The sequence below is a fragment of the Mugil cephalus genome, chromosome 4 (assembly GCF_022458985.1).
Source record: "Mugil cephalus isolate CIBA_MC_2020 chromosome 4, CIBA_Mcephalus_1.1, whole genome shotgun sequence".
Lineage (NCBI taxonomy): Eukaryota > Metazoa > Chordata > Actinopteri > Mugiliformes > Mugilidae > Mugil > Mugil cephalus.
In genome coordinates this window covers 1196680-1267543 of record NC_061773.1, presented here as the reverse complement: position 1 = coordinate 1267543, position 70864 = coordinate 1196680, and the positions used below count along the sequence as shown (strand labels likewise).

The following is a 70864-nucleotide window of genomic DNA, read 5'->3' as shown; positions in this document are numbered from 1 at the left end:
CATGATATACTATATACACGTTATTTACAGATTTATAATGATAGTGGCCCATTTTTTTTTTGTTCTCCGTGTGATAAAGCAAGGGGAAGAGTTTTGATTTACCAACCCGAACAAACATTTAATAAATGGAACTTTGCTAAACGCAAGATAAAAACAAATGAGGCCACCACACTGGTAGTTTGTGGACAGATCAAGAGTAAGACAGAACAAGGGCTATAAGAAGCGCTTGAAAAGAGGGAGAACGGGTGAGGCTGTGTGGGAGGAAAAATGAGGGAGGTGAGATTTGTTACTGTAATTGTGTCTACAGCACTTGTTTACCCAGCAGCCGAGACAGGTAGAGGCTCCAGATTAAGGACACAGATGGATAGATCAGTGTGAGAGAGACAGATTATGAGGCGCATGGGGTTCCACAGTTAGACCACACATATACACCAAATGAAGGAAGATGGATGAGCAGTTAGGCTTCGCATATATTGCTTCTTATCCATGGCTGAAATATGGCTTGCGAGTGTTTGTTTACATGAACTCATGTCCAGTTAAATGAGACAGAATGAAGTGATGCATTTTATTCAGTTATCTCTGGTTCATGATCTTCTTTTGTGTGGTTTGTGACAAATCTTACTTTGCTTAACAAGTAAGACAAAATATTTAAAAAACAGATATACAATGATAATGGTTGTTTGTCTCTGTGTTAGCCCTGTGATAGGCTGGTGACCTGTCCAGGGTGTACCCTGTCTCTCGCCCGATGCCAGCTGGGATAGGCTCCAGGAGCCCCTGCAACCCTAGTGGGGATTAAGCGGTACGGAGGATGAGATGAGATGAGATATACAACGATCAGCCACTATATTAAAACTACTGATTGGAGAAGTAAATAACACTGACCATCAATGTTCTGCTGGGAAACTTTTGGACCTGGCATTCTTGTAGTTGTTACTGTACCCACCTAGACCAGACCAGCCATCCCAACCCCGCAGCAATGACATTCCTTGATGGCAGCAGCCATCCCCAGCCTGACACAGGCACACACACAGATAAGCTTTAAGAACAACTTAAAAAACATGAAAAACACCACAAGGTGTTGACCTGGCCTCCAAATTCAATAGATCCCAAACTGATCAAGTATCTGTGTGTGTGCAAAAAGACCATCCTAAGCAGCTGACTACAACTTGTGTTGCAGTTGTGCATTAGATATAAATATGTGGCTGCTGGCTACATTATTTTCACAAGTATATGTCAACTTGGCTCTCATGCAGTGGACGTGTTAATGTTTGTAATGTAAAATATAATCCCCTACAATCACTGTATTTACAGTATACAAGGTAGATGGGCATGGATAATATGGATATGGTGAAGATGCAGCAATAGAGAAAGAAACACAGTTTCATGCATGCCCATTTCAACAGCGCCTAGTCTTGTCTGCAAAACCACAATTTAATAAATGCTGATTTGTTGAGAGGTTTAAGAAACCACCTCCAAACTTCAATGACACTCTTGGTGACATTTTTAACCAGATGAAAAATAACTAAAATAGCCCTAATTTCTGAACAGCCTTGTGCTGTGTGGCTAATGTACCCCATATCTTTGAAAATGTATATGACTCATTGAAAACAGAAGCAAAAAGCAGCCTTTTATTCTGAAACAGAGAGCTGGCTTCAAAAGCTGGAACAGAGAGGCTAGAAAGGTTAGACGCTGTCGTTCTGGAAGTCTTATAAAATCCTCAGAATGGAACAGAGCTTAAAATGATACATTTGGACATCTTCCTGTTTTGAAAAATATAGGGGGCAATTAAAGCAACAAAACTATGTGTTGGCAACATGTTTGATGTGCAGCACACATGAACCTGTTCTAGTGAGGATTATCAAATTAGGACTAGACAAGATAATCTGATGATGTGCTGTAGATGTAATCACAATAGGCCAAATGAAGAAGGAACCTGTGTGAGTAAATGTGTGTGTGTGAGAGTATTAGAGAGAATTGTCCAGTTTATCAGACAGCCCTGTCATGTTCATGTCGCAGCAGCAGGGAATAGGAGGTGTTCTTGTCTCTGAGTGATGCGATGGCATGAACAGCATGGTTTAAGAGCTAAAAGAAGGTCATCGATGTCTCGCTTCACTATCTCTCCCTCCTCTTCTCTCCTCTCTCTGTTGCCCCTGTCATCCCTACTGGATGATCCCTCGCGCTCTCTTCCAACCCGCCTGTCTTTCTGTCCTTCGTCACGGGTTGCTGTGTTCCATTTCTTTTTCTTTTTTTTTTCTTTTTTTACCCCCCACCCCTCCTGCATCCTGCTCCATGCTGAGCTCCTCTGAACTGATTTTATTTTTTTGCTCAATTCACGGTCCATGGAAGGAAGTGTTTGTGAACTATGGAAGTGAATACCCACAGAACCTGCAGTGCAAACCAGACCAGGTTTGCAAAAAGGGCCCGGGATATAACACATGCTCAGAGGCTCAGATAGGGTTGCAAGATCCATCACCTCTCGTGACTGAGTGAGAAACTGTGACCTGCAGCTGCTAAATTATTTCTACGTTTTAGTGGGGCTGAGAGGATGAGGGTCAGTTGCCAATTTGGTGGGTTTAAATGGACTCCCGACTGTTTTCACCACCTCTATCTTAGGTTTTTAGACTTCATCATGGATTGTACATCTTTCCTCATGGGTTATCACAAATTAATATCAGATTAAGTCCCACCATAACACCCCTGGTCATCTCAGTACAAATATCTACATCTGTATGCTTTAGCTGGATATGATGCAGTGTCAGATTGCGTGTGCTTATCTGAAATAGTCTGGGAAGTGAATGAATACTGTAAATGTGACCTTGTAAATGTTTGTCTATATAAAAAAGAAAAACACTGAGAATCTAGACTCTTGCTGGTGATTGAGTCTGTGAGGTTTTGAGTAAAATACTAATGCTAGCGAGAAAGCATGCACATTGTTTCCCTGTCACATCCCTGTCATCACTTTGCTTTCAGTTGACGGTATTAAGCTGTCACTTATCACAGTTCTGCATCTTGATTTTCTGCTGAAGTTTTATTTTTTAAAGCTGAAAAAATAAATAAGTTAAATATGAATACAACACAATAAACTGCAAGTTTTGCTTTCATGGTGCAGATCTTGCAATTTTTGATAAATATTTGCAAGAAGAAAATTCTTCCTATACCGTATCTCCATCAGTCAGTCTCAAAAGAGCACGTGTCTCGAACATGCTCATACTTGTCATCTTAACACACCGCCAGTGTCTTCTAATTTTGATCTCACTAATCAGTAGTAATTACTGTCATTGCTCACTGTCTATATGTTAATAATCTTATAAGAATGATACGAAGTATTTAATACCACACTCAAGGCTTCATCATGGATTCTACACAAGACAGAGATCACCCATATTTTGACTCCATCACCTTGAGGCCATCACCTTAGCAGTACTTTACTCCATGTAACTCTTGCTCAGTTCAAAAATAGGTAAAGCAGGAGTGAGTGGGGCATGTCAGTCAGTGGGTTTACATAGAGACTTTTTTCTCATTTTGATTGAAATCATTCTGATTGAAGGTTTTAGGTCAGTTGTTTACATGTGAGGTGATCTATTCCAATCTGATATTTGCATGTACCACTACTTTTAATTGAAACAGCCGTTTTACAGATGTGTGACGTGCAGATCGATATAAACATTCCGTGACTGATCTCTTGTTTAATCAGCATAGTAGTTATGCTTTTATTGTTTTTACACTTTTATTATTAAAGCAACAGCTTGATTCGGAAGGTTTGTGGAGACATATCCACTTATGCTATTGTGTTAGCCCTATGGTAGCCAGTCTACCCAAGATTTTCCAGTGGTTCTGAATTAGTTTCACATTTCGATCTATCCCAACTTCTATTAATTTTGGATGGACCTTTTTAAATAGTTTGATATTTCTATTTTTCCTGCCGTCTAAGCATGCGATATTGTGTGCGTTATTAGAAAAATGCTCTCTGCTGTGCCGCAGACCAGTTGAGGAAACGTCATTGCGCAATTGCGTCAAGACAGAGCATGCTCAGACAGAACGAAGTCTGACTTCATTCAGATTCACCGTTTACATGACTTTCGATCAGTTTGGGAAATGGAATATTCTACCCATGTGAAACTCAATGAAATTTCATTCAGTTTGGGCCTGTCTATTCTGATTGAGGTGTTAAATGGAGCATTTTCATTTGTTTGGGATTCTCAACTGATTGTAATTGGAATATATGGCTGCATGTAAACCCAGCTAGTCATGCAAAGCTGTCATACCCCTAATTACATTACGCACAATTTTGTCTTTTGTCTTGATGTAATCTATGTAAAATCGGGAGTTTCAGGTGGACACCACCCACAGATGTTTCAAACAAAACTCTTAGTCTCCAAGAAGCTACTTGGATGAGGGTGAAATGTCTTCAACAAGTTACTTTTATTTCAATTTCATTAGGACAATGACAATTTATTTACTTTAATATCAAGTTTATTTCTTCTTCTTGGACATTTATTGTGGAGCTTCATGGAGACCATTGACTGTAAATAAAGATGGATGGTTTCTGTCATTTTCAGGTAGTTTATGTAATTCTGTTGTATGTTCACGAGTCCACTTTTAGCTAGAAACAGGATGTGACTAATAGTTGCCATGACAGCTGCTCTGTGAAGCAGCCCTGTATGACGGTAAGAGAAGGTAAAAATAAATAGGAATAGTGAATAATCGAACATTTCTCTGTGACTGGTTGGGCTAGAGCAGAGTGCAATGTTAACTAGACAAATTTAACACAAACACGAGTGAGTCTAGTGGAAGTGTGGACATGTCATCGATAGTATGGGTTCACTCTCAGATAGTACTGCACAGACTGGCAAACTTGCAAGATGGTGCCGTCTGTACCCCTGGAATTCTGGCACTAGTTTGACCAATGGAAGGATATTGAGAAGTTTTGGAGTGAGTTTCAAGTGGACATTATAGGAATTGCAGTTTGTTTGGGTTTTCAGATGAACCAAGAGGCTATTTTAATTTTTTTTTTACCACATCTACCTCTGGGTGTTAACTGACACAACAGCTCAACTGAAAGGACAGTTTCTCACAACGAAAATAAACTATCCATTGCTCTTCCTGTAATGTTAAGGGTCTAACCCATCATAAAAATGTGACAGTTTCATCTTTCAACACACTTCGTGTGTGTGATGTGTTGGCACATCTTCACATCTGTTCCAGATTTGTGTGTCTCCCTCGCCCAGTGTGGACTCGATGTGTGTTTCACATGCTGGAGATATTCAGAACACAGATTTCCTGGTGTGAACAGCAGGTTGTTGGGACAGACAAGAGCTTTAATTAATGTTCAGTGTGTATGTGTGTGTGTGTGTGTGTGTGTGTGTGTGTGTGTGTGTGTGTGTGTGTGTGTGTGTGTGTGTGTGTGTGTGTGTGCGCGTGCGCATGGGGGGTTATGCATTAGGAATTCAGAAGCTACATTTGATCCACACATAATTAATTTCACTGCTATTAGCCTCATCTTTCTGTTCAAATGTAATGCTCGTCTACCCACTATTACTATATTGTGGTACAGTTACAGTTAACAGTTACATCAGCCACACTATAGAAAACCATGAAAACTACCTAATACCTTCCGATACTTTTAACTGCCAGAAAATGTCTCATTACAGAGTTGCAATACAGATATGAATTGAGGAGATAAATCATTATATACTATTGTAAGAGGGCTTACTTAACCTTGGAGTGCTGGCGGAATTAAAATGTGGATTTCTGGGGGAAAATCCACTCAGTATGCTTGACCATACTGAGTGGAAGGAGAACAAGACATGAGTGCAAAAGGGGTGGGGGTGGGTGGTGGAAGGGGGGCAAGAGCTGAAGATGGAGATGCAAGTAGAAACGACAGGGAAAGGAAACAGGTGCAGAGGAGAGAACAGAGAGGATGCATGGAAATATAACAAGATTGGTGTTGTCCTGGTAATCTGTGGTGAAGTCAGGCAGAGATAAAGAAATGAGACGTGATAAGGAAATGGTGAGAATGGGACAGGTAGAAGAGGGGTAATGTGGCTCGGACAGGAGGGGGAGAAATGAAGAGGGGGAGGAGGAGGGCGGGTGTGGAGAGAGCGAGACAGATGACAAATTGTGATTAATAGATGGGGTCCGGGGCAGCAGTGTGGAGCGCAACTCATTAATAGAGAGAATTAGAGAGGCTGTGCAACTCAATCTGCACACTGTCACTCGCAATCAAGGACCATAATCAGATCTACACACACAGACAAGAGGTACATGTACAGGAGGAGAGAGGGCTCATGCACATTTTTCAATGCTCATTGCTGCATTCGCTGTCCTGAACATTTAACCCTTACAGAAACCTTATTATAATAGTTTCCTCTTAACCTTCTGTTGAACTCCTGCTGCTAAACAGACACTTTAAGGAAACAGTGAAGATTCTCAACAATATTCCCACATTGCAGAAATGTCCTCAGCAGAACACCTTAAACCAGAACACGAGCAACGCTGCAGAATGTTGAAGACCACGCAGAGGTTTTAATATTCATGTCTTGTGTTGCCCACTGGGTGCCGTGAATAGAGATACATATGACAACATAAATATATAGTGAAAGGGAAAACCAAATGAATCAATATAACTCAAGAAAACACTGACAAAGTCATTGGGATGTTTTGTGTGGGTAGCAGAGGAAGCAAGGAGCTTTAGAGTGACTGATTACGCATTGGTCAGAGACTGGAGTAGATGGATAGATGAGAAAAAAAGGCAGAAAGCAGTACTGGTGTAAGACCATGCAAAACAACCTGTAACCATGTTTTTATTCTCATTACATAGTGCAACATAATGGTAATACAAATCATGTTTTCCTAACCAAGTTGCTTTTTGCTCAAGCCCAGCAAAACATTTACAAGGCCCATGTCCATTCTCTGATGGGGCCGGCATTATATTAGAAAGGTGGTCATAATGTTAGGCTTGATTGTTGTATTTTGATGTTCATTTTATTCAACTAACTGCAAAAAATAAATTTTTCTGATCTATTTAGTCATTTATGTTTTTGCTAAAGAGAGAGCTAGTTTCTACTCAGTGAGCGTTGACCTGCTGCTTACTTTGCAGGCATGCAGTTGGTGTTTTGCCATAAGAGAGTTAATAGAGACACCGTTCATTTCGATCTATTTCTTGACACACAAGAGTTTACAATCATTTGCAAAGCAACAAGGGGGGCTTATGAAATAAAAGCATGTGCGGGTCACAGTTGAAAAAAACGGCCTAACCAATCACTTTTCCTCCGAGAGACTCCACAGTCAGAATTCTGCACAGAGAACCTGGAATTACACTTTCCACTTAGAAGAAACACACCACAACACACGTGTTCACATTGTTTCCGCCAATGTGATGCTATGACCCCTACATTTCCATTACCCAACCTGCCTCTCCATTCTCTCTCCTTCTCTGGCTCCGGCTCGCTGTCTGACCTGTGAGATTGCTGGTCAGGTTAAGCCCTTTCCACAGCCACTTACTTGGCTTGTATTTGTGTCTCGCTGTGTTGATAGCACCTCCACCTTGAATGAGCTGGTTAATACCATGGTAACCTCTCTGATCACATACTGCTTCTGTGCTCATGCACTGAATTGGTTTTACTGATTGTGCTGAAGCTAAACAGAAAGAGTGACTGCCCTGCTGCTAAATTACCTCCATCCTGCCTTATCTATCTCACTGTGCTGTCCCTGGAAGACCAGAGTGTATCTGGTGGAATGAGTCATTCCAACATAGAGTGCATGTTTCTATAAACTGAGAAGAAGAGTCTGTCGGCCCCTCAGAGACCTGGGTTCAAGCTGTTACGCTGGGAAGCTTTGGTAAGACAGAGATTACCCACTCGCTCCTGAAGTGAAGTTACATAACTGAAGACTAGTTCACCTGTACTTAACTATAAGATACATAATAATTACAAGTTATTATAATACTCTTTTACCTGTTTTTTTTTTTGTCATTTTAATTTAAATGATGAACTACATTCCAAATTATTTTGTCTGCTTCTTATTATGCAAAGTTATAATAAACAGCTTGTCTTTTTTTTTCTGTGGATGCTGTCCTTGGGTTTTATCCGTTGTCCCATCTGAAAGTGTATGAGTAATATGCCAAGTCATGCTGTGAACTGTCGGTACACTTTTTCTTTTCTTTTTGATTTTGGCTTGCTGTCTAATAAAAAAATTACTTTTATTGTATGTATTTTGTTGCTACCCATTCTGTAGCATGGTCTCTTGCATATCTGCCTAAGGAACTTTCCTCTGCTCCATGAGATTTCTACCACCTAAAGTTTTTTGTGAAGGATATCTCGTGTTGTAAAAGTGCTTGAGGCAAACTTAACTTTATAGGCACTTGAGGTTTTCAAGGCTAATTATTGTGCAAATACAATAAGTTCCATATATATTTGGATAGTTTTGTTGTTTTACAGTTTATGAGAACAGTTACAAGTTTTAATACACTGATCAGCCATATCATTAAAACCATTGATAGGAGAAGTAAATAACATTGACCGTTGTGTGACGATTCAGTGTTCTGCTGGGAAACTTTTGGACCTGGTATTCAGACCAGACCAGACATCCCCACCCCATAGCAATGACCAGCCACCCCCACCAGGATGCAGCCTGACACAGACACATACACAAAAACACTTTAGAAACAACTAAAAAACAAAATCAAAAAACATGCATTCTGGTGTTGACCTGGATTCACTAGATCCCAAACTGATCAAGTATCTGTGAGATGATCCACAGAGGCCCCTCCCCTCAACCCATAGGACCCAAAGACCCCCACTAACAAGATCCTGCCCCAGAAGACCCGTGTCCATTCTCTGATTAGTCACAACTGTTTTAGAAGCACAGGAGAGACCTACACAATAGTAGGTCATAATGTTATTCTCGATTGGTGCAAATGCATGCTTAAAGGCTGTTACATACTTCTAGAAGTTTGTTTTTTCATGTTGAGCTGCAAGAACAGACTGATGTCATTTTGTTCTTTCAGCTTATTTTCGACACATCAACCAGTCAGAATTAATAGCTCACGTGGTCTTTGGTTTCTGTTCTGTGAACAGTCAAAAATTGGAAGTGGGTGCAGTTAATGCGTAAAAGCAGACATGTTAGCAGCAAGTCTGTGATTCTAATACTATAACCCGCTGATCTTTGGAGCTCTTATGTTAATCCTATATCTGCAGTTCAGGCACTTGAAGGTCAAAAACTAAGCAGTGGATGTGATTGTCAAGAGTCAGGTTGGAGATATAACATGTAACTGGGTTAATAACAATGATGAAGTTATATTTTGTCAGCAAAAATAAACAAATAAAAATTAGGACTGCTTGAAAGAAGAGCCCTAGCATGTTATTCCTGTAAAACCCAACACTTAATTAAACCCAGGAGAGAATGATTTAGTGCTGACAATAACATGATATCATATATCATAAGGAAACAGTCAGCGACAGATATTATCTCTTTGCAGCTTATACATTCATCGGCTTAGTTAATATTTTATAGGGCTCTAAAAACCTCATCCTCTCTAAATTGTCCTTCCTTTCCAGCAATAATAATTTAAATGTAGGTTCCCTCTGAGTGTTTCACCAGTGTGTTCGAGCCCACATGTAAATTATATGTGCCTGCGTGCACATATGTATGCATGCAGGCACTCGCACATCTGCTACAAAGGCACACTGAGAAGCACACCATGGTATGCTTGAGTAGAGGCGGACATAAGCAGAGAGTCCACTGTAAAATCCTGTGTTTTTTTGTCTGTTTGTGTTTTTTTTTTACAAATGCAGAAAGTTCTCTGGCCTCCATACTCTTTCCAGTTTTGTTCAAATGTAGAGACCACACAGTCTTCCACTCTCTGACGAGCAGTAGTTATTTTCTATCTCTAAATGCAAATGTGACCAGAGGCTTGGCATCTGCCTGAGGGCTCAGTCGGCTGACAGTATGCATCCTGGGGAGTGATCTATTGATCCATATTCAATATCTGCTACACTCTCCAGCTCAGTAAAGTTGAGAGATGAATAAATAAGGAGCAGAACTGACAGTGCATACAAGTGCACTAGGACTGACAGTGCCTAAATGGTTTTAGCTGTCAGTTTTTGTGCAGAAAAGACCCCCTGACCAACATTTGTTGACACGATGTAAGAAAGATTAATGATATCAGCCATATGGAATATTAGTCGAGATAGTCTATTTCTAAAGAAAACACAAAGTCTAATGCAATATTTCAGAGTAACACCTGCTGCATAACAGGCACTGGAACTCCCCCGAAACGATAACATAAAAACAATGTTTAATTTCAGAATTAATTAATTCATGAATGCAATAAATCAAAGAGAGAGAGCGACATAAAGATAAAGGAAGGAACCAGGAGGAGATGAAGGAGGAGGTGGGGAGTTGTCAGCAGCAATACATCTCTCATCTCTAACGAGGTCTGAAAGCTACAAAAACACAGACATTGACAACAAACCCAGAGAACACCACCACTCTCCTCCTTTCATTTTATCTTCTCGCTTTGCCCGCCTGCATGATGTGTTTCAGTCTCACATCTGCAGCCCCCGTTTTGTACTTACACTTCAGTCTTTTCACACCTGCTGTTCTCCCAAACAGGAGTGCCACAAGTAACTACTCTTACTCTATTTGGAAATCTTTATTTAACTACAGTACCCATTCTACAGCTGATGTGGTGCAAGTACTCTACTGTATATGGCCCTCATCAAAAATGCCAAGCACTTTGCACATTTCACAGGGAAAACACATGACAAATAATTAAATCACACTCTTCTCGGTAATTCTCTGATATTATATTATGTGTTTTAGTCTAAACGTGTTGCGAGTAAATCGTCAATATTTGAAAGGAAAACCACAACCTATGATTAAACTATTAAAGAGATGTAGTCATTTGATTTGTGAAAAGGTCACATGCAGGATGGATCCGTGTGTGCGTGTGTGTTAGGAAGAGGAAGGCGGGGGGAGTAGTAGTTGGCAGATGCTGAGGAGAGAGAAGCAGGACAGAAAAAAAACAACAAGTGAGTGAACTGTTGCTCCGCAAATAAAATCTCCGGGATTTACGCACGGCGAAAAGTCTGTAGAAGTAACTGTATGTTTTTTAATTAATTAATTTATTTTTGTGTTGTTTTTTGTTTGTTTTTTTTTTTTTTTTTTTTTTTTAGAAATTAGGATTGTATTAGTATATTATTATTATTTGTAGTAGTAGTAGTAGTAGTAGCAGCAGCAGCAGCAGTAGCAGCAGTTGTAGTCGTCGTATTAATCCTCGTTTAGTTTCTATTTTGATTTTATTTCTTTATTTTTTCCTCCACGTCTGCTCAGCCTGCCTTGAGCATCTTGGAACGGTGCCGTCCGGTCACCGCTTCTGGATGAGATGTGGCAAATAGTTTGACTGAGGTTTCATCCGATTTGCGTTTTTTGGGACGCGCAGTCTAACAACTTAAGTCGATGAACGCAAGCGTTCAGTCTTTGGAGGATTTCACTCCAGTCCTGGACGAGTTCTCCTGCGGCGTTTCAAACTGAATCTGGAGCATGAAAAGAAACTGAGCAACGCCGGGTAAATAAGAAGGAAGGAAAGAAAGACAGAAAAATCTTGGTAAGCTCATTTATTTTTGATGTTTTTCCACGGCTTTGTTAAAAGTTGTTGAATGAATAGGCTATCTCTCTGACTGAAGTCCTAAAATTTAACTCGACGTTTTAAAGACGTTTTTTATTTTTATTTTTTATGATTGAAGACCTTTCAAACCCGTCAGAGACCTTACAGGCCGAATATAATATCAGCATAGCAATAAAATAATAAAATAACATTGGCTTATTAGGGGAGATGTCATCCTCTTCTCAAAACAAACAACAAAAAAACAAACAAAAACAACAACAAAAAACACTTTAAATTGTTTTGAGGTACTGAATAGAAATAGTAATAAATTCATTCATATCATGGTTTCCTCCTGCATTTTAAATTGCTGAGTAAACATTTAAATATTTATTCGTTTTCAAATAAATTTTTTAATTACATTTTGAGATGCAGTTGATTTTTTTAGTTAGATTTCTAACTCTTATGGCAGAAGGATGTTTTCTTAGTCCATGATTGCTGACGTTGTTATAAGTATATGTGCATGTCTTCTCTTTCTTCTAGATTGCACGAGGTACACTGATTTGTTGTGTTAAAAGCCCCCCCCCCTTTTTTTTTTTTTTTTTACAAATGGAGACTGCAGTTTTGAGATAAAACTAATAAAGCAGTGAGCCCATCAACAAAGCACAAGTAGGAGGTAGAGTGAAGAAAAAGAAAGAGCAGAGATTTAGTAGTTTCCTTGTTCTTCTTTTGTCGTTTCTGGACAGCCCAGTAGAGTGCCCTTCCCTGTATGTGGTGGGTGAGATGAACTCCAGTGGGAATACTGTAGACCCCACCTGACAGCCCTCTGCCTGAGCAACTGAAGGATTTTCACGGGAGATTCCACAAACCCGAGCCTGGATTAAAATAAAAAGCAGTTTGCCCAACATCCAAAAGGTTATGCCTCTTTTTAACGAAGATATTTAAAATATTTATAAGATGTATTATCTTTAGGTAGGGTCAAAGCCCTCAGACTCTGTGAACCAAATGAAAGTAACAAATAAGAGAATACAAAACAAATGAACTGAATACCAAGGAATGGAAAATCCTATTCGCCATTTTCCCCCTGACTTCAGATTTTGTCCTACTCCTGACTCCTGAAGTGTTTGAATTCTCTGTCCCTTTGAAGTCCCTACATTTCTCCTCTCCACCTTCTCCATTCAGTAGCTAATTTCTACCTGGCGTTCAGTCTGGCCGGCACAACCATTCCAGCTAAAGGGGAGGAGGACTTCCTCACGCTGGCCGCCTCACGGCTCAGCCGAAAGAAACGGGTCATCGGGGCTGGAGTCGGCGTGGCAATGGTCCTGGTCCTGCTGGTGGCCATTCCCCTATTGGTTCACACCACCAAGGGGGGAGGGTCGGGAGGAGGGGGCACACATTACGAGATGCTTGAGAGCTGCAAGGTGGTCTGTGACACTTACACTCCCCCACAGGGTGAGCTGACAGCCGTCTCCCCTCAGCCCCCAGACTCGCAAACCCGCAAGGGCAAACAAGGGCTGAGAGGACTTCCTGGTTCTCCAGGACCAAAAGGGCCCCCTGGAGAGCCTGGTAAGCCTGGCCCACCTGGTCCGCCAGGGCCTGGACCTGGTGGTTATGGCTCTTCCTTCTACAGTCCAAAAATAGCCTTCTATGCCGGCCTCCGGAAACAACACGAAGGGAGCGAAATACTGAAATTTGATGACGTGGTGACCAATGTAGGGAACTACTACGAGCCGAGTACCGGCAAGTTCACCTGCCCCCTGCCAGGCATCTACTACTTCACCTACCATGTCCTAATGAGAGGAGGGGACGGGACCAGCATGTGGGCAGATTTGAAGAAGAACGGACAGGTGAGTGTTGTCGGTTTAGGAAAACATGTTCTGTCCGTTTGTCACAAACTGTGCAACTAAAAGCATATAGCAAATAAAGCACATAATCTGGTATAACATAAATGAGCAAAGTCTTCAGATTATCAATTTGAAGACAGTTTTATCCCTGTTGGCACGACAACTTGCACTGCCTCCTAAAAACCATTGCAAAACGCAAAATAAAACAACACTGTGGATCAGGTTTTGCTGGACGGTGGCACATAGAGGACTTTCTTTGGGTCAATGAAAGAGAGAGATATCTTCCTTAATGTCAGCATCATTGTTGACACACAGTTAAAATAAGAACTAAAAAAGTTAGGGAAGAATCATGGCTTCATAAATGCAGTATTTATTGCGGGGCTGCTGAAATGGATACCGTTGTCATATACAGGCTTTGACAGTTTTTCACCATAGTAATAAAACTCTCTAACAATGAGAACATCTTGGCAAAAGTTTAGACAAATAAAAGTCTGAAGCAAGGATTCCATATAATAAAAGAAAAGAAAGAATTAAAGGAAAGTGACTCATGTGGAAGACATATGTATATGAGGAAGAAGAATTGTAAACTGTGTTTAAAAACAAAGACAAAAAGAAAACAAAGAAGAAGATATGAAGACAGGATGAAAGCAGAAGCAGAAATGCTTGACCATGGAAAGCCAAAACTGTATTTATTTGTACAACTAACAGAGGGAGAGAAAGAAAGAAAGAGAGAGTGACAGCCTAGCGATGAACAGGAGAACAATCCTCCGTCTCGGTGGAACAAAGCCAGAATGCAACAGCTGGCCACTGTCCTCTGAGGAACTCTGACTTTAACACTAATAAACAAACAAGTACAAATGCCTGAAAAAAACATACAAAAAGAAAACATCTTGAATGCTTCCATCTGGAGAAGTGTGACAGGCTTCAAGTGCTAAGCCCACTGCTGAGGAGCTCTGATTCTGACACGTGTGCTACAGAACTGAAGAGTGATGTCCTGGGGATTACCAGAGAAGAAGGAGAAGAAGAAAAAGAAGAAGAAATAAATCACATTTGCACTGTAACAATTACTTGATGGTACCACAGTTTCATCATTCAAAAGATTCATGAGTTATCAGCAATATGCTGTTGAGCAGACCACCGTCCTGCTGGGCTCATGTTCACAGATACGCTTTAGTGAATCTTAGAAGGCTTCAAATAAGTGTGCTGATAAGTTTAATTTGGTAGCTGATGGTGTAGAGATAGAAAACGCAGACAAAGGTGCAACAAAAGCTTGAGTCCAACCATGGATGTTGCATGTTATGTATAGTTGTTGCATTTCTTCATTTGTTGCTTGAGTCCTTGTCAGTGGCAGGCAGACATTTTGTTGCTTGTAGATTCTCATCACCTCTCCTGGAGGTTCAACCTGTCCCTGGACCGACCTGTGGAGTCACCACTACAGAAGCATGGCCATGCTACTATGCTACTATTCTATTTTTTGCAGAGCTGGAGTTGCACATTACAAACTGTGTCTATGATGACTAACACTTATGCTAACTTAATATTTCAGTCTGTGAAAGACAGAAATGCTAATCCAAGTCCTGTGTGATAGATTTATATACATACTTCACACTAGTTACCAATAGATTAAAGTACAAATATATTACGTTTACAGAAAAAAAAACGTCTTTATATTGAAAAGTTATCTTAAGCAGTGACAGAAATTAATTCATTTTAGTTAATGAAACATAACATTATTTTAAATCACACTTGCATCAAGGTGTTTTAACAACTCTGAACCATATTGTGCAGAACAGAAAAAATCGCGGAAAACGTCATACGTTGTAAATTCATCCTCTAAAAAACATCTTCCTTTATCCAACCATTACTTTTGAGATTTATGAGCTTCAACATTCACAGTTAAAGCATCATACACGCATGGTATTACAAAGAAGCATTCTGTGCGACTGACTGAGTCTATGAGGATAGTTGTTTCTCCGTTGGACTGACAGAATATGTGTAAGCTGCAGAGTAAAGAGGACAGACAGTTAAATGCCAGATATAATTGGGGACCCGGTTTGTTGCGTGCCTCCACGGACATTGTCATTCCTGTCTTCTCCTGCTGTTAAATCTTTCATAGCCTTTAGATGAGATCTTCTCCCCTTCACCTGCGCCCCTTCTTCACTTCACACTTTCCCCATCCACATTGGCTATTGACTCCTTCACCATTAATTATCTTTTCCATCCACTAAATTATTTAATACAATTCAATGCTGATCTTGCCCTCACAGTTTCATTGCACTTGCTTTTTCCCTTTCTTTTTCCTCTGTGAATAGACAAGTGTTCCTGCAGCAGTAGCTCAGTCAATAAGAAATACGTCCATACAGAAACTGTCATTTGAGAAACACTCAATAGTACATTAGCTCTTTATTAAGCTCTTTATTATTATAACCCAAATGATCACAACTGCTTATGTAGTTTATCTCATGACTGCCCATATCAAGGCCTGCAATATATTAGACAGTAAGTGACCAGCTGGTTGTCATATGCAATGTGCAGACCTGGAGCCACTTGAATGAACCCAGTTTTAACATAGTTCACTAATGGTAGTTTTTCACATTAGTGATGTGTTGTTCATGAATGAGATGGCCGCAGAGAAACAGCGAGGCCTAAATTTCAAATGAAAGTGTATTGGAAAAATGTAAAGAAATTAGCAAAAAGCAAGTTGTGGTATCTGGTATTTCTGAATGCAAACCTGCACTAAACACTTGTGTCATAATGGTAAGACTTTATCTATTTGTTTTGTTTGCTGTGGTTCAGTTTTTCATTTAAAGCTTTGATTACAATGTTGAATAATAGTAACTGCAATGTTTGGTAACAGAAGAAATGCATAAATATGCGTCTTTTAACAAAACAGCAAATGAAAAAATGCTTACCTATATTAAAAACCATTCATAATGGCTAAATCAGCACAGAATAAATAGTCAGAGTGAAACGAGATGAAGAGCCATTTGGGAGATTTGGGAGCTTAAAATGAGCTGATTCTTTGAAAAGAAGTGGACTTCCCATCACTATCGCAGACTAAACTCAAATGGCTTAAAAACTAGACTATCTGTCTAGATGAACAAATCCTCGATGAGTAATTTTGAAGCCTGGTACCTGGCTCAGTTAAGTCATAGCTTATTAAAAATTGTATAAGGTGGTGGTGTGCAGTGGAGGAGGGCAGATGACACAGAAGCAGACAGTGTGTACACCCACCTGTCACTCAAAGCGGCCCCTTCCATGATTATGTGCACATTTACCTACTCGACCAGTAGTTGATGATGTCATACATAAAAGCACAGTAGAAAGTAATGCTTTGCAACAATGAAATCTATAATCTTGACCTAAATACATATTGTAGTGCTTCACACAAAAGAAACTACAGATGCTTGCACGCAGGCTACTGTTGGCTGTAGCTCACAGCAACTAACAGTCTAATAAGCCACTATTGGAGGATCTGTTCCACGTGTCAAAGTAGAATGGACTTCATCTCTAGTAAAGTATTTCCTCACGCTTGATCAACCACTGCTAGTTTGCTGCAGAGACATTAAGCTTAGAGCAGGTGTAATTTTCTGAAATATATATATATATATATATATATATATATATATATATATATATATAATATAATATATATATATATATTTAATAATGATTTCACTCATTAAAGATGTAGAAAATACATAACAGAACATACCTTAAATTATGAACCATCTTAGACTTAGACAGTAAATAAGCATTGGACCAAAAAGATTAAATAAACTTTGAATTAGTATATTCCATTATTGTCCTCTTATTGTAAACTGTATACTACGGTATTAAGCATTAACTCCTTAAAATCTGCAATTCCTGCTCCCATTGTTGATTCAAACTGAATAAATGCTAAGCTAGTTAAGTCAAGAGAAACAAATCTGCACCTGCTTCATCTCTGATTAATTGCCCTTAATTTAGCAACAGAGATGTTTCCTTGCAACCAATTTACAAGTTATTCATGTCCCGGTAGCTTTGACGATACAAGCTGATTCAGTAAAACTCTAGTTTGAAATAACTAGAGTAGTTTGTAAGAATTTAGGAACACAAGAGGGAAATCATTATGACCACTTAAACATGTTTAATAATTTTAGATATAAATATAATAATTCTATCCTTAATTTAAAATACCCAGTAGCCTACTAATTATACACACACACTCACACACACACATATAACACAAAAATAAATAAACCAATCCCCTTAAGGTGGTTTGTTTCTAGGATGTTACGTTGTGTGAGTAGTTATGTGTGTGTGTGCGTGTCAAGGCCAACAACAAGTCAGACTGATATGCACAGTGTTGATCAATGTCTTGTCAACGGGAGCTGAGAACAAGACACGTCCTGGGGAGAGATCCCTGCAGAGACAAGTGGGACACAGACAAGTGGGCTGACAGGGAGAGAGGGAAGGATAGATGGTTGGATATTCACAGCAGTATGGACACAAGTTCTCCAGTGGAGACAGACAGAGACAGTTGAGGATTAGGACAAAGCCACAAAAAGAAAAAAAGAAAAAATTAGACATGTCAGGTTCTTATGTTACAAACTGATCATCTCAAACCTCGGCTAATGAAATGTAGAGCTGATGTTCAAGGTTACAGCACGTTTGTGGAGATTAAGCACTCGGTCCAAGAAATCTTATTCCCTCTCCATTGCCCATAACTCATCAAAAGATTGGTGTTGAGGTAGATGACCTTTTCATTGGATATATAATTCACCAGCAATATGTACTTTGCCCTTTACAATGATGAGTGGAGTGGGAGTATGAATATTTATAACTGGTCCAGTATGGGAGAATCTGAGCTGGTCAGTTGGTCAGTCTGAGCTTTTGGTTCCATAGGTGTGGCAGGTAGCATTGCAGCATCTCATCTTCTGAGACCTTATTGTGGCAGTAGATGCTACAATGATACCTGCCACACGTATGGAAGTGGCAGTAGCACTAATTGGAACCATAAAGTGGATAAAGATGGACGCCATGACAGCTCCCCAAAGATGAAGCCAAAGCAAGTAGAGCTCCTCCTGGTGACTGGTTGCAGTATAGGTCATAAGCTTCACATCCTCCATGTCAGTGGATAGCACTTTAATACATTTTTTTCCAAGAATGGTTTCAGTCATTTTAGGTAGTTAATAATAATACAGATGCATGCTCCAATGTCCATTTTTCTGATAAATTTCATTTTAATTATGACACTATAGAGGATGTAACGGCATGATGACTACAAGTTGCTATGCCAACTGTTCTGTGCAGCGGTCCTGTAGGATGGCGAGAGTTGGAAAAAATTATTAAATAAGTTCAGAGTGTAATCCAACATTTCTTTGTAACTGGTTAAGGAAGAGCAGAATGTATTAATAATTAAACGAAAATGCGAGTGAGTCATCGATAAAATGACTCTGTGGCTTCACTTTGAGGCTGAATGCGCAGACTCTGGCTACAAACAGCAGCGTCAGTTTAGCCAATGCAAGGAAGTGGGGATACACTGTCCATATTTATATATAGTGTATGCATGGAGCTACTGGAGGATGAGACAGGTGGAGCAAAGTGGGGCTTATAAAGGCAAGCTAAAGGCTCTGACATTTGGTTGTCATTACATTAAGGTGTATAGGTATAAAGGTTGGAAGAGAAAATTATTAAATGCGAAGGAGATATAAAAATTCTCTTGGCAGGATTTCAGAGGTGATGGACAGAACAGCAAAATAGTCAGACACAGGGGTGTTTCAAGACACCCTGGCCAAACAAGAGACCCCTTGGACCCCTCTCAGAAAACATGAAGCGTTTAGAACAAATATTTTAAGAAAATAGCAAAATTAGCAATTCTTATAATACACTCAACATTTAAGGTCTCTATGAAATAATGAATGTGGTAACTAATTCAGTGCTTCATGTTAATATTTTGTTTAATGTTGCATTTATACTACAGACATATAATGTCGTTCTCTTCTAAATACAAAGTAGTCACAGTTTGGACAGAATAAGTTTATCTACTGACAGCAGAACTGATGTTGGTTTCATCAATGTTAGCAACAATGTTGCCAACTAATGCATTACTAATAAGATAAACTGGAGGTACACTGTTGTTGGCAGTTCTGTTTACACAACAAAACTGATGTCATCATTTTATAAAACACTGCTTCTGTTCAAACAAATTCAAAGAGATATCTCATGAGTTTAAAAACTTCAAGCTGGTCCACTGTCTAACTAGCGCTAGCTGTTGTGTATTGGACAGCCTAAGCTTCTGAAGCTTGGTGGGACTAGGACAAAGTGATGATAACCACTTACCACTCTCTCTGGTTTGTCATCCTCCTCTTGTTTTTTTTTTTTGTTTGTTTTCTTTTCGCATGTCCCGAGAGGTATGTTCACTTCACTTCGCCCAGTGTGGGTGGGGCCCCATCAGGTAAACTCCCAACATGTCGATGTTACTATGTAGGGACCAAGGGTGTTTCAAGTTATGTCACTGATTATCGACCGAATCCCCAGGAGGCCCCCTCTAGCCACTAGCCAGCAGCTAGAAGGGGGCCCCATTAGGGGAGATTCCCAACGTGTAATTGTTGTAGCGTCTATAGGGGTTCCATCATTGTCATTGATAAGGACCTACATCATCCATCTCTGGGGTCCCCTTTCCAGCTCAGGGCTCTAGACAATGGCCTAGTTTGACTGTCTACATGTTAGCAACTGTTCCCTCAGTTTTATTACATATGGATATATGTAATTAAACAGTTGGATTTTTGTTGTGTGAACACCTTAACAAAAAAATCTACAAAAGCTACAAAAATCCAACTGTTTTATGACATATGGATATAATATAATTTCAGCAATCTTACAAATACATCTGTGGACTTACTGACTTTGAGGCTGACTCTGAATCATCAAGCAGCAGAGATAATGTTGTGCAAACTTTGGTTAATTACTTTCGGCTTCAACTCGAGAATGCATGTATATATTTAAAATAACTAATGAGAGCTATGAGGCAATTTGATAATTAAACATCACTGAAGAGTTGTGGTGATGACATGCTAGGGTCTCTGCTAGTGGGAAGTACTGCTCACCCCCTTCTAGGTGGGTGTGATGATGACGGTGTGAGAGACGGAAGCAGCTAATTACACAAACCCAGACAAGGTGCCAATACGAATCTCATGTGGAATTCATGTGGACAATTTTACATTTATTTCATTTTGACTCAGATGATTCATAAACAAAAGAAATACATATAAATCTGTTTTGCATTGTTCAAGGCTAACCTTATAATGGGGAACATTTGTGATAAAGGATAAAAGTCCAACATTTCAGATAGCATATACCCTACAGCTTTCCCATTTATTTATTTTTTATCCCTTTTGTCTTTTCTCCAAGACCACACATATTTACGTGCATGTTCGTACACGCACAGCTATTATCTGACTATATTTTTGCAGTTATAATGGCTGAGGCCATTATATTCTGAAGACTAAAAGGAGCTGGCTGTTACTCTTTTGCCCTGCCTATGTTGTCTTTCCTTCCCATTATATGCTCCTCATCAAGGACATGGTCTTTTCGCCTTTTCAGAGGCAGCATTGTGCCACATAGTAGGACTTTTAGACCTAACATGAACAATTGTAAAAATGTTTTCAGTGGTTTCAGAAGGGAGAATAGGTATACAAGAATGAGAGGGGCATGATCTTGTGACCGTGAGTTTTGTGTCATGAATGAGTGGTTGTGCTTGCACTTTTCTTAAGTTATAAGGGAATAATATCAGAACTGAATCTGACGCTTCACAGGTACAGACCATCCAGGGAACCCATTTATATCCAATTAAGCCATTTCCTCCACTGTCAAAGGTTTCTGTCTAGCGCCAATTAGAGACTTTCCAATCAGCAACTTGACATCTTGGGTCTTGAGTGTCATGGCAAAATATTAGCATTTAGTACGCCAATTAGTGCGTCTGCAGCATAGGAGAAGGGTTACATGTCGGCCTGCATAATAGAAAGAGAATACTTCAAGCTGGAACAGAAGCAGAGAGACCACAGCAACATTTACAAAAAAAAAAAAAAAAAAAAAAAAGCCATTTCAATTGCCCTCCTCTCTTCCAATTCACCCTTCGAGGTCCCTCAGGTAAGTTTAAGAGACCCTGTCTCGATCGCCCGCTCCGCTCTGAGAGGTCTGTACATCACAGTGGATGAATCCTGTCAGTTTTATTACCAGAGGATCAAGGAAGCACTGTGAAACAAAACAAAACTGAAAAAATAACACACTACATGGGCTGCCCACCTCCCCAACCTCATTTATAGTCCCCACCCCATTCTTCCTCTGAAAAAGGCATGCTTGATCAGTTTGTTATCCAACAGCCTGCCTCCTCCATCACTCAAAGCCTCCTTAGTTTGGCCTCCCTCGTTCGGATCCTGTGCTCCGACGGCTTAAGTGCCGGCATGCTTGCTCGTCTGTGTGACCTAATCCAAACTTTAGCTTTCACACCCACCTTTTCATTATTCTTTTGCCCTGTGCCCTGATTCCATGAAAAGTGAATCTTGTCTTTAAGACAAAGCTGTGATTCTTTTACTTTTTAAAAAAATGCACATTTAACAAGGTTAAAAAGTAAATATCTTTGTATATAAATCCAAAATACAGAATGTATGCCTTTAGATATGTCACACAACTCAGAATGCAGTTATTGAGCATTTTTTTCACAGTCAGTGGATTATGTCCATTGCTGTGAATTTCCTCCCTCACTCTCACTCTCTTCCTCCCACTTCCCCGTATCTCTTTCCCCGTTTAGTGTTGCGACCTTAATGAAAAGTGTAGGTAGTGTAATCTCCTCCATTGTCCCCCGGGTCTTCCTTCTTCCCAACAGCAGCAGATCAAGTCAGAACAGCGTTGGGCCAACAGACAGAAATTCACTCCCTTGTCGCTATCAATCTCCGCCACTGTTGACAATAATCCTGATTTGCCTTTCCCTCTTGTTTTCGCTCCCAGAGCCCCAGTGCCTCCTGCCCACTTTAACAAAACAAGGTTTCACTCTGATTGTTACTGACAGCTGGACCTGCAGATTCATCTGTGCTGGTTTTAGTGTCACAACACTGCAATGTGATCGTCGTGGTCCTCCCCAAGAAAAAAAAAGATGTTCCATACAGGAAAAAAGGACAAATACAACAAAACCTACTCAACTACAGTTGTCAACAACCGTGCTGAGTTTATTTCTGATTAAACGTAATGTACTAAATTATTGCAAAACGCTTTTGCACTCTCTATAAAAGACTTAGACTTAAACTAACTTTATTGTCATTTTGTATGCACAGGGTATATACAGAATACGGCTCAGGACAATGAATAAAATTACAAATAAAATAAGATAAAATACAATAAGGGGATGTCAAACTCATTTTAGTTCAGGGGCCGCATTCAGCCCAGCTTGATCTCAAGGGGGCCAGACCAGTAGTACAAAAGCGTATTAAGCCATAAATGACAACTCCAAATGTTTCCCTTTGTTTTAGAGCAAAGAAGTTCATTATGAAAATGTTTACATTTAATGAACTGCACCATTACAAAACATGTCATGAACAATTTAACATTTCTGTACAATAGAATTTCTAGTTCTAGGTTCTCAACTCTTAACTCAATCTGTGTGAATTAAATTATATTAAAATGAAATGAAATGAAATGAAATTAAATTAAATTAAATTAAATTAAATTAAATTAAATTAAATTAAAATCACATCACAAATGTATACTTACAATGTACAGTGCTTCAGTTAAAAAGTGTCTAATGTTCCATTTTCCAGTCGTAAAATCTTTTTTAACTGAATGAATAGATAGTTGAGACCTATATATTTACTGAAGGTTTTGTAAATTTTTTGAGCATGACATTTAATTCCTGATTCCGCTGTGTGGTCTAATATTGACAGTTGACAGTGATTATATTTTCAATGTCCCGCTCTTGTAAATATGTGCATAATATGCATGAAACACACATATCTCTTGGGTTACTGTATGTATATGAGGGGAAGGCCTCATAAATTAATCATAAACAGACATTAAATGTCAGCATCTCCACTGTCTAAACTTGCGCATCTCAAGTCAACCATGAAAAAAGCAATAAATAACACAGTGTCCATGGCTGGTAATTACAATTAGCTGATGTTTGTGTTTGAAAGGTCTTTTCAATAAGGTGGGTGTGAATACCAGTGCTGCAGCTTCTGTTGTGACCCGTAAATGTGGAGAATTGAAGCAGCAAGCATAATACAGCTTGTAATATTTATAATGCAAGAAGAACAATGGCAAAACATTATGACCACTCATATGCCTAATATGCTGCTGTCTTTCACACTCCTTCCTAAACAGCTCAGAGGCCTGGACTCCAATAGACTTGTGAAGAAATGGGTCTAATTATGTAAGTTACGAGATAGAGCTGCCTTGGGTTGGACTTGTTCCAGCGCATCCTCCATATTACTAGTTTATGGCCTGTCTCTCCTTGGACCGCTGTCAGAAGTTACATGACATTGCTGACTTAAAAAAGCCCACAGGACATTTTCGAGTCAGAGCTGCTCTGACCCAGTCTTCTGTTCATAAGATGGCAAAGCCTGACTCAATTAGTCATTTTGGTGATCACTAACTTCTTTTAAATTTTAGACATTTATGAATAAATAACCCATTTTTAAATGTTCACTATTACCTAATGATACTATGAAAAACAAGTTTAGATGTTCTTCGTGGTGGCCAAATTAAAAAAGGTAGCGTTTATTATATTCTGTAGTTTATTAGAAGTTGATTATGGTTATACTTGATGGCGGACTGAAGTGCGAAATGCAGCTGTATTATCTTGCAGAGAGTCACCATTCACACTGGCATGCACAATATGGCGAATCTAGGATCACCAATTAACCTAACTAGCATGGCTTTGGATATCTAAGGAGAAACCCACACCAGCACAGAGCAAACCTGCAAACTCTGCACAGCATGGCTTCAATAACCAGTCAGCGGGTTCAAGCCCAGAGCCTTGTGCAGTGCCACTCACACTTGTATTATGTATCTGGAAAATGTTGCTTACACCAACTTAGAGTGGGTTCATAGAACATGTAAATACACTGAAGACCAACACGGGGATTGTCAGCACCTGCAGAGAGTTTGTTGAGTTCTTAACAAGTTTTTGGATGCAATTACAACTCCCAGGCACTGTTCACCAACTAACAATCAAACAGCACTGTAATAGTCCAAATACTGATGCTGTATCTTGTCTGTTTTGAGGTGTGAAAGCTATCAGATATTCTCCATTTAGGTGTTCATCTGCATCTTAGTGCATCTTAGTGGCTGTGCTACAATTCTAGGCTGCTTAATTTACTAATCCTGCCTCCAAACGTAACTTTATGAATTTATGGTTAGGAAATATGTGTACACAAAATGCTGGGTATTTGAATGGTTCATTGACTGGAAGCTGTGAGAACACCACTGCTAGGGAACGGTTGTAAGCTAGAAGCCAACATGGCTAAAAGCTAGCAAGCTAACAACTGGGTAATATAATTTAAAGGTATAACAAAAAGATCAGACCATCTGGAATATCAGTATTTTACGCATACATGTTAGAAATCCACAGAGACCTCTATACAACTAAATTACACATGGAAATGTTCTGGCTGTTCATAAAGACTTTACACATAGATCTCTTTTTAAGGAATGCACACACCTTTTCCACTCCTGTTGCCAGGAATGGCAACCGTGGCCATAATTGGGGATAGATGTAAAAAAAACTGTAACAGATCAATATATTCAACTAACTGACGTAGTCATCGATGGCGTTGACGAGTCTTGCAGCCCTAATTGGCTTCGTGAAATATTGTCAATGCAAATGTATAGAGCTGGAGTTGTCAGAGTTGCTCTGATCTTTACACTTTATGCTCATTGCATCCTGGAGTGGGCTAGCTGTTTGCATGCAGACCTTAACATGGACTATTGTTATGAGATAATCACTTCATCTGCGAGTGGTCGTACTCTACTCATAGCTAGTTACAACACCCTATCAGCCTCTAACTCGTCAGGCAGTACTGTCAGGGGAATTCTGCGGTTCAGCCATGTAGACCGATGTTGGATGTGCAAGATGTCAGAATCTCTTTGCTGTTGCATTTTTCCTATAAACCTATTGGGGCTTCCTCAGGGGAGTTGTTCAGTCCCTTCAGAGCAAAACACTATAAAGGAACAAAATGTTTGATAAATTGCGTGTTTTTTGTTTTATTTTTTCCTCAGGTGTTCACTTGAGATTCGTAAAAACAAACAGGAACATCTACAGGGATTGGGATATTGTTTCTTTGTGTGTGTGTGTGTGTGTGTAGCATCTAATCCTGACCTCCTGCTAGTATTTCATGGGCCCATTTGACCACTGAAGCCTATCCATGCCCCCATTTATTGTGATTGTATGGAGTTATTGAGGAGTTGGACCTATTAGGCGGAGAGCTGCCATGGCTGTCTGACTACCAATTACTGCAGCCTGCAGCCATGTATAGCCAGCCTCGATGCATCTGGAGCAAGGGAGGAGGGAGGTGAGGTGGAGGGGCTTCAGGAGGGGGTTCTCAGGAGACCTGCCACAGCAGCACGCCGTTAATCAATCCGATTTAGACCGGACAGGGACACACTTAGTCGTTGCTCCCGCCAACACCGCTATGGTGGGGGGAGAAAAGGTGTGCGTGACCTGCATTTTATTCCAGCACGGCGGACACAAAAAGATGGATAGATGAGTCCAGAATGAAGAGATAGGAATGGGGCAGCGAATGGGAGAGGGATGATGGAACGAGTGCGAGGTGTGGAGTGTGAGACAACAATTAATGGAGTGATGTGAGTTGAATTAAAACAAAGGGAATGTATCGATTCATTTCTGTCTTGAGGAGGGGATAGAAATGTTTCTCCTCCTCGACATTAAAGAAATACCCATAAGAAGAAATACATTGAGTTAAATTAATTGAAGTAGGACACAAACTCATCGTTAGACGAGGAGACAAGGAGAAATTATCAGTTCAGTCTTATCTGATTTGTCTTTGTGACTGAAAAGGATGAGAGAAGTGTGATGATATGGGGGAGATGATGGACCGCATCCTTAGTCAGACACAGAGGAGGAGGAGGAGGAGGAGACAAGGATGGAGTTATTTGCATTCATTAATATGTATGCACATGTGTACTTTATTTTCCACTATTAAATGGATTGTCTGCGTGAATAGTTTGTTATTCACCCATTGATAGTTCTATTTATTATAAGGAGATTTGTTTACCGAGTGCGAAAGCAACTTGGATTTTATCATGAACGGATGAAATAAGAGAAACATTTAACCATCTAATGAATAAAGATGGCCTTTGCCATCAGGAAAACTGTTTTACAATCCTGAAATGTTTTCAGATAAATCTACTAGACCGTTCTTCTTGTAGGAATGACAGGACAACGCGTCTAGTAATCGTTTTGGCTCCTGCCGGGGCGTTGACTTGATTTCAGTGCTAATGAAACCTCAGCTGGGTTTATGTAGCAACATGTATTGGATCATTATTATCTTTTATTGTGATTGCGTCTATGTGTTAAGTGGTATCACGCCAGTAGCTACAGTAATCATCACATGGCTGGTCATTCCATTACAGCCCCAGCATCATGTGGATCACATTGTCTCTAAGAATACATAAAGCTGTCCTGATGGAAAATAAGAGGGTGAAGAATGCTTTCATCAGACATTATAATGTTTTGCTCTTCATTACAGATGAAGCATTTTTAAAAATGACTTCCCATTGAATGATGCCCAGGATGTCAACATTTTACTGTGGCTGTGGAACAGAGGTTGATAAGTTGTTGTGGTTATCCTGAAGCTACTGAAAGCTACTGTGTGGGGAATTATTTTTGTGTTATTGCAATTGGTGACAAAAAATGTGACAATAAACCAACGTTGTGATCATAGATTGTTAAAATCTTTCAACAGCATGCACATGGAATTAATTCTACAGCAAATCACTCATAATTTGCTAAAGTTAAATGTGAAGAAAGACGCAGACACAGTTAGAAGACAACTGTGTGCGAGTGTGTTGCAAAATCAGTGAAAGCAAACAAGTGTATGTGTGTGTCAGTGGTCGGTGTGTTGTGTTTCCTTGGCAAATGAACCGAAGCCATTCGCTGATACTGTCCTTGCAATCCCTCAATCAGTCTCTCCTCTGCAACAGGTGGATCAGGCATGAGAGCAACAATCCTGCCAAAAATTGAATGTGAGGAAGAAAGCTTGAGCTCTCAGATGGAGGTTTGAGGCCAAAGATCACTGCACATCTCATTTATCTACCCAGTGGAGAGGAAGGCATCGGTACTGATGACATTACACTGAGATCATAGTATGAAACAGGAAATAAAATGGCACCAGGCTCATACAGACAGAAGTGAATGAAGTGATTACTGTCACAGAATGAAAACGACGAGGATATTAAAATGATTAGTTCATTGTTTAGTCCTTGGCTGAAAAGGGAAAAGTCAAGAAGAAGTTTTTATTATTTTATGAATATTATTTAACAAGTGATTAGTGCATCAAAATGTGTTGCATTAGATTGCAAATCTACTGACCCATATTTCTTTAAGGCTCTGTGGTAATTAACATTTAGATGGTGAACATGCCTCCACTGAGGGCAATGATTGGAATTTTTGGTGCTATGGGAGTGGACTCAAGAATACATGGAACTGGGAGTAGGTATATGCAGAAGCATATAGGCGAGGCCTGCGAATTGTTTTCTGCAAAGCTAACTAGAGAAAGTCCTTCGTCTTAAGTACATATTAGTGGCTTATATTTTTGCAGGAACTCTAAAACACAGGAAACAATGCACACATTGTTTTATGCACAAGCAATCTTCATACCATGTGTCCATATGGTAGGGAGGAAAGATTCAGTACTTTGACCAAACTTCTCCACTGTCTGTCATATTTTTTGGGCAGATACTCAAATTGGCAGCAGAATGTCTCTCTACGCAAACTGTAGTGATATTTCATTGGCTTGGTTATTAAAATAAAATTATTTTACTGAGTCCATGGAGGCTACCCTATCTCATAATTTTGCTCTTTTCCCCAAACTTAAAAACTATTGGGATGAAATATTTGACTCCTTTTCGTTGATTTTGGGGATTCAACTAGACCCTGGTCCTATTTTAATCATTCTAGGAACATCTGAGGGGCTATGGAAGCTAAATAGTGCACAACATCTGTTTGTGAGGGTTGCCTTTTTTTGCCTGTTGATGGGGGCCTCTGCTTGTTTACTTGCTATACATTTTTGTCAGGGATTACTTTTTCTCACCTTCTGCAAAAACGCACTGTAGACTGTTAATTTCTCCGTTAATTGATTGGTTTCCCAATAAACATATTTGAAACAATTTTATTTAAATGCCTTCACGGCCTTGGCCCCACAGTATTTGTCCGACCTGCTCCGGCCATATGCTTCCCTTAGCTCTCTCACATCGGTAGATCGGCCATTATTAGTTGTCCCGAGGAAGCTGAGAAGTTTTCTAGTGTCTGCCTCAAAACTGTGAAATGACTTTCCTCTGCACATCAGGCAAGCTGGCTCAATTCTTGTTTGAATTGTTTCTTTAAATCCTGTCTTACAACTTATTTTTTATCACTTTGGCTTTTAATTCAACTTTGAGATGTTGATTAATTATTGTTTTTACTGTTTAATCATTTCTATTGTTTTAATTTTGTGTCTAATTCTCTTATATGTTTTAATTATTTTCTCTGTTCTCATGTCTGTGTACTGTACTTTAGCCAATGCTGTTGTTTGAGTTAAAGAAATCTTCTAAACCAACAACAACAACAACAACAACAATAATAATAATAATAATAATAATAATAATAATAATAATGTTTGTAAGATCTGTTTGAGAGGATAACTGCAGCTCCAGTTTGATTCCACATGATACCTTTGTTGCATATGTCTCTCCTCTACTGTCTATAATAACAGAGACAGTCTATAATTAAAAATTTGATATCCAAGTAAACACTTGAAAATAATATTAGTCACATATTTATTCTCTAGCCATAACAACTTGTTAAAACACACCCAGGAATGAAGGTATGTACTTTCCCTGTGACATTTCTTCATATCTTTAATGCTTTTGTAAATTCTGTCAACACCTCTCCTGTCGTCCTCTCAGGTGAGGGCCAGTGCAATCGCTCAAGATGCAGATCAGAACTACGACTACGCCTCCAACAGCGTCATCCTGCACCTGGATGTGGGGGACGAAGTGTGTGTACAGCTGGACGGGGGGAAAGTTCACGGGGGAAATACCAACAAATATAGCACGTTCTCTGGCTTCCTCATCTACCCCGACTGACAGTATATTCACATTCTTAAACTCGTATTCTCTCTCTCTCTCTCTCCGTAAACAAGCAAAAAGTTTCCTTCTTTCATCTAACACTTTTCCATAATGTCATTTCACTGCTGTTCAGTACATGAAACATAACATGGCTGTAGTTAATAAATAGAGTTTTAAGAGAACTTGTGTAAAATATGAATATAGTACTGTATATATTACTAGATCACATTTACTTCTGACACACATGTCTGTGTTGTCATTATTCTGTGCCATGTACAGTATGTGTACCGCATTGGTAAAACACACCTTTCTTTCACATAAACCGTAAACCAATCACATTGCCTGCTGTCTTACACACAGGTGTGCACACGGTAAATGAGCTCCAGTTGTTCCTCTGAGACAGGATGTCCACTTCAGTCAGCAGTCTGAAAATGGACTGAAATGATATCTGAATGTAAACCGTCAACCCAAGCATGTATCTGGCTGCAGCCTCTCGCCTTCACTGTGAGATGGATTTTCAATATAGCTGCAGACGCCAAACAACACAAGTTATACATATATTGATCTCAGCTGATGACACAGCCAACGTCACAGTAATCCAAGAGTGTTGTATGCATGTGTTCATGTTCCTGTGTGTGTAAGCATATATGTGTGTGTTGACCCTCCGGTTTGTGCTGAGGTTTATAAAGATATACTACTGTTAGCAGGTCACTGAGAAAGGGTTGGTAACGGTCCCTTAACACACACACACAGTATATATCAATACTGAGGTTTGGCTGTGAGATTTACCCAGAGATTCATCATAGCCTGTTAATGAGCTGAGAATTCTTTCACAGTGTCACACACCAACCATGCCTCCATAGTTACTGAAATAGTTTAAGAAACACAATACACCCTCTAGCTGTCTTGCGTCTGTGAGTTGAGGTGATTGCTTTTATGGTTTATAATAGAGAAAAAGGGTGGCACAGCAGCTTGGTGAGGGAGTTTGCATGTTCTCCCTGTGTCTGTGTGGGTTTTCCTCCCACCTCCAAAGACAGTTAGGTTAATTAGGTTTATTGGTGACTCTAAATTGACCCTAGGTGTGAGTGTGAGTGCAAATGGCTGTTTGTCTCTGTGTTAACCCCGCGATATGGATAGGTTCCAGCAACCCCTGAATAAGCGATAGTAGAAGATGAGAATAGAGAAGAAGTGCTTTTTATTTCCCAGTGTTCCATTGTTCAAGTGGTAACAATGGTGTAAAGGGGGAAAATTAAATTCAATAAGCTGTAGCGATGATAGTAGAAGAACAACTTTCGCAACAAAAGGTGGTACCAAGTTGAACTAATCTCAACCATGAGGCGACTCACCTAAGGCAACATCCAATGGTAGCGTCAATCACACAGTTTCCCACACTGTTGTGTTTACCACAAGGAAACAGTGTCCGTGGCTTCCTGCCAGTAAAGTCACTATGCTGATAGTGGGCATATTAGAGAGGGTCAGCTAGACAACCACAGTCTGGAAGAAAAATGACCGACTGTGTGTTATAAAGGGATGGTCAATAAACAAATGACATTCTCAGAGGGAACACCAACATTTTCCTCAGATATTACAAAGAAACTGCCAATATATTTAACGTATCATTGTTCATGTTTTGGAAAATGTTACTTAATGCGTCATTACTCATGAAGTCAAGCCTCAAGGTGCCTTCACATTATGTCAAAAGTTACAAATTGGTCAGCGTTGCCAGCAACATTGTTGTCACACATCACTCAACTGACCATCAAGTTTGGAGGGGGTGATGACTAAAGGCTGTTACATACTCTGCAAGAAGTGAGTTGTTGTTCTTGCTCCTAGAGCTGCGAGAACAAAATGACATCCCTCACCTGGGAGTTCTTGCAGCTTGTTCTAAACACATCAGAACTTTTCTGTGAGTGGCCAGAAATTGAAGTGGGTGTAGTTAGCACTGTGAGTTCCCAGATGCTAATATTCATTGTGTGACCGCTAATCTCTCCTGGGTAGGCGTACTGTGTGTGGATGCATGTTGAATGAACAACGTGATCTAACAAACATGTTTGTCAAAGTAATTGGCCGACATCCTAAAAATAATAGGAAAAGTGCACGTCCATCTCCCTTATCGCCCTAAGGATTATGGCGTGTGACGTATGCTACAGTGGGGAGGCCCTATGAGGACATCCCAGATCTCGGCACTTCAGTTTCTCGTAAAGTATAAATTACTTGGTCAATACGAACTTTCTTCTTGTTCTTGCAGTCCTACGAACGAGAACACATTTCTTGCTTCTCACATAGTATGTAATAAGCTTAAAGGGTGTTAAAGGGCGCAGCCCTCGTTTGGGAGTTCAGCTTGTTCTTGACACATCAACCGGGCACAACTTTTTTTCTCGTGGTGTGTCAACTATTCACCACTTGAGTTTCTTGTGACCTGGCCAACCTTGAGAGCAAGAACAAATTTCTTGCTTCTCAAGGTGTATGTAACAAGCTTAAATATAATATGGGAAGTGGGTGAAGCAAACACATTTGATTGGCTGACACATGCAATGCCAGAGGAGTGACCAAAAAAGTTGAAGCCCGCTCAACTTTCATGACGTTCGTCTCGCCTGACATGCAGGAACAAGTGTTTTCTCACTGCCAGTGTGAACGCACCATTAGGGCCACAACTCACCGAGCTGACAGTAAATATGGACCATGCAGAAAATAAATGTTACACTTACAAGGTTATGAAAAGCACAAGAGAGTTCCTATGGACTTTTCTCATGAACAAGGTAAAAAACAACGCTATTAGAACTAAGCAGTTATTTGGTCTTGTTAAAAGTAGTATTTATTTCTACTTGGTCCATATATAACTGGTGGGCTTTTTGATTTTTAAGCTACCAAAGGTTACTCTAATTACCAACTCATCACAATATTTGCACAGTAAAAATGTACACGAAAAGTAATTTAAAAATGTGACATACACCTCTCCCTCAGGGGGATGGTACAGAAGGGGAGAAGCAAGAGGGCCGAATACAATATATAGGGGCTACCACCCTAATAAGAAGAAATATCTGAGGAGGGGTTTCTGGACCTAAAGTGACAAACTATTACAAGCCAATTATGTATACAACAGATTTTGTGTAATTATAATAAAATGTTAATGTCTTACCCTGTTACACATAGTCAGCATTGATAAAGGGTTATAAAAGTTGTCATGGAGAATTTTCTCATAGTGTTGCGCTCGCAGGTTCGTGTTAAAAGCAAAATTAATTGTTGTGTAATGAATTTAAAAAAGAGAGCTCGAGAGTTTGAAACCCTCTGGCCAATCAGAGCATGAAATCTGAAAACAATTTCCTATTATTTTTTTAAAAAATGTGAACCCCATTTGTTCGATTTTACTGTGAATGTACCCCACGTGAGGATTTCTTTGGAAGCACAAGTGACTGTTGTTGATGTTTTACTGCCATATGCCATACCCATAGGTTATCTGTGCCTTATATTCTCAATTTATCTTTATTTATTTATGCATGAGGTGATTGTTAAATCTGATCCATGTGCTACATGCGGCAAACTGATGGGGTTTTCCCATTTCCAACAGGGGAAGTCCTTGGAAATGTTATTGCATACTCACTTTATATAAAATGCAGATGCCAGCTGCAGACAGTGACTGTGAATCTTTGTGTGTACCTGGATGTAACTCACTCCTCCTGTAAATAAACACCCAGAAAACTGACAGCAAGATGAAATCTGTACAGTGGAACTGAACGGCAAAAGCATGACAAGTTTTGCATCTAGAAAACATATTGAAAAGTTGATGTAATGAAATTATTGCATTTAACATTTTTTTCCTTCACATTATGACAAATATTAAAATTCCTTTGAACACTTGTACAAAAGATATAGTACCACACAAGAAGAGCAGAGGAGAGCTTTATATTGGCCTAATACTGCATTTAAAATGTGTGCCAGAAATTTTATCGTCCCAGCAAGTGAAGCAAGTCTTTAATGCTGAGTAGCATGACTGTACCCAGATCATACTTAGATGTCAACTATTCCGATGAATTCTTCATTTCTTGTGATGTAATTAAAAAAACATTCTGATGATGTATATTGTAGACAATACCCCCTGAGTGGCTTTGCCGAACCCCTGCGCCATGCTGCATCCTACTCTGTGTGTGTGAGAGTGTGTGTGTGTCTTCTGACGCTGTTTCCTTTGTTTGCGAGCAGTACAGATTCATTGCTGTCACTGTATTTTACAAGCTGAGTTGTGTGTATTTGTCATGTGTGAAATTCGCATTGATTTTTCTCTCCTCTTGAATACGATGAAATACAATAAAGATGAAGATTCAGGACTATTTTGCTGTCACTATATGAAAGAAGCGCTTTCTGTCCTGATATATTACATGAAGTTTAAAAAGCATAAATTATTATTTATGTCAATGAGCCATGCTCACACATTGATGCAAATACTTAAAATTTTGCCTCGAACAATGTCAAACTCTGTGGTTGGTCTTGCTCCACTATAAAGAATAACAGCTTGTATACTTTGCTGCAATACAATCCAACTTATTTGAAAGTGCGAGTGTAAAACCAGACCTTTTTGTTTTAAACTGCTACAAATCTGCATCAGAATCTGAACCCAACAAAGCAAAAGTCTAAGAAAAAAAGTTAATTTTCCTACCTTGTCCTGAATATACAGTCACATCAGTTTGTTGTAAGACTAGTCTGGGAGACAGCAAAGAAAAGAGTACCAGGGAAACAAAACAATACATGTTTTTCATGATTTCATAAAGCTTTTATGTGTATGACTGAGTTCCAGAAAAACAAGATAAAGTAAAACAGTACAATACCAAAGCACAATAAGCCAAGGCTACTCGCTTGATTATGCAAGGATCATACACAATCACGCAGTCTTGCAAAATAGACTCATATTTGATGACCTGGTGTGGCCTTTTCTAGAAAAGTTTCTTTCAGCTGTTGGGACACTTTTAAGAGTTAGCAATTCTTTACTTTCAATATTACAGCAACAGCACTTTCTTTTGCACTAATGAGATGGTCTGCAGGCACGGGTACTCAAAAAGTATCTATTCAGATTAATGTTTTGGGGCATGTAAACGTATCATTTCAATCAGTGTCCATGTACACTGATCAGCCACAACATTAAAACCACTGAGAGGGGAAGTAAATATCATTGACCGTCTTGTGACAGTTCAGTGTTCTGCTGGGAAATTTTTGGACCTGATATGCATTCATGTGGATGTTACTTAGACATGTAGACAAAAATGGGTTACGAACAACTCAAAAAACATGAAGAACAGCACAAGGAGTTGACCTGGCCTCCAAATTCTCTAGACCTAATTAAGTATCCGGATGATCACCTTCAACACATCCAGAGCCCCCACTAGCATGTCAACATGCTACAATTGATTAGCACTAAGCACAAAGTAGAATAGTTAGCCACTATTGTTGTAGATGAACTGTGCTCAAAACAACAATAACTGTGTCAAAAAACAAACCAAAAAGTGTTGCCTTGTAATTTTAAATAAGGTCTGGCTCTCTTGATTCTACTTCAAAAGAAAACTAAAACTACAGGAACAAAACGTTGAGAGATCAAGCAACTTGTTTGAAGGTATAGCCTTCTCATTATACAACTTGTTTCTTCACCCGCTGCTGCTGCCCGTCGTACCCTCTGCAAAGCCACCATGTAAAAATGAAACACTGAAACATGAAGGGACTTCACACCTCCTGGAATAAGAACAAGAAGATAGATCTTTAATTAAAGGTGAGAGGTAATACTATTCTGGATGAAAAGGTTCTTGCTGAATCTGGTGCAGATGAGAGGTTTGGGAGGGTTCGGCAGGGTTGTATCTCAATGGTGTCCAACCTCCCTCCCTCCACCTCCGGGTCCCATGCTTCCCTCCTCGCAGATTCCAGTGTTAAGTTAATTGGACAGGGAGAGAGGGCTGAGGAGGGAAGCATTCAGCCCCATTAGCAATCCCCCAGTGGAAGGCTGAGCCGAGAGGATCACAGACTCACAAATAGGAGGATTAAAATAATCAATAGGTTTCACTCTCTCTCCTTCAGCACAGATGGATGAATCGTACACACACACACAAACACACACACACACACACTACACAGACATGCTCATGAGCAAATACAAGCACACAGAGAGTCCAAGGAATACTAGTTCAAGGAGCAATGCTCTTCTCAGTGCGGTCTCTGGACTTTCACAAATTAGTCCGGGTCTTGTAAGATTCACACACTTGTTCAGACACACACCCACAGACCTGTTAATGAAGGTTAATTTCAGCCTCTGACAAAATGAGGGCTGGTAAAAAAGGCCAGAGGCATGATAACACTCTGACATATCTATATTTTTTACTCAGTTATTTCTCCATTTTCAACTCTGCTACATTTTAGCTTTAATATAGACTATATGTTGCAGAGTTGAAGTCATCGTTTTTGGGGCTTATTCACACACTGTCAGTTCCATAGTCTGTAAATTTAATTAATACATTTTTTTTTAATACAGTGTGTCTGAAAACATTAATCCAACAAAATTATTCCAACTTTATGGGCAATAGTGTTTAACTTATTTAAAACAGAAATTAAATGACGTCTGGATGTCAACATCAAAGTATTTAACATCACAGAAGGCAACGTCTTTAATTTAACTTTAACTTTCGATTCTGACCTTTTCATGCTCCTGTACATACCAAATAATTATTACACAGTTTATTTTCTTGTGAGTGTTCTGTGGGAACAGTAAAATGTATGCGTGCTTATGAGTGCCTTAATAATCAGGTTTAATTACTATAAGTGATTCACTATGCAATATATGGGACATAATCACTGGAACAGAATACACTGAACATGTACTGCGTGCAGAAGGGGAAAAACACTGAAGGCCGAATGATATGATTGTATTGAGAACAACATGTACTTAAAGGTCACAATGTATTCTCTGAAGATGTCTCGCGGGGGGAGCAGGACGCGCCGGACCACAATCTAACAGAGAAAGTGTGTCAAAGAGGAGAAGTAGATGAGCCAATCAGGTGTTTACTGTAGTAATAGAAAAGAACTGCTCCCGTGAAGGCAACTCAGATCCAGACTCATATCGTTGTATGTACTGTGGTCTCCACACTCTGCAGACTGTGAATAAATACTCGTACTGGACGTCATTCTCTCGTCTCTTTATTCCTCACATCAACGGACCCGGAGAGGAGAGGAAAGCAGGGCTAAAATTCCTCCTCAACAGTTCGTAGAGGCCTGAGTAAAAAAAAAGAAAAACATTCAATAAAATGATCACAAATTAGACACTTTACATTAAACAATTAAATGTACATTAGATGACAGCCTCTGCCATTTGTATTAAACAAAGTCCCTCATGATGGCCAGTCTTGACTGGTCATTATGACTTTTGCCCCTTACACGTTCCCTGTGTTTTTTCAGCAAAAGAGAGGGAAATTTGTTTAATTTGCCCAGAAATTATAGCCTCAGACCAAAGATTAAAGCTTAGTAAGGTCATCGGTCCTGCTGTCACAAACTGACTCTCCTGAATCCATCAGTGTCCAATAAACAGCAATACTGCATAAATTGTTAAATCAAGTTGGAAGGAAGTTGAGTAGACAATGCATACAATGACGCGACAATTAAAAATTATATTATTTTTTTCGTTCAAACCTGCTGACAAATTTACAGACAAGTGCTTTGTTTTTGTCATTTTATATTATGCCTCCTGATGTAGCCTTTTTTTTAAGGCGTTGATATAATCAGCCTCTAAATACCTTGGAGAGGATATATAAATAAAAAAAGCAACTAGCATGCAAAATAGACACTGTAAGCACTTTGTTTGGACCTGTTGATTATGAAAATAGTTTACCCTCTCTGTAAAGACAGAAACGGGGTTGAACAGTGGTTAAATCAAATAATGTTAAATAGTTCAGAATTAAACTAGTCTTACTGTTATTTATCATTAATTTTATCATTATAACGTTAGCACGCTAGCCACAATAACTTAGTACTAAGTCCCGGTTATATAAGTTATTATGGCTAGCCTACAATTTGCACAATTTCTGAGTATTTTCAAACTTTTAACAGCGATGGAAGAACACGGGGACTGAGGAGAAGGTAAACACAGCTCCGTGACTGATGAGGTGATTGGGCTACAAAGCATTTTACAGGCTCATTTAAGATATTTAAGTAAGTAGACGTTGTGATATTTAAGTGAGGGAATTTTTACACATTGACAGACGTTGGCAATAACATTTATAGGCCCGTTTAGGGTTACAATATGCGATTTATTTCAACATAGAATCTTCCCTCCGATGTATCTTACATGGCGCCCATGATTTAAGTTGGCCAGACTCTCTCTAATATACGGCTCTAACATTAACTACACCACTCTGACCCCTTCTGTACAGTCCTAGTTACTACAGTCCCTGCGCTGAGCAGCAGTTGCGCGTTGTGGCCGCTGGGGGGCAGGCGACGTCGACTAGTTGTCTGCAGGCAAAGATGGCGGTGCGGAAGAAAGACGGCGGCCCGAATGTAAAATATTTCGAAGCGTCTGATACCGTTTCACAGTTTGATAATGTCCGCGTCTGGCTGGGAAAGAATTACAAAAAGGTACCGAGCGCATGCTTTCTAATCATGCACAGCGAGCTTCAAAATTTGACCCTGAAATGTGAGCACTTACCTATTGGGCAGAGGCAGTGACAAAGAGAGGAGGGAGGGTGCTGCTCAGCGTCCAGCTGTTTGATTCACTCGAGCTGGGATACAAAAGGATGCTGAGCCGACAGCTGCGCCAGATGCAGACGCTAATGGCAGTGTCCCTGTACGTTATCGTAGCTACACCGACCCAAAAGCAGTCCGCAGTTTGACCAGAGAGGATGTATTTTCGTGACTCTAGGTGTAGTGACTCTAGTCGGCCAGCCAGCTAAGCTAGCTAGTTAGCTCCTCTGCTAACGATGAGGCAGCTCAGATCCAGATGTTGGCTCAGTGGCTCAGCGCCGCGCTCACTGAAGCTGTGGAGCTACGGCCGCTTTTAAATGATACTGAGCAGTCAACTACTATTTATGTAGGAAAGTTTGTTGTATGAAATATATAATTTTAATGTATAAACACATTTATAAAAATGAATACCACACCAATTAAAACGATGAAGCAGGCGATATTTATAAATCCACCCTACCCTCTCTTCTAATTTTTCTGTATGTATCACGCTCTGTGTGTAATAAAACTTAATGTGAACTGAAACTCACGATCTTTAACACAACTCAGACATGGTAACTAGCTAACGTCTCTCTGTGTTGTCCTCTCAGTACATCCAGGCTGAGCCCCCCACCAACAAGTCTCTCTCCAGTCTGGTGGTTCAATTGCTGCAGTTCCAGGAAGAGGTGTTCGGTCGGCACGTCAGCAACCCTCCACTCACCAAGCTGCCAGTACATCCCCTCTTTTATCTCTCTCTGTCTCATTCACTAACGTACACACACACACACACATACACACACACACACATACACCATTTTAACGCCACAAACGTACACCTGAACAACTGCTTTGCTTGTTTTACACCTGCAGATGAAATGTTTCCTGGACTTCAAGTCAGGAGGGGCTCTGTGCCACATCCTGGCTGCTGCCTACAAGTTCAAGAGTGACCAAGGATGGTAAGACTTTCTTTCTAGCTGACTTTCTAGGACAGGGGTGTCAAACTCATTTTAGTTCAGGGGCCACATGCAGCCCAATTTGGTCTCAAATGGGATGGATCAGTACATTATAATGCAGTATATAGTATGACTCCAAATGTTTTCCTTTGTTTTAGTTCAAAGAATAGTTCAGAGGTACATTTGAAAATGTTCACATTTAGTGAGTTATATTTTTACAACACATTTTATGAACAATCCAGAGTTTCATTTAAAATATAAAGTGCAATTTTATTGCCATCTAACTTTTAGTTCTGGATGTTATGTTCTGTCCGCTACTCCTACTAAAACAGTGAACAAATTAAGAATATCAGTTACTTTTGTAGCACTGTTATTTTACAGGGGGGCAGGTAACCTGCCTCAAAACTATTCTGAGTAATCATTCGTAGCATAGGAAGTGAATGGATGATAGTTCTACTAAAGTATTACATTTTAATTAGAATGTATGACTCTTTCTAGGATGCAGACATATCTGGTTAGCTTCACATACATCTTTCATGCCCATGAGAACTCAGCCTCCCATACATTCATAAAACCACTATAGCCCCTAGTTCCCTGCTGGTTACCAGGAAATACATCTCCACAAAGGTACTTCTAGAAGCACACATAACTTTTATATTTGAACATCACTAACTGGCTAATCAAACAGATTGACACCTGCCCATACCACTTTTAGTTCAAGATTATTATGCATTTAGGAGCCATGTTGAGTATAGAACATCACATATACTGAATTAACCTTCCCAAATACCTGGAAATACTCTGGAAATTCATGCAGGCCAGATTAGATCCTCTGGTGGGACGGTTTTGACCCGTGGGCCATATGTTTGACACCCCAGTTCTAGGATTTTTGGATGGAGTGTTGATAATCACATAGCTATATACACCGATCAGCCACAACATTAAAGTCACTGAGGGTTGAAACAAATACCATTGAACCATCTTGTGACATTTCAGTGTTCTACTGGGAAACTTTTGGACCTGGCATTTATGTGGATGTTACTTAGACATGTGGCACCCACCTAGACCAGACCAGACACCCCCACCTCATAGCAATGACACTCCCTGATGTCAGCAGCCATCCCCAGCAGGATGCAGCCTGACACAGACACACACACAAAAACGCTTTAGAACAAATCAAAAAACATGAAGAACAGCACAAGATGTGACCTGGCCTCCAAATTCACTAGATCTCAAACTGATCAAGTATCTGTGGGATGATCCACAGAGGCCCCTCCCCTCAATCCATGGGATCCAAAGGCAGGTGGTCATAATGTTATGCCTGATCGTGTGTAAATAAAGAATCTAAAGTCACGGTGTTCAGATGTATTTTGGCTATGTAGCCGTTTCATGTGTAACTCCAGTCTAATTTCCTGGTAGGCGCAGGTTTGACTTCCAGAATCCTTCGAGGATGGACCGAAATGTGGAGATGTTCATGACCATTGAGAAGTCCTTAGTGCAGGTCTGTTTATTTCAGAGCTTTTATCTATTTTTGTTAATTATGTTCATAGATTCTATTATTCTAAAAAATAGCTTCTTTTAAGGGAGGAACTGCAGAAGTTGTTTGTGTTGGAATTTTCTGCTGCAGGCTCCATATCTAAATGGCCGAAAAGAAAACACTGTGTGTGTCTCCTCTGGTTACATCATATTTGTGAAGTGTCTGAAAATCTGGCAGCTTGAGCTTTACAGATTGAAATAATTAAAGGAAGTGAGTCATGGGACCACCAGTAATCCTCCTTAATCAGTCCTGCAATTTTACAAGATCACCCAAATCTCTTCTGAGTTCTCATCTTGTCCTCTAGAGGGTCACGGAGAGGCTGGAGCTCTTTTGAGTTCTTAATGGAGAACACTGAAAATAAACTGTATATATTAATACACACATTTCTGGAATATTTTAATTAATGCATGCAAATGTATTACTTTAATTAATTTTTACATTTCTTGCAGAACAACTGCTTGACTAGACCTGTCATCTACCTGAGTCCTGACATTGAGCCTAAACTGTTAGGGAAACTGAAAGACATCATCAAAAGACATCAGGTGTGTATATTTGTTTTTTAGTCAAACAAAACATTAATGATAGAAATGTCACTCCAGACTCTCTTAGTTACATTTCAAGTATTTTCTTTAATTTAAGTGTCATTTGTATCATTTGTATGATCTGCCACAGGGCTCAGTGACTGAGGACAAGGCCTCCAGCTCCCATGTTGTTGTGCCTATTCCTACCAGTCTGGAGGAAGGTGAGTTCTTGCCTCATCCATCACAGTATATGTCATGAATTCTGTTGCACGAGCCAGATCTCTGCTAATACCAAGCAATGTTTTTTGGTTCAGAGGAGTGGGTGCGTCCTGTGATGAAGCGAGACAAGCAAGTGCTCCTCCACTGGGGATATTTTCCTGACAGGTGTGTCCTCAGACATGAACTCCACTCAGCCACCGACTTGTGCCTTGTGTCATTTGGTTTCTCTAAATGAAGCATTGCTGTGGCTCCTGCTGCATTTTTACAAGCCCAATCATGTAATTTCTTTCCCTTTGCCTTGACCTTTCACCTCTCTCCTCTCACTGTTTAGTTATGACACCTGGATCCCAGCCAGTGAAATTGAGGCAGCAGTGGAGGATCCTCCCAGCCCCGAAAAGCCCAGGAAGGTATTTGTTGTTGGTTATTGTTATGCTTCTAACTCTTTATTCTCCATTTTTTATTTATTCATTTATTTATTTTTTACACGTTTTTAAAACTTGTTTGAGTATGCCTGTTCTACACATGCTCCTTAAGGTCAGTTAAACATATTCCACGTCGTTCAACTACATCTTCTTCATACAGTTTCTTGTCCCTGTTTATTCTAGCCCTTGAATGAGAGATACCACCTTTTATGTGTTTACTGTGAGTGTTGCATCAGATGAAAAGTGATTTGGAAACCCTAATTCTGACTAAAACATAAAATCAGTCTTAATAAATGAGTCTGTAAGTTAATTTCACATTTCCCACATGTTTCGTGGGACTGTGTATACAGAGCTGGTAGCTCACTTTTTGGACATTGTTACTCCTTTTGTATATTCTCTCTCTGTTCTGGCACTTGGCTGAAGCATAAATTCAAAGCAGTGTCAGTGTTTCTTGTTGTATATTCAGAGCGTTGCTCACTCAAGGCATTTGCTGCCCTCTGGGACATCATAGAAAGAACAGTCAGTCATTCAGATATTTGAAGCTGTGCTCACACACTAATCAGTGATATGGTTGTCATTCTGTGCTGACTCCACTACAAGAAATACTCGTACATACAGTTGCATTGCTTTTAATATCATTAACAACATCTATCAAACCAAAACTAAAACAATTACATTTCTCTAACCTGTTTGTCATGCTTAAATGAAAGCATTATCTTTTCTTTAACAGGTTCATGCAAAGTGGATTTTAGACCTGGACCAGTATAATGAGTGGATGAACGAGGAGGACTACGAGGTGGGAGAGGGCTGCCCAAAAAGGAAAAGGATTTCAGCCAAGACCCTGACAGATGAGGTGACCACGCCTGATGAGCGGAGGGACAAGAAACCCGGCAGTGCCAAGAAGAGGAAGCGTTCGCCATCGCCGTCTCCCACCCCTCCACCTCAAGAGAGCAAGAAGAAGAACACCAAGAAAGGGTGATGCCGTACTAAGCAAATATAAACACTGTTTGTTTGGAGGGTCGAAAAAAACGGTTAAACTCAGAGGCAATGTCTTTATATATACATATATGTGCATGTGTGTGTGTGCTCTGACAGGCCAACGACCCCGTACACCAAGTCTAAACGGGGCCAGAGGGAGGAGGAACAGGAGGATCTGTCCAAGGATTTGGATGAAGCGTCACCTATTCCTGCGACTGAAGAGGGAAACCCAGCAAAGACAAGTACGCTGCAAAATCATAAAATAAACAGGTCATTGTGTTATTTGCAGTGCAGACTCATGTTATACCAAAGCTCATTTTCTGTCTGCTTGCAGATAACACAAAGAAGGACTCTGATTCAACCCCAGTCAAAGGGGGGACAGATATGGGTGAGTTCTCCAGCTACATAACCACTTGTGACTACTGCCAACGGCATCCATTTATTACTGGTGTGCATTCACTTACCCTCCCCCTTTGTGTGATTTGAACAGATGAGCAGGAGGATGAATCCATGGAAACGACAGGAAAAGTAATGCTTTTTTTGTTGTTGTTGTTTTAAGAAGTGCTCAAAGACATGACAGAATGATTCGGTGTGTGAGCTTGACTGTGTGTGTGTTTGTGTGTGTTAAAATAGGAGGAGGAAGCAGGTTCTCCGAGTGTGAAGGGAGAACCAGTGAAGGGCTCAGACCTGCACGAGGACAACGTGACAGAGCAAACCCACCACATCATCATACCGAGCTACGCCGCCTGGTTCGACTACAACAGGCAAGAATAAAGCTAATTTAGCCCTTTTGGCAGCAGCCTGATTGTCACTGTATTTATTAAATTCAAAATACCATCAAATACCATGTCCATAAGGCTCAGAACCTGTTAGTGGATGACTGGTGATTTTTGGGGAGCCTCATACATACTTTAAACTGTTTTCCCTCCAGCGTTCACGCCATTGAGCGCAGAGCCCTGCCAGAGTTTTTCAATGGGAAGAACAAATCCAAAACTCCAGAGATGTGAGTATTGGATCAGCACAGAGATGATTTAGATGATTTTATATCTGTCAGATTTTCTAAAAAGAAACCACACATTCTACAATAAGTGTTGTAATCTCAGCTTTCTATGCACCTGTTTTTCTTCCAGTTATTTGGCATACAGGAACTTCATGATCGACACCTACCGACTGAACCCTCAGGAGTACCTGACCTCCACTGCCTGCCGTAGGAACCTGGCGGGGGATGTGTGCGCTATCATGAGGTGGGGGGAGGACAAATCCCAATATTTCCCATCAGTATAAAACTTATTTGAGTGAGCAAAACTCAGTGTGCTACTTCTCCCGCAGAGTCCACGCCTTTCTGGAGCAGTGGGGTCTTATCAATTACCAGGTGGACTCTGAGAGCCGGCCTACACCCATGGGTCCCCCACCCACCTCTCACTTCCATGTCTTGGCTGACACCCCATCCAGCCTGGTGCCCCTGCAGCCCAAGACGTCTCAGGTACATAAACATTCACACGCAAACACTCACATAGAAGCACAGATTGTAGGTTATTTCACATTTGTTCCTTTGTCACTGCAGACCCCTGCTACGCAGCAGATGATACCGTTCCCAGATAAAGTGAAGGACAAGCCGGCAGACCTGCAAAACTTTGGGCTGCGGACTGACATGTACACCAAGAAGACTGGCTCTGTAAAGGTGAAGACCAAGAGGGTGGATGACAGTGTGTTTTTTTTGCAGCAACTCATAATGACTTAATATAAATGACTATATTAACAAAGTGGTGGTGACGATTTTGTGTGCAGAGCAAAAGTGCAGCAAGCTCTATGAGGGAGTGGACAGAGCAAGAGACACTACTACTACTTGAGGTACAGTTAACCTTTAAAACCATCACAAACTAACCATATTAATACCACACAAGGAAGTAACAACACAAGCTAAACGTAGCTCTCACTTTCCCTTAGGGTTTGGAGATGTACAAAGATGACTGGAATAAGGTGTCTGAACATGTGGGCAGCCGTACACAGGATGAGTGCATCCTGCACTTCTTGCGGTTGCCCATTGAAGACCCATACTTAGAGGACACCTCCTCAACCCTGGGCCCATTGGCCTACCAGCCGATACCTTTCAGCCAAGCAGGAAACCCTGTCATGAGCACCGTGGCCTTCCTCGCCTCCGTCGTTGACCCGCGCGTGGCCTCAGCCGCTGCCAAATCTGCACTCGGTGAGACGTAATCTATTGTGAAACTATCATTTACAGCCAACTGTTTCAGATTGATGTCTAGTCTGTAAGTGTGTTGCGAAGCAAATAGTAAGTAAATAAATTCAGAGAGTGTTAATCAAAACTTAAGTTTGTTCCTATGAAAAAGGTTTTATTTACAGAAATAAAATTAACTAGCCGTCTAAATATTGCTGCAGCAACTTAGTACATTCACTAGTTCATATGTTTTTGAGCAATTAACCTCTTTGTGCTCGACATAAATGACAATTCTTTATCTCACTCTCTCAGAGGAATTTTCTCGTATGAAGGAGGAGGTTCCAGCAGCGCTTGTTGAGGCCCATGTGCGGCGGGTGGAGGAAGCAGCAAGGGTCAGCGGTCGACAGGACCCTTTGTATGGGCTGGAGGGTAGTGGCATCGCAGGCACTGGCCTAGAGGAAGGAGAAAGGCCAGGTAGGATAAACACATACGAAGAATGTACATAATTAAAAGAGATAAGTGTAAGATAAAAGGTTTTGACTTGTCTTCTCTATAGAGGAAAGCAGTGATGAAAGTAAGAGTGACAGCCAATCAAATGAGGAGAAGAGAGAAGCCAAGGTATGATACATCTTCACCATTATAATAAAATACATATTTATTGTATTCTATGAGGCTTATTGTGCTGTGGTTCATTTTCTCACACAGGACAGCAAAGATGGAGCAATTGAGGAAGAGGAGAAGCAGGCAGAGAATGGGAAGAAGGAAGAAGAAAGAGGAAGGGAAGCTGAGGGAGAGAGGGAGGCGGACAAAACGGAGTCTGAGATGGGTACGAAAGGTTTTGTTTTAGAGAACTCAGACATATACTTCCGGGTAAGGGTGGAAACAAAAAAAACCTCTTTTCTTCTCATAGGCGATGGTGAGAAGGAGAAGGATGGAAAAGAGGGAACAGAGGAGGGACAAAGAGAAGGGGACAGTGAGGGAGAAAGGAAGGCAAAGGTGGAACGTGATGTCGGAGAGGGGAACCTGGCAACTGCTGCTGCCTCTGCTCTAGCAGCTGCTGCTGTCAAAGCCAAGGTAAAAATAATTATTCTGAGGTGTTTCCTTGGTGTCATAATGGTTTAATCTAAGATTTTGCTTCTCATTTCTTAACAGCATCTTGCTGCAGTGGAAGAGAGAAAGATCAAATCTCTGGTGGCTCTCCTGGTGGAGACTCAGATGAAGAAGCTTGAGATCAAACTGCGGCACTTTGAAGAACTGGAAACCATCATGGACAGAGAGCGGGAGGCTGTGAGTGAAGGCAGCAAACAGAGTAATTATAGTAAAGGTGGTGTGCAGAGTTGAAATCATTTGACATTTCTTTTTGTTGTCTGTGTGTGCAGTTGGAATACCAGCGTCAGCAGCTTCTGGCTGACCGTCAGTCCTTCCACATGGAGCAGCTGAAATACGCTGAAATGAGGGCTCGCCAGCAGCACTTCCAGCAGATTCAGCACCAGCAGCACAGCCAGACTGGGGGCCCTCACACCAACCAGGCGACGCCAGGGCCCCAGCCCCAAGGCTTGGCTGCAACTCAGCAAGCCCCCACCACACCAGCGCCTCAGCCAGCCCCAAGCCCCGCACCACAAGCTTCTTCAGCCCCAGCTCCAGAGTCCCAAACACCTACAGGTGCTCACACCTCCCCCCCTTGCCCGCCAGGCCAGGCCCTGCCTCCTCACTCCAGCTCGAGCACTACACCTGTACTCCACGGTGAGTTGGGGAAATGACAACAACTGTGTTGTTAAGTACTGGCAGTTCATCTTTTTTTTCTATTTATTTAGAACTATTACTAGTGGTTACCAGACTAAACGTTACATTTCTTGACAGCAAACTTAAGATAACATCACAAATCACTTGACTTGAATGAGTCTTATAATGTATTCAGAGGTTTCACTGAAAGATACAAAAGTTGTCTTATTTGTCAAAATATTTTAGCTCTGAAAATGTACAACCAATGTCACAATATCAATATCGTTGTATATGGATTTCAGAAGTGAATGAACAAACTCAGTGAAACTTGGAAAAAAAAAGCTGTAGGTAAGCAGATCACAGAACAGTTAAATGCACCTTACAATCATCAGTGTTCTTATGAAGAGACATGTGCTGACATGCTATTGGACAGTGATTCAAGTATGTCTCAGTATATAAACTGACAGTCTTAGGCATTATCTGGGTAACTCAGCAGCCTTTTAGGCTTATTGTCTCTAACCAGGCATCATTCTCAGCTCTGTGGTATGCCACAGGGTTCTGCTCTGGGTCCCCTCTCCTTTGCCTTGTTTCTTTCCTTTCCCTTTTTTCCACACAGTGGCTTTTAAATGTATTCTTACAAATAAACTTTCAAATAATCTAAACTGTAAAATATTTTACAGCTATATTCTGACAGATTTCACCCACCTAGACAACTGTAATTAACCATTTTCTCGATTTAGCAAATAATCTCTGAATTGTTTACTGGTGATCCAAAAAGCAACTACTAATCAAATTCATGGTTGTTCTGGTGTAATGTAAGGAAATAATAGTTATATGGTAACGTGGAACCTGTGAATTGTTGACATTTTTTCCTCTCGTTTTGCTCTTCACAGAGCCTAGCGCCCCTATTCCCGGAGAGACGCTCCATGCCTCAGCTCCAGTACCTCCCCCACAATGAGAGAAAAACAAATAGCTTGAAAATCTGAACGACTCTGACCACTTTGAGTCCTGCCTGTATCATATAAAAATGAAGAAGTCATCAACCGAAGGAAGAGAACACATTTTGATTTTTTTTCCCAACAAGTCAGCTGATGTGAAAAAAACAAAACATACAGCCACATCTAAATCAGTCCGCCTCTACATTGACTAACTGTTGAAAAAGAAGTCCTTTTCAGAAAATGGATTTTTTTATCCTGTTTGGTCGACTAGAGAGCAACATCTCACTTCATAGTTTTAATCATTACCACCAGAGATCTGGTAAACTTAGACGGTCTTACCAACATGCTGGCACTCAAGGAGAAGAAGAGAAAAGACTCATCTTGTGTTTTCAGTGTTTTGGAAATTGTTGCATTTATTTTCCTGCAACAGTTTGTTACAGCTTGTGAAGGGTCTTCATGAGCTCTCCAGAAGTCCCTCCCCATCCCCCGTCCCCACCGTACTATAGGTACTAATTCAATTATATGTAAGGAGGAAAAAAAAGCACTTTTAATGTTTCCCTAGGTCTTATTGAAAGACTTGAAGCATCCATGAAATTGAACTTCAGCACTTACATCTTCCTTTTGTTGTCTTAAATACTTTTGCTATGATTCGGAAATGTTCCGTTTTATTTCTTACTTGTGTTAACATGGACATATGGTCACTCCAAAGAGTTTGGCCTGAAGGTTACATGTTTAAAACCAATGAAAATCTTTAATGAATGAAAACAATTTGAATCCATTAGCCAGTTTGAAATTACAGTGACTTAGTTCGCATGCAGTTTGAGAAGATGTACTGTAAACTGGATTTGTCTGTTACAAACGCACCCTTTTGTTACCCAATAATAATAATAGGGGGAACGGTTTAAAAAGTACTGACAGCTTGAGGTCCTGAAAAGACCTCCTTTTAAATATCTGATTGTTATATTTCCAACACATTTCAATAGCACTTAGAAGAAAACATGTCAGTGTTGAGCTTTTTTTTTGGATGAGCTCAAAGCATCCAAGCTGTAGTTCTGTGAGGAATGTAGTTATGTTCGAAAAAAGGAAAGTCTGGGAATAATACTGTAAGTCTATCAACGACCACATATGTGTTTTTTCTCCGAATCTATCTGTGTTAATTGCTAAACCAAAATGTTTTTTTATAATCATGTTTATCTCACATTTATTCCGTGAGTTTTATTATGGTTGCCTGGGAACTGAAGAGGATTTTTGACATTTCAAAATAAAGCTGGAGGAAACCTTAATGCTGTCAAAGATGAAGGGAGCACCTTAAACAGCTGACAACGGAGAATTGTGTCCTTAATATCTGCAACAATATCCTCACTTTTTATCCTATCGATTTTTATATTTTTTACTGTCCATTTTTTCCATCTTCTTTCTTTGGCTATGTCGACATTGTAACAGTGTATTATTATTACCTTTGTAGCCTATATTTACCCTCTCCACCGAAGTGTGTGATTTGGACAGGTCTGCTGGATCTGCCCGAGGTGTGACTGTGAGCATGTGTCTATGTGAACGCATGCCATTTTGACCCGTAAACCATATTACCAATCAGTTTTATTTTCAGTGCCATCTGTCGTGTGTTTGGAGTGTGAAGAATTTCAACTGAAAAAAGATTAAAAAAATCATGACCACATCGACATATAATACAGTCAGGTGGTGAAAATTTAGTGTACCGTCAAGCCAGTATTGCTGTCCTCACCGCAGCTGTGAGCATACATGGACTTCTTCTTTTATCCGTGTTATTATTACATTGTGTGGATTTTGTGATATGAAATAAGTGTCCGTTCCGGTTTCTGTATGTTTTTCACTATGCTGAAGGTAGCAGCAATCGATTATTATCCAGTAGAAATCATTTTCCTCACTGCATCATCGCATTAGTGCTGACAGTTACTCTGGCAGTTTGTATTAATAATAATAAAAAATGATAATAATAAAAAATGTCAAAACAGAACAGGTTTTAATTACAAAAATGTTGGAGGGGGAATAAAGATGTGAAGAGGAGTCATTGTGTGGAGTACTGTACATTTTACAAGTTATTTGTTGGTAAATGTTTACATGGAGTTGCTCTTTATTAAACTGTATTTCCTGGAGAGACCATAGTTCAAACACCAACACTCAGGTATAAGAAATAACACCAACAATGGAAATGTGATGCAGAGCTCCAGGCCCAGTAGTTGGCCCCTGAGGGCTCAAACTACAGCGGGGACAGTGTGCTCAGCTTTCCAAAACTGCACTCAATTCTGTTATACGCCAATCAGGCATAACATTATTATCACTGAGAGGAGAAGTAAATAACATAGTGACATTCCTTGATGGCAGCAGCCATCCCCAACAGGATGCGGCCTGACACAAACACAATGGTTTAGGAACAACTCAAACAACATGAACACATTACATCTCAAACTGATCAAGTATCTGTGGGATGATCCACAGAGGCCCCTCCCCTCAACCAAGGATCCAAGGACCCAAAGGCCCCCACTAACAACATTCTGTTACTAGACACCACAGAAGACCCATGTCTATTCTCTGATGAGTCACAACTGTTTTGGAGGCACAAGGAAGACCTACACAATATTAGGAAGGTGGTCATAATGTTATACCTGATCGGTGTATTTCACATTTGCGTAGTCTGGGATAATTATGACTCGTAACAATAATAACAATTAAAATATCATCTATATCTACATATTTCACTTACAATATTTTCAGTTTTTCTAATATTTTCAACAGTTGTCCTATTTGACATTTTTTCCAATTTGTTCTTTATTATTAGTGTCAGTCTAATAGTTCCCTAATAAAAATATGCAACTTACAAATATACTTTTTATAAAATTTATTTGAACACATAACATGTTGTAATGTGATGGAGTAAGTGTAATCACCTGTTAAAAGAACCCATTTAATCCCAAATTTTCCCTGCATGCTGTATAAGTAAGTGCATGCTGTAAGTTATAGGAGACACCGTATTCTTTCATTCAAAATTTTAATTAGCTACCCAAAGTCAAACTAACACTTGAAGAGCTTCCAAAAAGTGCGGCAACTATTGTTGCCAGTGGGAATAAACAGAACAGACTCAAAGGTGATGATTTTTATTTAATACTTTTATTTCAAGTAACTTGGAACGTTAACCATCCAAAAAAAAACTAAAAAAATGCTGATGACAACAAGACTAATGGGAATACTATGACTGATTGTGCCTGCGTGTCAGGAAATCAGATAGAAGAGTCTCTTCACATTAGACATTAAAGGTAACATTACAGTACATGTTGGAGGTAGGATGTAACAGATGGAAGGACAAGAAGAAGAGAAATGATTGCAAAACAAACAACAACTCAGAAACAAATAAAGTTAAAGCTGTAAGTGTGTTTCTGAAATCCTCAACCATTCATCACCACCCGGACGAGCTCTGTAAGAAGAAATGGAGAAACAAAACATTAAGTGTGACACCATAAGGTAAAAGATAAAACGTCAAAGCTACAGTGTCTGTCAGCAGGGACAGGAGGACGGGAGCGTTCTCCTCAGCAGAGACGACAGCAAAGAGGAACAAAACCCTGGAATGCGTGTGGATCATCAACTCAACCATATAAAAAGTAAAAGCCACTGGAAGAAAAGAAGTGGATGGGGGCATATTCTGCTCCATGAAACTGTAACATGGACACAGGGCTGGAAGCTCAAAGTCACTGGGGATTGTGGATCATAGGAGCTGCCTAGAAACATGCAGGGACGCTATATGTAGTAGAAGAAGCTTACAGGCCGACAAATTAAAGGTCAGGGAACACCTGACCCTTACAGTGGGGGAAATAAGTATTTGATCCCCTGCTGAATTTGTAAGTTTGCCCACTTCCATAGAAATGATCAGACTCTGGTTTTTATGGTTGTTTACTGGTTATGGGTATAGACAGAATATCAGTCGAAAATGCATAAAAAAAACACACAATCTAAAAGTTATAAATTGTTATGTATTTTATTAAGGGAAATAAGTATTTGATCCCCAAGCACAACACAAGTCAGTACTTTGTAGAGAAACCTTTGTTGGCAAGCACAGCGATGAGACGTTTCTTGTAGTTGGTCACCAGGTTTGCACACAGCGCAGGAGGGATTTTGGCCCATTCATCTTTACAGACAGTCTCTAAATCCTTCAAGTTTCTTGGCTGCCTCTTGGAAACTCGGAGCTTCAGCTCCCTCCACAGGTTTTCGATCGGGTTAAGGTCTGGAGACTGACTGGGCCACTCCATGACCTTAATATGCTTCTTCTTGAGCCACTCCTTTGTTGTCCTGGCAGTATGTTTTGGGTCATTGTCATGTTGGAAAACCCACCCACGAGGCATCTTCAGTGTTCTTGCTGAGGAAAGAAGGTTTTTGTCCAAGATGTTACAGTACATGGCTGCATTCATTGGCCCCATAATGCGGTGGAGTTGCCCTGTACCCTTTGCTGAAAAACAGCCCCAAAACATGATGTTTCCACCTCCATGCTTAACCGTGGGTATGGTGTTCTTTGGGTCATACTCACGTTTTTTCATCCTCCAAACACGGCGGGTCGAGTTAATGCCAAATAGCTCAACTTTGGTTTCGTCAGACCACAGCACTTTCTCCCAAGCCTTCTCTGAGTCATTTAGATGTTCACTGGCAAACTTAAGGCGGGCCTGTACATGTGCCTTCTTGAGCAGGGGGACCTTGCGGGCACTGCAAGAGTTCAATCCATAACAGCGCAGTGTGTTGCCAACTGTTTTCTTGGTGACGGAGGTCCCAACTGCTTCCAGATCATTAACAAGCTCCTGCCGTGTTGTTTTAGGCTGCTCCCTCACCTTTCTCATCATCATCCTCACTCCATGAGGCGAGATTTTGTGGGGAGCTCCAGACCGAGGACAGTTGATGGTCCTTTTATGGGTCTTCCACTTGCGAATAATGGCACCAACAGTTGTCACCTTCTCACCAAGCCTTTTGCTGATGGTTTTGTAACCTATACCAGCCTTGTGCAGGTCTACAATCTTGTCCCTGACATCTTTTGACAGCTCTTTGGTCTTGCCCATGGTGCTGTAGAAGTTGGAATGTAAGAAACTGATTCTTAGAGCAGGTGTGCTTTATATACATGACGAGTTAAGATCAGGAGTATTGGTAATTAGTTGACTGAGCACAGCTGTGTGCCACATGCGCACCAGCCAATCTGTAGGAGCCTGAATTCTAAGTGAATTGTTGGGGATCAAATACTTATTTCCCTTAATAAAATACATAACAATTTATAACTTTTAGATTGTGTGTTTTTTATGCATTTTCGATTGATATTCTGTCTATACCCATAACCAGTAAACAACCATAAAAACCAGAGTCTGATCATTTCTATGGAAGTGGGCAAACTTACAAATTCAGCAGGGGATCAAATACTTATTTCCCCCACTGTATGTGAGGCCACAGAAAAACCTTCAACCAACTATATGTGTGACGATGGGACTACTTACACTGCCTTTGTCTGTCAGGATCTGCAGATGGTTTATATAAAAAAAGTCAGTCTCTGAGCGCACACCCTCCTCTACTCAACCAAATACGACGTGATGAACCAAGTGACACAAATACTGATAGCTCACATTGGGAATCGATTATGCTCCGGCAAATATCTCTAGGGCCAACCAAAAGATTTTTGTGCTGAAACACAACAGCTCTGATTGGTTGTAGGAATATCCAGTTGCACAAAGAGGTATTTTTTTATCTGTATTGGTTAAAACAAGCAATGAAATCAATATGGCGTGTTACCAGAGAGAGTCTGTCTTCGCCAGGCTAGATGTTTTCAAAAGTAAAGTGAATGGTCGTGAAAGTTAATATACTGTCTTTTAGGCATACTGCATTTACGGTTCTAGTTACTAGTTGTAGTAGCTGCGGTCTCCTGACAACTTACGGCTGATGCTACCACTTGAATGCGTGTTATGTTTCCGCCTCATAGGAGGCAGAAACATAACAGAGACTCTTGTTGTTTCTATGGCAGTATTGTTATTTTTGACATATTTTTATGTGAGACTGTTCAGTATTTGATACAAACTGATTTTGGTCAAACTGATTTTAGTTCAGAGGCCACATTCAGCTCAATTTGATTTCAAGGGGCCAGACCAGTAACAATAGAATAATAACAACCCTTGGTTTTAATGAAAATACCTTATGAAAATGGTTACATTTAATGAACTATCCTTTTACAAAACATTTTACGATCAACCTGATATAACCTAAGAAACATTAAGTGCAACTTTGGCACCTTGCTGGTGTCAACAGTCTCAGTGTTCCATGTTCAACTCTTACTTAAACTGTAAAACTCCTAGTGGACAAATTAGGGATAGCAGTTACTTGATGAAATGAAATGTTGCAGTTAATGTCTTCCAAGTCATTTTCACACTTTGACGAGTCAGATTGGATCCTCTAGTGGGGCAGTTTTGGCCCTGGGTCGAAATGTGACACCCTTGCCATAGAGTGATTTACCTTCATAGTTAATGCATCCATTGGTGTCTTCATGTCCTGCTAAAAGAGTCTCCACCTCTTCTTCTGTCATTTTTTCACCTGCAACAAAAAAACATTTACCTACACTATAGACAGCAGTTGATCATCTTTATTTATGAAGCGAAGAAAACAGGCCAGTTCTGCCTATCTGATTAACACTAATGACAAACTCTTACCTAGTGTGGTGAGGACATGACGCAGCTCTGCTCCCATCACTGTGCCATTTCCCTCCTTGTCAAAGACACGCAAGCCTTCAACGATATCTTCAAACGAGCCCTGGTCCTTGTTTTTAGCAATGGCCTGGAGCATGGGCAGGAACTGCTCAAAATCCAGCAGCTTGTGGTTCATCTCTGTAGGACCCCAATTTTTATTTTTTTTTTTTTACTATTTTTTATACTTTTTTACTATAGCAGAGCTTTTCCAGGTCTGTTAATTAAATATGGTATTTTCACAAGAGCAGATATAAGTTACTGTTACACATGCACACACGTTCTTAAAACTCTTGCATGTCTTGGGTCAAGTGAGATTCCACTTCATCTAAGGTATATTTAAACTCCCAACAACCACACAAGGGAATACTGCTAACTGTCAACATTAGATGGACATCTCAGAGGCAGTCCACTGAGAAATTGGGAGGACTTGATGGTGATACCCTTAACTTCTAATAAAGAAAGCCAATTTAGCACATAGACTAATATTCTGAGGTAATTATGAGGACTCTTAACCATGTAGTGATGTGAAATTGTCTATTGTCTTTGTGAGTGGTGAATCACAGGCTTACCTTCTAACTTGGGGTTTCCCAGGACTTTGAGCACTTCAGCATTGACTGGGTTCTGTCCCAGGGCCCGCATCACATCACCGCACTGGCTGTAGGTGATCTTCCCCTCACCCGTGCGGTCAAACAAAAGGAAGGCCTCCTTGAACTCTGACAGGGAGACAACAGCAACCAATCAGCTGCACAGAACATTAGGTTGATAAACTACACTATATATACTGCATAGAATCATGATCATCTTTAAATTATGTAGAGCCTAGACATCCTTATTTTACTGCCTTGAGTTCAGGTCACAGTTATCTCTGTAAGGTGGAGGAGTAGTGTGGAGAATGTAATCCTCAGCAGATAAGGGGTATAAAATACACCTATTTAGTCAACTCATTGCTCATTTGAGAGTTGCAATGCGTGATGCTTTGGCAATTTTGGCAACAGTATACAGTTCACTCTATAACAAAAGGGGAAAAAAAGCATTTCCCAAATTAAACTTCTGCAGGAGCAGATCTAAAGACTATCTCCAGTGGTCAATATATTTTTCTTAAATGTGAGGTGGGCAGATCAACAATGTTGTGCAAGACGTCAGTTTATTGGTAGAACACTCTAGTATAAAGTGCTGCCCAGCGCACAGTGTGTTTCAGAGCCAAAGCCACGCCTTAAAGAAGACCTGTCTGCAACACCCTGATCATCACACTGCACTGCAAAACACAGTCTGTAACACAACTGCTGACAACTCACATACTTGAAATGCATTTTATGTTGTTCTATCAGCATGCAAACACACGGTCATGCTTTATCAAACTGCAGGTTAGTACAAACTTATATGGCACTCATGATGGACTCAGAGGTGCAGTGAACTTCACACAGCTGGAAGATGTTTTCTTTGGTTTAGTCCAGTCATTTATTTACCTGCTGGGATCCAGTGGTTTGCAGGGATAGCACCCGTGGAGCTACAGGGTCAAAATTCACACACCTATATTGATATATGTTGCTACTAAAACACATTTAAACGAGACTAACAACAGCAGTAATGATTAGATATGAACGCCAACTCACCCATGATCTGGTCCTCTGAGAAGTCAGACTGGTGGAGGCAGAGTTAGTCGGGCGAAGAAGCAAGGAAACAACAAATGAATGAGATTAACAAATGCTTAATTGGCGCTAATCTGTTCAAACTGAAGCTACAATGAGTGAAGCAGGTTGATTTGATGGATGCGTCAGCTTGACGCTACCTGGGTCAAGATATCTGCAAATTCTTCCCGTTGAAGAAGACAGAATTATAAATATACTAAAAGCACCTATTTCGATAAATCCGCCTGAAAGAGTGTTGTGACATACCATATCTGATTTTGGTGTTTAGAGGACAGACAGTCGAGGGTCTTGGATCTTCTGGGCGCCGTGAGGAGGACACACCACTAGCAGCAGCTCCAGCTAGCTTGCTCCAGCTAGGTAGTTACATCCAATAGGTTACATCCCTAGTGACGTCACCATTGATTGTAGCCCAACAGCCAATCACAGGCCTCTATTTCACCAGCGGCATTTCTGGCATTTTTGCAGGGGTGCAGGGGTGAAACTGCAGCTTCAGGGCTCAAAATAACACGCACACCTACTCTGTAGTTCCACATAGCCAAATAGCCTCCTGTCACAGTATCATATCATACAGTTACACAGTTTAGTACTGTTTATTTTACCTTTTGAGTACTGTTTTTACCGAAGCATCCTGCAGAGCTGTAAACAAAATCTTGTTGCACTGTACAACCTGAGTTCTGCAATGACAATAAAGGATATTCTATTGTTTTCTAAGAATGAGCCATCCATATTAACGTTATATTTTCCATCAAATCTGATATTTTCTAGTGAGAATGTTTGTGAAGATAAACTGTAGAGATAATAATCTATTGAAAGTTAGTCTCATAGGTAAGTACATGTGTATAAAGACCACGACAGTTTCTTGGCACAATCCAGTTTGCTACCATGTAGACGTCTCTTGTCTAGTATTCATATAGTATTTGTAAATGAGCACAGACTGAGAAAAGCATTTGACAATATTTTTTATTGGTGAATCTGTAATTTCATCAGGCACCAATGCCGTTTTTTCAAATTCATGAAGATGCTGTCTTAACTTTAGATAATAAATGACTCTTTTCATTTCAACGAATAAGGACTTAAATTGTACTGGATGAATGATTTCCCGTCCCTTTAGTGTGCCTCTTCACTCACTGACTCGCCACACTGAAATCGGACAAAGTCAAGCACTCTAGCCTGTTGACCCCTGAGGAACTGTGCCACAGTCCTGCTGGGGTCTGCAAGGAACGTCTGAGGCAGCAGGCGCGTCTCACTTTCACCACAGGATAGGTCGTCCATATTGCCCAGAAACAGAGGGGCCTCTCCCACTATGTGCTGTCCCAGTTTACGGCCTAATGTATCCTGCTCTCCCTCCTTTCCACCTTGAAATACGACCAGGGCGCCATACCGGCCCATGGCAACCTCAGTTTGGCCGCTCACGCCGCCATGTATGTATGAGCCGATGTGCCAATCAGCAGGGACCCCCACTGTCACTGCCCGCTTCACTGACATGTTCTCACCAAGGCGACCTGAAGAAGAAAGAAGAAACCTTTAACCTGGTCTACATCCTTCCAACGGTTAATGTGTGTGTGCTTTCAAAAATATAAATAATAATTGTTTATTTTTATCAACTGACAAAATGCAAAGTGAGCAAACAAAAGACAAATCTAATTCACATCAATATTTGGTGTTCATCATCAATTCCTCTAGGTACACTTGCACACAGTTTTTGAAGGAAATCAGCTGGTAGGTTGTTCCAAACATCTTGGAGAACTAACCACAGATCTTCTGTGGATGTAGGCTTCTTCAAATCCTTCTGTCTCTTCATGTAATCCCAGACACACTCCATGATGTTGAGATCAGGGCTCTGTTGGGGGCCATGCCATCCCCACCAGGAGTTCTTGCTCTTCTTTACGCTCAAGATAGTTCTTAATGTCCTTGGCTGTATGTTTGGGGTCTTTGACATGCCACAGAATAAATATGGGCCAATCATACGCCTCCCTAATGGTATTGCATGATGGATACAGTCCCCTCCAAAAGTATTGGAACAGCACCGCAAATTCCCTTGTTTTTTTTGTTCACTGAAGACATTTGGGTTTAAGATCAAAGGATGAGTATGAGACAAGAGTTCAGAATGTCAGCTTTTATTTCCTGGTATTTACATCTTGATGTGTTAAACAACTCGGCACATACCACCCTTTGTCTGAACCCACCCATTTTTCAAGTGAGCATGTGACTGACAGGTGTTTCTTGTTGACCAGGTGTTGCCTTTAAGGTTGATTATTCAAACATTAAATAGCTCTGCATGACTTTTTGGCCTCGTTGAAACCTATAAAGTATACATGTATTTCTCAGCATTGACAACACCATTAATCCTGACCAAACCCCAATGCCATTTGCAGAAATGCAGCCCCAAACTTTCCATTAACCTCCACCATGCTTCACCGTTGCCTTCAGACACTCAACTGCCTTATGCTACAAGCAAATATTTCAAATTTTGAGTCATCGGTCCGGAGCACCAGCTGCTATTTTTCTTCACCCCAGTTCCTATGTTTTCTACATAGTTGAGTCTCTTGGCCTTGATTCCATGTCAGAGGGATGGATTTTTGGCTGTAACTCTTCCATTAAAGACCATTTCTGGCCAGACTTCTCTGGACAGTAGATCAGTGCTACTGAGCTGATGGCACTGCTGGACGTCTTGTTCGCTCACTTTGCATTTTGTCAGTTGATAAAAATAAACAATCATTATTTATATTTTTGAAAGCATTCTAAGTTAAAAGCATTTTCCCCCACACCTGCCTTTTGCACAGTACTGTATATAAGCATACCTATTTTTATATCTTACTTGAATAGTGCCTTTTTTGTAATATATCTTTCCTATTTTTTTCTATTCTTATTTTTATTGCTGTTAACAATGAGAATGTCTGCATTATGGGATGAATAAAGGCATATCTTATCTAATCTTAATCAACACGAAACATACCAATTTCTTCATGTCCAATCTGTGAGATCCATGTAGAAAATCAGCATTTATGGTTCATATTATATATTTCATGCTTTTCTCATTATAACACATCAATATTTATGACTTTATCAACTTTGATAAAAAAAACTGTTTTTCCATTGATACAAGCAGCACATACAGAAGATATTATCATTTATTTGATGTATTTTGACCCAACTAAATGTGTCCAACTCTGCCAACATGTACCAACAAATATCTGACTGTTGACAGTGAACCATAACCGTGATGACCTGAAACTGCAATAATGCTTAATGTTTTTTTTTTTCACTACGAGTGGCTTTACAAGGCTACCAAGTATAGATACTTTAAGCCACTAAAGACTGAAAATGCAAAGAAACAAAACTCTGTCTTCATATGTCTTCAGTCTGATCAACAAGTTGTGAGGCATTATCTTTACGTATGTCAGAATAAGCACTTAGGTCAACTCACAGCAGATAAACTTTATGTGGACGTACCTGCTCTTCTGTGCAGGATGTTTTATTCCAGCAGGTGCATAATGATTGATTGCAGTACAACTTTTCATGTATTAATGAACTATTTAAATCTTTCTGAAATTCACAACTGTAATGGAAAAAAACTGTATTTTTTTTTTTTACTGACCTATTGTGAGAGCCACCTGGTCAGCTAGAGATGTTCCTTCACCAACACTGAGTTTGTTTAAATCATCACCTGCCAGGACGCTCTGAAAACAAAGTTAGCATGTTAACAAGCTTGGGAAAACAATACAGTATCAATGAGTGTGTTTCATTCGAGCAAAAAGAAAGCAACTCATAGCACAGATTTTTACAATCCCACCAGCAGAACATGAAAATAATGGTTTGAAATGTTCTAATTGAATGCAGTTGCAAAGATGTATAAGGACATTTTAGTTTCAATTTAATTGTTTAATAATGCATAGAACAAATAATCAATGAGAAATATATGAAGCACTTTCAAACCAGTTTTGATCTGCCAACAACAGCAGTTCACTCCATATGCTCCATATTTCACTGCAACTGAATTTTTAATTCCTCACTGCACTTCACAAAAAATAAATAGAAAAAAAGAGATTTTACATTTATGTTTTGCACTTAATTTGCAAATATTATGTTTGAAAGATTTACTTAGAAGTGCAAATAAAAAAACTTTCCACCATAAAAGAATCACAACAACAACTTTTCACATGCAGTTGTATGAACACTGCACGCACATAATCATCAAAATAACTTGCGGTGTGGTCTACAAGAATAGAGACTGAAGTAACCTTGCTGGAATAGAAAAGATCTTCCCACACTATTAAACCTTAATATTGCTTTCACTCATTCTAATTCTGTTCTCCAAGTGCATCTTTACCTTCACATATCCTGTCTGGCTTTGAGTTTTACTCCGATGGTGGGCCAAAGTAGCAAATGTCACATCCTTAACCAGCTGCTGGAAGTTCTCATTGCGAGCAACAAAGTCCGTCTCACAGTTTACCTGCATCAAAGAATACAGATGTCAGTGAATGCCAACAAACAGGAGACAGATTAACAGATCGCCAGCTGATGAGGAAATCCTTGCAGCTATGACCTTACCTCCACCATCACTGCCACTTTATCTCCTACAAACAGGCCGATCAGACCTTCCTTGGCTTTGCGACCCTCCAGCTTGTTTGCTTTGCTCCAGCCCTCCTTCTGGGCCTGTTCATTTAGCCAGGTCTCTGCCTTAAATTTTGGCAAACAGGCAATTATAAGTCCCCAAAATCTACAACTACAGAGTAAAACCACACCTGTCTGCTGATAGAGACCATTTACCTGTGCTATGTCATTGTCAAACTTCTCCAGGGCTTTCTTGCAGTTGATGAAAGTGTAGCCGGTGCTTTTCCGCAGTTTGATCAGGAGGGCTTTCTCTGCTGCCAGGAGTTCACATCCTATGTGTATTGACTGTGCATGCTGGGAAATGTTGACCTGAGGATCATAGATGATGAACACTTTAACTTCAACAACCGCAGAAGAAATCCCTCTACAATTAAGAGGCACTTCAACCCAAATATGCAAACGTATTTCCTACGGCCATATACAGAAGTATAAACATGAACTAAGAAGGAAGAGCCAAATGTAATGAATTGAAACTGGCCCATGAAGGTTGGTTCATATAGCAGACAGTAGGAAAGCTAACGGCTCATACTTAAACCAGCTAACGACAGCTCAGTCTTCAGATAAATATATATTTTTTTTATATTTTTGCTCACCTTTGCAAACTCTCTTGTAACCGTTCTGAATAAAAGGGCTAATGACATCTTTAAGGTTTGGAGAATAGAGTTGTCTTATGAAAGCTCAGAATGTCATTGAAATCCACGCTGTGGAAGGAAGCCGCAGAGGGACTGAAATGTTTCCGCGAAGTTTTTTTATTGCAACTCATCGCCCCCTATTGTAGAGGAGGGTAACTGCATCCAATTAACTGTCAAAAATTAAAGCAGTTCATACACTTATACACATATACTGTACTTACACTCACCAGCCCCTTTATTAGGTACACCTTGGTAGTAAAAGGTTGGACCGCCTTTTGCCTTCAGAACTTCCTTAATTCACTGTGGCATACTTTCAACAAGGTGTTGGAAACATTCCTTAGAGATTTTGGTCCATATTGACATGATAGCAACACATGCAGTTGCTGCAGATTTGTCGGCTGCACATCTATGATGCGAATTTCCCGTTCCACCACATCCCAAAGGTGCTCTGTTGGATTGAGATCTGGTGACTCTGGAGGTCATTTTAGTAAAGTGAACTCACTGTCATGTTCAAGAAACCAGTTTGAGATGATATGAGCTTTGTGTCAGGGTGCATTATCCTGCTGGAAGTAGCCGTCAGAAGATGGTACACTGTGGTCATAAAGGGATGGACATGGTCAGCAGCAATACCCAAAGTGTGCCAAGAAAATATCCCCCACACCATTACGCCACCTCCACCAGCCTGAACCGTTGATAGAAGACAGGATGGATCCATGCTTTCATGTTGTTTATAAATTCTGACCCTGCTATCCGAATGTTGCAGCTGCTGTGGCCTTTTTTTCCCTTTCCTGTTATTTTTAAAATGTAGAAGATGACAACAAACAAGATTTTGTTTAACACTGAAATGGAATGTATCATCTGTAACTTCGTCATTTCAAATTTTGACCAGGGGTGCCCAAACTTTTGCATGCCACTGCAAGGCACATGCAATTACAGGAAGTTGTTCAGATTAACTTGCGTGTTGTCCTGTTTTTTTTTTTTTTTTTTCCACAGAGTGGTTGCAGTGGTTTAGAGTTGTTTAAAGGCCAGAACCTCCAGACTCTAATAGTTATTGGGGGTGTAACTTGTGTTAAAACTCACTGACAACTGGTGTCCTAGCCCACCTCCTCTAATAAGAGATGGATTTTTCATTTTTACTCCTCTCTGGCCAAGAGTTGACCATTAGTCTTTCAATTGACTGCTAAGACCAGTGCTGGCTCTCCTGCATTGAGTCATGGGTTGGTCAATGTTTGCATTCCTCACTGATCTGCAGTGACAATGGCTGTTTTGCTCTGACTCGGCCTTTTGTCTTCGGGTGTGTCAGTTCCTGAACTTGAAGTTAAAGTTAATTAGGGTGTATACTCCAGGAACGTAAAGGTTGGCAATATTTTTTCTTTGCTGTTCTCCTCCTCTCTTCTGTTTTTTTCTTGTTATTCTGAGCTTTCAAAAGCTCAACACCTCCTCTTCTTAAAACAGCAGGAATTCAACTTCAAATAATTTTATTTTTTATATACAGTGTTTGCAGTTCCACAGGAGCATGTGAGCTCGTGACCTCAACATGATTAGAGATAGTGAACCACGTGATAATCTCCAGGTATTCCAGGTCATATCGCATAAACCCTGTGAAAAATAGCATCTGGTCATTCTGGGGGGAGAAATAGAAAAGGGTCCTAAAAGATGAACAACTGTACTTTAAATACATTTTATTGTGTATTGTGTGAGGAATCCATGCAATGTGCAGTAAGCCATTTTACTTTTAAATTACTGAACTCTGAATATTTTTTTTTAAACCAAACTGCTAAATCCCTGAACCTGTTATCGCTGTTTATAACTTGATACAGTCTTATTTTAATACATCAAAGCAGGTGTGCAGTTTCACAGAGAAGAGATAGGCTTTCTTTTTAATTCTTTAAGCACACCTTTCAAAAGTGGCAGCTTTGTTCGAGGACAAATTCTCCGACATGCCATACCTAACCTAAAGCTTGCATAAATAAAACAAGTACAACAACTAAATGTGTAATCCACAAGAATTATGGCTAAGGGAGAGACATTATGATTAATGGGCTGGGTTTACATGACAGTTGGATTGGTCATGGTAAGGCTGCTATAAAAGGGAGGCCCTGATAACAGGGTGATCACCTTGTTTTCAGGTTGCTGCTGCGCCAAGATGAAGGTGCCTGCTGTCCTTGTACTTTGTGTGACCCTGTTCTCTCGGGGATTCATCAGTAAGAGAGTTTTCTGCTTTATTATAATTTTTACGAGCTTTAAATCTTTACTACAACCATGTAACATGAAATCAGATATTGATGCAGTGCTGTTTGACTGAGATTCTGCTGGTTTACAGACGCCCTGGACTCATGTCTGGGTCGCTGTGGTTATGGAACAGACGCCAGTTACACCTGTCAGTGTAACCCGGCATGTGAGCGCTACGGAGACTGCTGTTTAGACTACGCTGAAATGTGCAAGGGCAAGTGCTCCTGTGTTGCAGTGCTGCCAAAACACATTTCTATTGTGAAAACTCTAAATACTTATATTCATTTCTATTCTTTTTTTTCAGAGGCAGCTTTGTCTTGTAAAGGCAGGTGTGATGAGGCTTACAACTCTCAGAACCCGTGCCACTGCAACAGCTTGTGTTCCCAGCACAATAACTGCTGCAGCGACTACACAGACCTCTGTGACGGTAAGACTTTGTTTGCTTTTGTCTCTATATTATACTATTATGGATTGCATATTTCTTTCTTTTTCTTCTAGGTGGAGCCTATTCTTGTCAAGGCAGATGTGGTGAGGCTTACAACTCTCAGAACTTGTGCCACTGCAACACCTTGTGCTCCCAGTACAATAACTGCTGCACCGACTACACAAGCCTGTGTAGCGGTAAGACTTAGTTTGCCTTTGTTTCTAAATATTATTATAGATTACATATTTCTTTTGATGTAGCAGTAAGACTTTGTCACCCGTGACTGACCCTGTCTCACGTGCCACACAGGTTTGTTGCTCAGCTTCTGTGTGTGTTATGTCTCACATGTTTACAACACCTGGTCACTTTCACACAACAGAATCCAAGCAAACAAATCCAAGCAAAAGTAAACATTGAGTGCTTTGCTGCTGAACTGTATTTCATGAAAACTACTTAGTTTATTTAGCATTTTGACAGTTAAGTCCAATTTAATCTACAAATACAATTATTTAACCATTATATCCTGTTTTAAAATAGTTGTGTTGGTACCATAACAGGTCAAAAGTGTTCTCTTCAAAAATGCTGTAAAATAGCATGTTAATATGTTTTTCCTCCTCCTTCCTTTTTTTACATAAATCATTTGATTCAGTACTAATCATGAATACCAAATGCTTAATTAATTCTAGCGTGTTGTGATGACATCACAAATATTGATATCATTTTAATAATCTGATTGCAAAGTGGATTTTTCGTGTAGGATTATTACAACCTTGGATATGTTATTATTATTTAAATTTTTTATAGGGTTAAATTTTTTTTTTTAAAATAGCTACGCTGTCGCCATTAAATACAGTTTTGAAGCATGAGTACTTTCTAGTCTATGTGGCTTTATACACTGAGTGTCAGCAGGAAAAGTACAGTTTTTACTAGATGATTTGACAACTAGTTATTTGTGATTTTTATTTTATTTACAAGATATCTGTTATGCTCTTAGGACATGACAGAGTTTAGCACCAGGCTGCGGTACGCAAACATTTTGAGTTTTTATCCAAAGATCTGTGGATCTTAACTCACTCTTAATTCTTCTAGGCTACTCCAATTAATCCTCATGTGTATCATTATGCATATTATTGTCAAATTATCTCTCTGTATTTGGCTATTATTATGGTTGCGTGAGAGCATATGACATTATTTTCTATAAGAAAGTCTCTCTCTTCACAAAGTTTGGAATTCAAATTTTCATTTTCAAAAAAATCTAACTGGTTATCCTCAAAATGATCAGGGCTGAAGTTTTTAAAGAGATGTATGCTGATAAAAGCAGAACAAAATATGAACCTGTAAATTTTTATTTTTATTTATTTAAGATCCTTCAAAAACACTTTACAGCTTATTTCCCTGAATTATGTGGTGACCCTCTGGAGGGGCCTGACCCTTAAGTTAGCACCACTACCCTAAGTACATAATAATCTATGAGAGTGCAAATATTCTGCAGTGAGTACTGATTCAAGCACTTTTTTTTTTTTTTTTTTTTTAAATTCACTTGTGTATTATTTAAAAAGTGTTTTGTTTTTGTTTTTGGAACAATGTCTGCTTATTAGTATTCTTACGTTGTGGCATATTTAGTTGTGAAAAGTAACTGTTTGCCAGCCTCTCTTGGTCAAACTGTAGGTTGTTTTTTAAATGACCAGTGGGTGTCACTGTTTAGCCACATTTGTTTAACCATTCTTAACTGGAGTACAAGTACAAACTTGACATACTCATATCGACATTTTATAACATCTACATACTGATGTAAACAGCATTTTGAATAGCATGATTGGTAAAGATGGAAGCCAGATATTTTTTAACACCTATATATTTCTTAAAACTGGTTTGTGTTTTTAGCTTAAAATTTAGAATTAGTCAGTAAATAACAGTCGTTTCATAAATGTAGAGGAATATTATTTTCCTCTAAACCATGCTAGACAAAATAACAACAAGAAGATCACCAGCCAGCTGAAGTATCTGCTGGACAAGAAGAAGCAGGCCTTCAGATCTGGAGATAGGGGTGAGTTGAAGAGGATGCAGTGGAAACTGAGTGTAAGGATGCCTACAGGAGGAAGCTGGAGGCCAAGCTCCAACAGAACAACACCAGCCAAGCAGCAGGAGGCCCAGATATGAACTGAAATCTCTTTTTAATAGATTCAGCACTGGATCCTCTTCTGCCCCTTCCTTCCTATCACCTCTACTCTACCCCAAACTCCCACCCCCACTGAGGAAACCAACCCTATGTCTATGACACCTGTTCAGATGAGAACACAGCTGGAGAAAGTCAAGCAAGGCAAGTCAGTAGGCCCAGACCATGTAAACATCTTGCACTTCCTGTTTAACCTGGAAAGGATGCTGGTACTATGAACAACAGTTTGTATAGTACTGGTGCCAAAGAAGCATCTGGCCTCACCAATTTCAGACCGGTTGCACTGACGTCACACGTCATGAAGGTTCTGGAGATACTCGTCCTGGCTCAGCTGAGACCCTGGTAGCCTCTGTCTTGGACCCTCTTCGGATTGCATATCAGTCTCATGTTGGTGTGGATGATGCTGTAATCTACCTGCTGCAGTGAGCTCACTCTCACGTGGATGGTGGGATCGGCACTGTGAGGATCATGTTCTTTGATTTCTCCAGTGCTTTTTACACCATTCAGTCCTTTCTGATAAGTGAGAAGTTGCTCAAGATGGGTGTCAGCTCCTCCACTGTCTCCTGGATTGCTGATTACTTGTCTGACAGGGCCCAGTTTATGCAGCTGGGGGACTCCCCGTCAGATACTGTTGTCAGTAATGTGGGGGCACCACAGGGGACTGCCCTATCTCTATATCTGTTCACTCTTTACACCTCTGATTTCTGATACAGCTCTGGGTCCTACCACCTGCAGTTCTCTAATGACTCTGTAGTGGTAGGGTGTATCAGAGATGGAATGGAGATGGAGTAAAGGACACTGACTGTAGACTTTGTGGAGTTGTTCCAGGTAAACCTACTCCTGAACATGGACAAGACCAAGGAGCTGGTCGTTGGCTTCAGGAGGAAGAGGACACCAGTGGAGCCCATCACCATCCAGGGCCTGGAGGTGGAAGTAGTGGACAGCTACAAGTACCCGGGAGTCCACATGAACAACAGACTGGACTGGAGGGACAACAGTGATGCTGTGTAGAAGAAGGGCCTGAGCAAACTCTACTTTCTCAGGAAGCTTGTGTCTTTCGATGTGTGCAACGAGTTACTAGAGTCTTTCTACCAGTCTGTTGTAGCATGTGTCCTGTACTTTACTGAGGTTTGCTGCTGAGGTTTGCTGGGGGAATGGTACCAGCAAAGACAAAGACATCAGTAGGCTCAACAGATACATGTGATGGGTAGGTAGGTGGAGGTGTTTGTCTCAGCGACAGACAGGAGGGATAAACTGCTCTTTGTTATGGAGCAATCCATCCCATCCAAAACACTAGCAGGACAGAGGAGCAGACTGATTCAGCTCCTCTCCCACAGTGAACGCTACACAACTTCTTTTATACCATGCTCTATCCAGCTGTATAACAGCTCATTTGCTTTGTAACAACTAAGCTACTTTGACCAATTAATGTCCCTTGTGGATCATTAAAGTCTGTCTAAGTCTAAGAATAAATCAGCATAAATCAAAAATAATACTCACCTGTAACTACGAGCATGTACATATCTATTTTCCATCAACAACAAAAACACATTAATTACTTACTAATTATTATTGACAGAAATATGAGACATTATGTGTGTTTCTGTGTTACACAGGTACAGGTGGCGGGGGAAGCGTCACCCAAGGGGTCTCTGACTCTGAAATCAAGGCTCTGTCTGAGACGCTGTATGCTCTGGACTCAAACAAGGCTTCATCCTCACAGCTGATCATTGACTCTCAGTCACTGGTGACCAGCTCCCAGACCAGCTCCCAGACAGATCTCTCTTCCAAACCGTGAGAAGATAATTTCATCAGAACTGCATTCACTCACTCACTGTCATTCTTCTTGTTCTGGATGTGTTCACATACTTTTCTGTGTTTGTACCTTCAGCTTGTTCCGTTACTTGGATGAGGAAACTCTCTTCACCAAGCCTACCTATGCTGCTCTGCTGGCTGTGCTGGATAACTACCAGAGGATGACTGGACAGACGGAGAGCTTCACCTCTCAACAGCTGGCTGAGCAGGATACATTCCTCAAAGAGACTATGTCCAACACTGAGTTGGGCAGGGAGCTGTACGCTTTCCTCAACAACAAGGGTAACCTGGTCCATGTGTACCAGCTTATCTAGACCTATTCTCAGCATCACTCAAATACAGGTCGAGTTCCACTTTTCAACAGATATTATTCTTTATTTAAAGGCTATTATGCATCAGAGGCAGAGTTCATTCAAGATCTGAAAATGATGTGGTTTGGCCTGTACTCTCGCTACAATGGCAAGATGGACTCCAGTGGCTTTGAACACATCTTCGCAGGTTTGGACGGAGCAAGTTTCTATTTAAACACAACACGAACTTGCAATTTTATTTTTTTTCTTATTTCTGGGCTATACGTTCTCTAACAGGAGAGATCAAGGGAGGGAAGGTGTCCGGTTTCCACAATTGGATCCAGTTTTATCTTCTTGAGAAAAGTGGACAGCTGAACTACTACAGCCACAGCTTCAATGGGCCTGTAACCATCCACAACAAACACTAATACGTTGATTCATCTTGTAATATGTGCAGAACTGCCTTCATTGTCTTTCTTTTGCCTTCAGTGGACATCTTATCCTGATGTGTTGGGGATGCAGTTCATGTGGGAAGGCTATTTCAAGCAGGTCGGCTCTGCAGTCATTGGCAGCAGCCCTGAGTTTGACTTGGCCATCTACAGCCTCTGCTACATCACTCGTCCGGGAAAACGGTCTGTAAACCTTTTGGGTTGTTTTTCTTTTCTTTTTTCTTTTTATCTGATTTATGTATGTTCTGATTTCCCTGATCTTCAGGTGTTATCTGAGCCTTGGAGGGAAGGAGCTCAGCATCCAGACGTACACCTGGGAGAACTCTTTCTACGATGGTGGAAAAAAGTTCATTGCCTCTGCTTATCCTGCCACCCCTTAAGAATTTGAAAATATTCACTAAACATTGAGCAAGTTGACATCGAAATGTAAAAGAAATGATATTCCCAAATTAATTTAAAAGTTATAAGGTGACATAAATGTAACACTCGTTCCCTACCAACCATAATAAAGCCATGCAACAAATGCAGCAAATCTATTTTTTTTTCTAATGATAAATGAAAGAGTAAACCAGAAAGCTGATTTATCTGCAGAGAAACGTTTCTGAGCAGTTGCATAGAGCATGAGAATGTGATGCTCTCTGGGTTGCACAATCAAGCTGTGCCTAATGGGGCAACAAAAATGGGCGTTTTTATACACCCTGAGCGGACACAATGCAGACTCTAACCCTTCAGTCGTAAGAGCATGTGCACACTTGACACAATTGCTTATTGTCTTATGTAACAACAAAACAAAACAACAACAACAACAAAAAAAAAAACTAAATGCAGTCTTTTGCTGCATGAACTACAGGAACAAAAAACACTAACAGATCTAGTTCTGCTTGACCTGCTCTGAACAGTAACCACCAGCTAAACCTGTTCTTATCAGCTGTCCATAAAGCTGTGCATGTGCGTAACTCCCCAGTGTGGGGTTAAGTGTGTGTGTGCCTGTGTGAATGGGTGCATCCTTGTGTGTGTGTATGTGTGTGTGTGTCCAGCTGGGATGGGGGTTGATTTTACTCTTTCACTCATCTAGGGTGACTAACAGGATAAATTCTGGTCGGACGACAGAACAGGGGGACACACTTGCTGCCCTGTTTAAAGAAAGTATTACAGGAGATGGATCTGCCACTGATCCCATTGTCCGCCGGTCTGTGTGCATTCATGCAAAACAAGAGCACAGAACCAGTCAGTTTGAAGGGAAACTCTAGCCCTCAGCAATTCATCAGATTTAGGCCTCACATGCAGTTAAAATGTTGCAGCAACATGACAATAAAGTTAGCTCAGGGAAGAATTTCTCCTGCTATTTTGTCAGAGAATATTGCATTTTCTGAGCTGGTGACTCTAGAAATTAGAAGAGTAAATCTTCTCTCTTTTCACACAACTCTCTTTTAAAATCCCCAATGGAATCAAATTAAATCACGGTGGGGCAAATAAAAGGAAAAAAAGATTCAATTGTTTCTTTTGTCACTCACACAACTTCATAATCAAATTATAGCTGGCCACCCGCCAGCGTGTCCTCGCATCTCCCCCAAATGTGCAGATCTCGTGAGCCACCTGACTTTTGTTTTGTAATTATATTATCCCGCTCTCCCTTTAGCGTGTTGTGGCTAATGGCTGAGCGGGCTATCCCAGCTGCACATGCAGAAACAAAGCTGCTTATGGGGCCAGACAATGGGCCCGTGGAAAAGGGACGCCTGAAGGCGGTCAGCCAATGAGCACGCACAACGGGGGGGCCAACAGAGGGTTTAGGAAAGGGTTAAGGGGGTTTAGGGGTTCAAGCAGAGGAGGGGGTGTCTATTTTACCCAATAGTGGGGTCCATCATTGAGATGGTTAGCAGAAGGACACATGGTCAACATCACCCCTGTCTCCCTAGGGTCGGTGCTGGG

The 70864-nt window shown here is 40.3% G+C and overlaps 5 protein-coding genes across 8 annotated transcripts; 3 read left to right on the top strand and 2 right to left on the bottom strand.

Annotated features, from left to right (window-relative positions):
• Positions 1–10987: 10987 nt before the first annotated feature.
• c1ql4b (complement component 1, q subcomponent-like 4b) lies at positions 10988–34094 on the top strand. Of its 2 annotated transcripts, XM_047584300.1 has the most exons (4): positions 10988–11033; positions 11335–11608; positions 12352–13452; positions 29608–34094. In XM_047584300.1, the coding sequence occupies exons 3-4, from the start codon at positions 12922–12924 to the stop codon at positions 29785–29787; spliced, it is 711 nt and encodes a 236-aa protein (XP_047440256.1). In that variant the 5' UTR covers positions 10988–11033; positions 11335–11608; positions 12352–12921; the 3' UTR covers positions 29788–34094. The 2 variants fall into 2 exon arrangements, with proteins under 2 accessions (XP_047440256.1, XP_047440258.1); XM_047584302.1 differs by lacking the exons at positions 10988–11033; positions 11335–11608 and having other exon boundaries at positions 12268–13452.
• A 4142-nt stretch (positions 34095–38236) lies between these two features.
• On the top strand, positions 38237–49963 carry smarcc2 (SWI/SNF related, matrix associated, actin dependent regulator of chromatin, subfamily c, member 2). 3 transcript variants are annotated; one of them, XM_047583065.1, is made up of 26 exons: positions 38237–38367; positions 39063–39182; positions 39322–39407; positions 40830–40905; positions 41391–41483; positions 41614–41683; positions 41777–41846; positions 42013–42088; positions 42834–43078; positions 43199–43323; positions 43416–43469; positions 43572–43609; positions 43715–43845; positions 44013–44084; positions 44212–44325; positions 44411–44564; positions 44646–44762; positions 44870–44932; positions 45029–45287; positions 45573–45734; positions 45817–45878; positions 45966–46086; positions 46171–46334; positions 46413–46547; positions 46640–47003; positions 47876–49963. In XM_047583065.1, the coding sequence occupies exons 1-26, from the start codon at positions 38257–38259 to the stop codon at positions 47938–47940; spliced, it is 3147 nt and encodes a 1048-aa protein (XP_047439021.1). In that variant the 5' UTR covers positions 38237–38256; the 3' UTR covers positions 47941–49963. The 3 variants fall into 3 exon arrangements, with proteins under 3 accessions (XP_047439021.1, XP_047439020.1, XP_047439019.1); XM_047583064.1 differs by having other exon boundaries at positions 40824–40905; XM_047583063.1 differs by having other exon boundaries at positions 40824–40905; positions 44411–44762.
• A 1082-nt stretch (positions 49964–51045) lies between these two features.
• Positions 51046–56690, bottom strand: myl6 (myosin, light chain 6, alkali, smooth muscle and non-muscle). Its single transcript, XM_047583658.1, has 6 exons — positions 56550–56690; positions 56268–56295; positions 55224–55367; positions 54619–54792; positions 54425–54502; positions 51046–51368 (listed from the first exon to the last, which is right to left on the bottom strand). Exons 1-6 carry the CDS (start codon positions 56550–56552, stop codon positions 51340–51342), a joined length of 456 nt encoding a protein of 151 aa, XP_047439614.1. The 5' UTR covers positions 56553–56690; the 3' UTR covers positions 51046–51339.
• Positions 56691–57244: 554 nt separating this feature from the next.
• Positions 57245–61653, bottom strand: tsfm (Ts translation elongation factor, mitochondrial). The gene is made up of 6 exons (XM_047583656.1): positions 61511–61653; positions 61074–61226; positions 60855–60983; positions 60634–60756; positions 59902–59983; positions 57245–57805 (listed from the first exon to the last, which is right to left on the bottom strand). Exons 1-6 carry the CDS (start codon positions 61556–61558, stop codon positions 57411–57413), a joined length of 930 nt encoding a protein of 309 aa, XP_047439612.1. The 5' UTR covers positions 61559–61653; the 3' UTR covers positions 57245–57410.
• Positions 61654–63617: 1964 nt separating this feature from the next.
• Positions 63618–69462, top strand: endou (endonuclease, polyU-specific). Its single transcript, XM_047583230.1, has 10 exons — positions 63618–63753; positions 63873–63995; positions 64086–64208; positions 64280–64402; positions 67998–68175; positions 68273–68478; positions 68581–68694; positions 68784–68890; positions 68976–69118; positions 69201–69462. Exons 1-10 carry the CDS (start codon positions 63696–63698, stop codon positions 69313–69315), a joined length of 1290 nt encoding a protein of 429 aa, XP_047439186.1. The 5' UTR covers positions 63618–63695; the 3' UTR covers positions 69316–69462.
• The last annotated feature ends 1402 nt before the right edge of the window (positions 69463–70864 follow it).

Coding starts and splice junctions, on each gene's coding strand:
- c1ql4b (XM_047584300.1), top strand. CDS start 12,922: ATGGTCCTGGTCCTGCTGGTGGCCATTCCCCTATTGGTTCACACCACC. Junction 13,453..29,607: donor ATTTGAAGAAGAACGGACAG/GTGAGTGTTGTC, acceptor TCGTCCTCTCAG/GTGAGGGCCAGTGCAATCGC.
- smarcc2 (XM_047583063.1), top strand. CDS start 38,257: ATGGCGGTGCGGAAGAAAGACGGCGGCCCGAATGTAAAATATTTCGAA. Junction 39,408..40,823: donor TTCAAGAGTGACCAAGGATG/GTAAGACTTTCT, acceptor ATTTCCTGGTAG/GCGCAGGTTTGACTTCCAGA. Junction 43,079..43,198: donor AAGAAGAACACCAAGAAAGG/GTGATGCCGTAC, acceptor GTGCTCTGACAG/GCCAACGACCCCGTACACCA.
- myl6 (XM_047583658.1), bottom strand. Junction 54,793..55,223: donor GGGAAACCCCAAGTTAGAAG/GTAAGCCTGTGA, acceptor GGGGTCCTACAG/AGATGAACCACAAGCTGCTG. Junction 51,369..54,424: donor TGGATGCATTAACTATGAAG/GTAAATCACTCT, acceptor TTCTTCTTACAG/AGCTCGTCCGGGTGGTGATG.
- tsfm (XM_047583656.1), bottom strand. CDS start 61,558: ATGTCATTAGCCCTTTTATTCAGAACGGTTACAAGAGAGTTTGCAAAG. Junction 61,227..61,510: donor TTACAAGAGAGTTTGCAAAG/GTGAGCAAAAAT, acceptor TATGATCCTCAG/GTCAACATTTCCCAGCATGC. Junction 60,984..61,073: donor TTGACAATGACATAGCACAG/GTAAATGGTCTC, acceptor CCAAAATTTAAG/GCAGAGACCTGGCTAAATGA.
- endou (XM_047583230.1), top strand. CDS start 63,696: ATGAAGGTGCCTGCTGTCCTTGTACTTTGTGTGACCCTGTTCTCTCGG. Junction 63,996..64,085: donor CTACGCTGAAATGTGCAAGG/GCAAGTGCTCCT, acceptor CTTTTTTTTCAG/AGGCAGCTTTGTCTTGTAAA. Junction 68,695..68,783: donor CTTTGAACACATCTTCGCAG/GTTTGGACGGAG, acceptor GTTCTCTAACAG/GAGAGATCAAGGGAGGGAAG.